This window comes from Muntiacus reevesi, chromosome 2 (genome assembly GCF_963930625.1).
Source record: "Muntiacus reevesi chromosome 2, mMunRee1.1, whole genome shotgun sequence".
NCBI classification, from domain to species: domain Eukaryota; kingdom Metazoa; phylum Chordata; class Mammalia; order Artiodactyla; family Cervidae; genus Muntiacus; species Muntiacus reevesi.
The window spans coordinates 34,375,078-34,447,166 of NC_089250.1; the positions used below are offsets into that span (position 1 = coordinate 34,375,078).

Below are 72,089 nucleotides of genomic sequence, written 5' to 3' on the forward strand. Positions count from 1 at the left end.
GACTATTTGTGACCCCATGGACTGCAACACAACAGGCTTCCTTGTTCCTCACCATCTCCCAGAGCTTGCCCAAGTTCATGTTCAATGAATTGGTGAGGCCATTAAACCATCTCATCCTCTGTCACCCTCTTTTCCTTCTGCTTTCCTTCTAAACTTTTCCAATGAATCAGCTGTTCACATCAGGTGGCCAAAGTATTGAAGCTTCAGCTTCAGCAACAGTCCTTCTGGTGAATATTCAGGGTTGATTTCCTTTAGGGTTGACTGGTTTGATCTCCTTGCAGTCCAAGCGACTCTCAAGAGTCTTCTCCAACACCATAGTTCAAAAAAATCAATTCTTTGGTGCTCGGCCTTCTTTATGGTCCAACTCTCACATCCCTACATGACTACTGGAAAAACCATAGCTTTGCCTAGACAGACCTTTGGTGGCAAAGTGATGTCTTTGCTATTTACTTAATATGCTTTCTAGGTCTGTCATGTCTTTCTTTCCAAGGAACAAAGCATCTTTTAAATTCAGGTACAAGATAAAAATTGGAAGATAACCACTAGAAAAATAGAAATAGAATGTATAACTTCCAAAGTAGCAGCAGCAAAGAAAGAAAAAGAAATCAAGAAAAGTCAATTATTCTAGCAGAAAGGAGAGAGAAGAAATGTACCTATAATATACATATACATCATGAACAGAAAACAAAAAATAATACAGTAAAAGTAAAGTTTTTAAATCACAATAAATATGAGATCCATAAAATATGTATTGAAAGATAATAATAAGTATAATATAAATGTATTAAACTTATGTTTGTTACACAGATTTAACTCAGTTAATGGAAAAGGATACAACCCATGGAAGATTTAATACAGCTGACTATAAACATATGGAAAGAGTTCTCAGCCTCCCTGGTAATTAAAGAAACAATGAATTCACATATGGATTTTCAAATTACAACCCTTAGTGCTGAAGGGAGTGGGTAACTTGGCATCCTTTTAGAATGTTGACTGTAAAATGAATTGGAACACATTTTCTGGAATAGTCTGCAACATGTATCAAAAGCCTTAAAATATATGCACCTAGCAATTACACTCTGAGGAAATAATCAGATAACATGAGCAAAAAAGGATCTGCAAGGATATTCTAAGAAATTATTTATTATATAAAAAGCCTGAGATATAAATATCCAACAATTATATTACTACTACAGCTATCACTACTACTACTCATAGTGATAAAATATAGCATTTATTAAGAGTTTATTGAATAGCAGCACTGTTCTAAGTGCTTTACTGATGAACACATTTTGATCTCCATTATAAACTGTACGAGGTGGGTATTATAATCATCCCATTTTAGGTAAGAAAATACAGGCAACACAGAATTTAGTAATTTGCCTGAAGCTACCCTGCAATACTTTGGCCACCTCATGAGAAAAGTTGACTCATTGGAAAAGACCCTGATGCTGGGAGGGATTGGGGGCGGGAGGAGAAGGGGATCACAGAGGATGAGATGGCTGGATGGCATCACCAACTCGATGGACATGAGTTTGAGTAAACTCCAGGAGTTGGTGATGGACAGGGAGGCCTGATGTGGTGCAGTTCATGGGGTTGCAGAGAGTCGGACACGACTGAGTGACTGAACTGAACTGAACTGAACCGACCCTGTGATCAAAGGGAAGAATCCCCCCTCACTTTTTTCTTAGGAAGTTTCTGTTTTGGGGGGCTTGTCCCTTCTCACTTCAAAATGCTTTTGGGGGACACTCACTACAGTTGAGAGCTGAAGGTCTAGGGCACAGACAGCTGGTGCTGAGAGTCTGATAATAACCCCCGCAGGAAGTACTAGAGCCCTTAAGGTTCCCTCCTTCAGGCTGACCTCGACTGTTCTATTTTTGTCATTTCTGGTTAATCTTATGTCATTCCAGTGATTAACCTCTTGCGAAAGACAGAATGACACAGGGGACCAGTGAAGATTATGTAGCCGGTATGATGGCCGATCCAACCAGTGAACATTGGGACAGATTTTTCATAAAAACCACAGTGTTTTCCCAGTTTACAGGCTCTTCTAGAACACCACCACTGCCCACTTTGCAGGGGAACCTATGTCCTCTCCCCACAAATCTGGGTGGGTTCTCCAGAATCACTGCGACACTTGTGTTTATGAGATTATGCAGCCAATAAGAAACATGTTCTTAAAGAATGAAATGGCAACCCATTCTAGTATTCTTGCCTGGAAAATCCCATGGACAGAGGAGCCTGGTGGGCTACAGTCCATGGGATCGAAAAGAGTCAGACACGACTGAGGGACTCAGGACATACACACATGCAAAAAACATGTTCTATGCAATACTGTGTTTTAATAACACTAAACATAGGAAACAAACTGTATTGTAAATTGTCACACTGTAAACACACATATGTATGTTAGTATAAAAGCTATATTGACACTCCGGCTACTTAGTTGAAGGAACAAGTATGGAGGCATCACTCACTGAAATATGAACAATCCTTGCTCTGGCTACCCGAATCACAGGGAACTTTTTGTCTCTGCTTACTTTTCATATTCCTACAAGGAAATTACTCATATTACTCATGCAATGTGAAATAAAGAACTTGTAACTTCAAAGGTCGAAAAAGTCATTGTGGTAGGTGGGGTGGGTGGGGTGGGAGTCAGAGGAGGGAGAAGGCACCTCCTGCCAGACAAGCTGGACGCTTCTTTCCTTCTGAAGCTTCCTGGTCCCTCGGAGCCTAAGGTCAAGGGTCCCCAGCACTTGAGCCAGCCAGGGTCTTTTCCGTCAATCCCCAGCATCTCCAGCTGTGCCTCTCATCTGTAATCTGTCCAGGGTCAGCTGCTTAGCCTTTGTTCTCTTGGTCCAATCCAAGGAGACACTCAAGTACTTGGGGACTCATATAGGTGTTTCCTTTCTGTCATCCGAGGAAATGAGGCCAGGTGTACGGTCCACAGTGGCAGACAATAGCGATTCATTAAATTCATTCAACAAATGTTGACTGGATGCCTACCATGAGACAGACTCATTTTCAGGCCAAGCAACTTTGCATTCAAGGACAGTAAACTAAATCAGCCCTCTTTCAATTCACTTCTCTAGTGCTTTTATTTTTTTTTTTAATAAAGATCACAATAATAAGTTACCTTTGATATAAGCCACAAACTCCTCTTGTGGTAAGATTATAAAAGTTTTGGGGAATTCCCTGGCTCTCCAGTGGTTAAGGCTCCATGCTTCCAATGCAGGGGACACAGGTTCAGTCCCTGGTCAGGAAACAAGGGTCCCGCATGCAGTGGGGCACAGCCAAAAAATAAAAATAAACAAAACAAAACAAAATAAAATCACAAAGCTGAATATTGAAGAACATTAAAGATCTAAGGATTAAAAAATAAGTTCTTTGGGAGTAAGACTTTTGCTTCCCTGGTGGCTAAAGAATCTGCCTGCAATGTGGGACTCCTGGGTTCAGTCCCTGGGTTGGGAAGATCCTCTGGAGAAGGGAACAGCTACCCACTCCATATTCTGGCCTGGAGAATTCCATGGACAGAGGAACCTGGCAGGCTATATATAGTCCATGGTGTTACAAAGAGGCAACACTGAGTGACTTACACTTTCACAATAAGCTCATACATACCAACAAATGTCCAAGTAATTATTTGATTGTGACTCACTGAAATTCTTTTAAAAATTAAAAAAAAATTATTTATTTTAATTGGAGTATAACTACTTTACTATTTTGTGAGGGTTTTCGCCCTACATCAGTATGAATCGGCTGTAGGTATAAATGTGTCTCCTCCATCCCACTCCTGGGCATATATCCTGAGGAAACCAGAATTGGGAAGGACACATTAAAAAAAAAAAGACATGTACCCCAATATTCATTGTAGCAGTATTTACAAAAGCTAGGACATGGAAGCAATCTAGAGGTCCATCAGCAGGTGAATGGATAAGGAAGTTGTGATACACATACACAGTGGACTATCACTTAGATCCTTAAGTGAGTTCCTCAGTTTTTAATCATGTTCTGTAGCATCCCTGCCCATCCCCCAAATGAAATCAAGGATGCAGCACAGAAGCCACTCAGCTGCACTGTTACCATCCAGCTGCACTTTTAAAGCAGCGAACCGTTAGTCTCCTTTGGATGGAACCATCCTGCCTAACGGAAGTTTAGAAAACATTTCCTGCCGAAAGCACACCTTTCCTCTCCGGCTTGCCCAAGTCTGAGCAGGCAGTCTGAGGAGGCTGACAGTCCTTCAGATTCAAACCTGCTCTCAGGAAATACCCTCAGCATTTTTGGATGCAAACCTTGAGAGATTCTTCCCTGGGATCCTATTTTTTACACTTCCCTGGATCATCCCAGACTTTCTAACCCTTCTTACAAAAGCCGTATGTAGATTGACAGCTTCCAGAATCCTTTACAACAGGTGAGCTTCTCCTTGAAATAGAATGCTGATGAGTTTAGCCTTTTAGCTCTTACAAATTCTATTACTCTTTGTTTTCACTTATTTCTTTAAAATTTTTTAAAATTTTATTTATTGTTAATTGAAGGATAATTGCTTTACAATATTGTGCTGGTTTCTGCCATACACCAACGTGAATCAGCCATAGATATACATATGTCCCCTCCCTCTTGAACCTCCCACCTCCAACCCCATCCCACACTCTAGGTTGTCACGAAGCTCCTGTTTGAGTGCCCTGTCATAAAACAAATTCCCCCTAAAATCAGGGACAAGACAAGGGTGCCCACTCTCACCACTACTATTCAACATAGTTTTGGAAGTTTTGGCCACAGCAATCAGAGCAGGAAAAGAAGTAAAAGGAATCCAGATAGGAAAAGAAGAAGTGAAATTCTTGCTGTTTGCAGATGACAAGATCCTCTACATAGAAAACCCTAAAGACTCTACCAGAAAATTGCTAGAGCTAATCAACGAATATAGTAAAATTGCAGGATATAAAATTAACACACAGAAATCCCTTGCATTCCTATACACTAACAATGAGAAAACAGAATGAGAAATTAAGGAAACAATACCATTCACCATTGCAACAAAAAGAATAAAATACTTAGGAGTATATCTACCTAAAGAAACAAAAGACCTATACACAGAAAACTATAAAACACTGATGAAAGAAATCAAAGAGGACACAAACAGATGGAGGAACATACCGTGTTCATGGATTGGAAGAATCAATATTGTCAAAATGACTATACTACTTAAAGCAATCTATAGATTCAATGCAATCCCTATCAAGCTACCAACGGTATTTTTCACAGAACTAGAACAAATAATTTCACAATTTGTATGGAAATACAAAAAACCTCAAATAGCCAAAGTAATCTTGAGAAAGAAGAATGGAACAGGAGGAATCAACCTGCCTGACTTCAGACTATACTACAAAGCCACAGTCATCAAGACAGTATGGTACTGGCACAAAGACAGAAATATAGATCAATGGAACAGAATAGAAAGCCCAGAGATAAATCCACGAACCTATGGACACCTTATCTTCGACAAAGGAGGCAAGAATATACAATGGAAAAAAGACAACCTCTTTAACAAGTGGTGCTGGGAAAACTGGTCAACCACTTGTAAAAGAATGAAACTAGAACACTTTCTAACACCATACACAAAAATAAACTCAAAATGGATTAAAGATCTAAATGTAAGACCAGAAACTATAAAACTCCTAGAGGAGAACATAGGGAAAACACTCTCCAACATAAACCACAGCAGGATCCTCTATGACCCACCTCCCAGAATATTGGAAATAAAAGCAAAAATAAACAAATGGGACCTAATGAAACTTAAAAGCTTTTGCACAACAAAAGAAACTATAAGCAAGGTGAAAAGACAGGCCTCAGATTGGGAGAAAATAATAGCAAATGAAGCAACAAAGGATTAATCTCAAAAATATACAAGCAACTCCTGCAGCTCAATTCCAGAAAAATAAATGACCCAATCAAAAAATGGGCCAAAGAACTAAACAGACATTTCTCCAAAGAAGACATACAGATGGCTAACAAACACATGAAAAGATGCTCAACACCACTCATTATCAGAGAAATGCAAATCAAAACCACAATGAGGTACCATTACACGCCAGTCAGGATGGCTGCTATCCAAAAGTCTACAAGCAATAAATGCTGGAGAGGGTGTGGAGAAAAAGGAACCCTCTTACACTCTTGGTGGGAATGCAAACTAGTACAGCCGCTATGGAGAACAGTGTGGAGATTTCTTAAAACACTGGAAATAGAACTGCCATATGACCCAGCAATCCCACTTCTGGGCATACACACGGAGGAAACCAGATCTGAAAAATACACGTGCACCCCAATGTTCATCGCAGCACTGTTTATAATAGCCAGGACATGGAAGCAACCTAGATGCCCATCAGCAGATGAATGGATAAGGAAGCTGTGGTACATATACACCATGGAATATTACTCAGCCATTAAAAAGAATTCATTTGAATCAGTTCTAATGAGATGGATGAAACTGGAGCCCATTATACAGAGTGAAGTAAGCCAGAAAGATAAAGACCAATACAGTATACTAACACATATATATGGAATTTAGAAAGATGGTAATGATAGCTCTATATGCAAAACAGAAAAAGAGACACAGATGTACAGACCAGACTTTGGGACTCTGTGGGAGAAGGCGAGGGTGGGGTATTTTGAGAGAACAACATCGAAACATGTATATTATCAAGGGTGAAACAGATCACCAGCCCAGGTTGGATGCATGAGACAGTGCTCGGGGCTGGTGCACTAGGAAGACCCAGAGGGATCGGGTAGAGAGGGAGGTGGGAGGGGGGATCGGGATGGGGAACACATGTAAATCCATGGCTGATTTATGTCAATGTATGACAAAAACCACTACAATATTGTAAAGTAATTAGCCTCCAACTAATTAAAAAAATAAATGGGGGTTAAAAAAAACAAATTCCCATTGGCTATCTATTTTACATATGAAAAATAAAAGTAAAAGTGTTAGTTGCTCAGTTGTGTTTGACCCTTTGTGACCCCATGGACTGTACCCAACAGGCTGCTCTGTCCCTGGAATTCTCCAGGCAAGAATACTGGAGTGGGTTGCCATTCCCTTCTCCAGGGGATCTTCCCCACCCAGGGATCAAACCTGGGTTGTAGTGTTTATCACTCTTAATTGTTGAGATGCTGAGGAGACAATGGCCAGAGAAACATTTCATCCATGAGAAATCAATCTGAGAAAAGGCAAATAAAAACTCTTTAAATAACTTTTTTCTCTCGGCCTGTGTTCCACACTATTTTTTAATGTTATTCATTTATTTAATGACATATCACTTAATTTAGAAAGCATCTAAGATAACTTTAGATTTATGATAACATAAACTTTATTCCCTTAGACTCCCTACACTAGTCTAAACTAAATTAACATGAGCTCCAAGTAGATTACTGCTTGACTGTTTTGGGGACTTTTCCTCCCTGTAGTTATCAAATATTTACACAAAATAATTAACTAATAAAAAATTATTTTTCTTACACATTGAACACTGAAAGAGAAAAATAGGCTGCATGCCTCATAAAGAAACGACCGTCTAGTATTGGGTTGGCCAAAAAGTTTATTCTGCTTTCTCCATAATATCTTAAGGAAAGACCCAAATAAACTTTTAGGCCAACCAAATATTTAACTGGACCGAGGAATCAAGAAGCACAACCATTTCTGATGTCTGTCTCCTTTCCTCCCTCTTTTAAAGAAACAAATCAGCATCTAGAAATCAGACTGAGCCATTTTGCTCACAGTGGTATGAAGGCTCCATTCATTCAAAGGTGGACAATAAACAAACATTGGGTCACAAGTAAACAGCCTCGAGGAGATTCTGTGTGTGTGCTTTAATTCTCACTCAGGGGCCTTGATGCTCAATTCTTTTCTATCTCTACTAGTTTCCTTAAGCAAAGAAACATCTCCTCTCTGAGAGAACTGTGGGCAACAAGCTTCTTAAAAACTCATATTTTTCTCTCTGCCAACAGGAGCCAGTGCCAGAGTTGTGGTCTCCACCCTCCTTGCTTCCCCCAGACATTCAAGGGCCGGCAGGCTGCAGCATGAGAGCCGACTCACTGCCTTGCATCCGACGTGCAGCTCCCAGTAGAACGTTTGTCATACAGAATTTCGGAGCTCTCTGCCATCACATGGACGACAAAGGATCGTGAACCTGCCTTTTAATGTCTGGGTCAGATGGGCTGAGAAAACAAGCCACAAGGACAAGCCACACACCCTCAGATCATTGGCTTAATTAGAACACTGAGGGAGAAGGGTTTGATTTTCAGTCCAGCTGAGTTCTGATGGCAGAACCTTCTGTGGCTGCCAGGCCATTCCTGCCCTGTGCGTGTGTGCATGCTAAGTTGCTTAGTCGCGTCTGACTCTTTGCAACCCCCTGGACTCCTCTGTCCATGGGATTCTCCAGGCAAGAATATTGGAGTCGGTTGTCATGGCCTCCTACAGGGGATCTTCTTGACCCGGGGATTGAACCCACATCTCCTGTGGCTCCTTCATTGCAGGCAGATTCTTTACCCCTGCGCCACCGGGGGAAGCCCTTCCTGCCCTGACCGTTTCCAGCTCAGGAAGCGGTCCTGACATGGATTTTTCAGCTGTCAGTCGTAGAACCTAAAGGCTTCGGGCAGTACGGTGCCTATGAGACCACAAATAAATACATCAGGCTGGGTGGCTCTGCATTGGAGGTTATGAGCAACTTTTTTCTTAATATGTTTTCAATTTTCAGAAAATTGCCTACTATAATTTATATAATTTTTAAAAGGAATTTAAACAGTAGATGGAAAACTCTATGGAAAAGGCAGTGGTTCTTCGTAGAGACCCCAGGGCTGCTGAGTTCTCAGGAGACCAGAAGACTGATTGCAACCTATCCCTAGAGGTTTCCCCAGAGCCGTTCAGCAGTGCCATGGGAGCACATGTGACCATAACCCCCCTGCACTGACCCCCATTCCCAGGGTGGTGATCCATGACACAGCAGAGCAGTAGGGAAAGGAAGAACTAACCTGACTTTCTAATATTATACAGCTTATAAGTCACTCTGACGAATGCTCAGCCCTAAAATCACCCACGTTAATCAATGGACCAGCTGTGCGTTGGAGAGAAAGAAAACCACAGAGCTCCCTCTGCAGGCTGTAGACAGTATTAACTGACCTCCTCTCCATCCCCGGCTTCCTTGAAAGAATCCAAGACCCTTGTCAACAAGGATGTGGTTATTTTTAAATAAAATGAAATGTGCTGACACTCAGAAAAAAATAAAAAATAAAAAACCTTTCTCCTGTGCATTCTAGGGTAGCAGAGCAAACAGTATTTTAAACACGCATAGAAAATAGCAACAGCCCTTGTAATTTCAGTTCCATGAAAAAATTCAGCAGGGGGTGATTAAAATAACATTACCAGCTTGAGAGCCAAAACCAAGACTGCAAGGCAGTGTTTCCAGTCTCAATGGACAAAAGCCTGCCTCGTGTCCTCAAGCTGGAACTGGAATTGGTAAAACAAAGCTAACAGGTTCGGATGGGATCATTTCTACTTTCACCTGTAAACGCTGGTGAGCTCCTGGTTAGGAGCACCATTCTCCTCGTCATTGGGTAAGAATGGGCTGGATCATGTCTCAAGATTCCTTTAAGCTCCAACAGGAAAGAAACAAATAAGAATATTAGAGTTGGGTTGCCATTCTCCAGGGGATCCCCTTCTCCAGGGGATCTTCCCAACCCATGGATCAAAACCGGGTCTCCTGCATTGCAGGCAGGTTCTTTACCGTCTGACTGAGCCACCATGGAAGCCCCATATGCAACAGTAATGATACACATTTGTCACCAAGGTATATATTAAAGGGTGAATGGTTTCTATCCACATGTTGGTGTCAGGGTGGAATGAGAAGATCTGGAGCCAAATTCCATCTCAACCACTTACCATGGATGAGACTTGGAAGGTCACTTCTCTTAAGGGTCAGTTTACTCACTGGTAAGAGTGGAAACAAAGGCTTCCCTGTGACTCAGTGGTAAAGAATCTGCCTGCAATGCTGGAAATGCGGGTTCGATCCCTGGGTGGGGAAGATCCCCTGGAGGAGGGCAGGGCAACCCACTCCAGTATTCTTGCCTGGAGAATTCCATTGAGAGAGGAGCCTGGTGGGCTACAGTCCATGGGGTTGCAAAGAGTTGGACATGACTGAGCAACTAACACTTTGAAGAGTGGAAACAGTAACAACAGTCAGTTGGAAGATGCAATGAAAGAGAAGCCCTCATTTTCAGAGGAGCAATAATAAGGATAAACTACCTAGAAATACACTTAATAAGAAATGGACATGATTTATAAAGCACATCCCTGAGGGAAATGAAGGAAGAACTACACAAATGAAAAGGTTACCATATTCTCAGGAGGCAGACTCAACATCATGGAGCTGTTAACTCTTCTTGAATTAATCTGTTAATACTATCCCAGTTTTAAAAACCAACCAGGTTTTGTTGGAACTTGGCAAGCTGATTCTACAGTTCTTACAAAAAGGTAACTAAACAAAAATAGCTCGGGAGATTCTGAAAAATAAGAGTCATGAGAAGGATTTAAGCCCTTCTGGATATTATTAATAAAACAAGTTATAAAACTATAATTTAAATGATTTGGCTAAACAGTTTGTTAAAACAGTTTGGAGTTGACACATGAATAGAAAAATGAATAGAAGATCATTGAAAGTCAGAAATAGATGCCAATGCAAATTGGGATGTATTACATAATAAAAGTAGGGTTTAAAATCCATGAGAGGGGCTTCCTTGGCAGCTCAGTGGTAAGGAATCTGCCTGCCAATGCAGATTGAACACAGGTTCAATCCCTGGTCTCGGAAGATCCCATATCCTGTGGAGCAACCAAGTCCATGACATGAACCACAACTACTGAAGCCCACGCGCCCCAGAGCCCGTGTTCCACAATGAGAAGCCACTGAAATGAGAAGCCTGTGCACAAGTGAAGAGTAGCTCCCACCCACCTCAACTAGAGAAAGCCCATGTGCAGTGATGAAGACCCAGTGCAGTCATAAATAAATAAATAAAATGATAAAAAACAATAACATTCATGAGAGAAAGATGTATTATTTGATAAATTGTCTTGGGAATATTGGGTAACCATCAAAAAATAATGGACACCTATTTCACATATCCAATATTTTTGTTGGCAACCTAATTATCCCAACATAATTTATCAAATAATCTATATTTCTCTAATGGATTTTATTCTTTTTATATAATTTTATATTTCACATACTGGGGTTTCCCTGGTGGCTCAGTGGTAAAGAATTCACCTGCCAAAGCAGGAGATGCAGGTTCAATCCCTGGGTTGGGAAGATCCCCTGGAGAAGGAAATGGCAAACCACTCTAGTATTCTTGCCTGGGAAAGAGGCAAGAATCCTATGGACAGAGGAGCCTGGTGGGCTACAGTCCAAGGGGTCTCAAAAAGAGTCTGACATGACTTAGCAAATAAAGAACAACAATTTCACATATCATAGTAGGATGAATTCTAGCTACATCTAATACTCACAAGCACTATAACTGCAAAAATTATGAGATAATTTTTAAAATAAACCTAAAAAGGAAAAGGCTTTCTTAATTCTAAACAAAAAATTGATATAATTTTACCATGTAAACATAAAACATTTTCTACATGGCAAAAATCACAGTAGCAAAGTCAAGAGACAAACAGCAAGTTACAGAAAAACACAACCATTTCATGGTTGAGGAGCCAATCTCTCTAATAAATAAAATGTTCTTACAAAACAATAAAAAGATAATAAAATTTTTTATGAAGTAAATAGTTCACAGAATAGGAAACCCAAAAAACTTTGAAAGCTACTCAACCTTATTCATAGTAAAACTTTAAAAGCTACTCAATCTTACTCTTAATAAAGTAAATGCAAAGTAAAATCACGACACCATTTAGTGGGGGTTTTTTTGGTCATACTACGTGGCAAGCAGGATGTTAGTTCCCTGACAAGGGATCAGTCCATGCCCCCTGTAGTGGAAACTTGGGAGTCCCTAAATGACCCCATTTTTGAACTGATATTAGTAAAGATCAAAAAAATAAAAAAAAAATGATACACTCTTGGTGAGGGTATAAAGTAACAGGCTCTCTCATATACTGGGGGAGAGGGCAGTTTGGAAGTTTTCTTAAAATTACAAATGTGTGAAACCTTTGACCCAGAAACATCACTTCTAGGAATTTATCCTACAGATACATTAATAAATAAATTATATTAGTAGCAGCATAGTTTGTAGTGGCAAAAGACTGGGGGAAAAAGTCTGAAAGTAGATTGGTTAAACAAATTCTAATTTATCCATTCAGTGGAAATTTATGCAGCATAAAAATGGATGAGAAAACACTTGCTATCTGATATAGAATAATAAGATATAATAACAAATGGAAGCAGGGAGGCAAAAAGTGAAAAAGAAAATATATGCAAATACTTTTGTATAAGCATAAAAGATGTTTGGGAAGATAAGCAAGAAATGTATAAAGTTGGGTGCCAATGACAAGAAAACCTGGGTGGCACAGGGCAGGGTAAGAGGAAGACTTTTCATTGTGTTTCACTGTATATCCTTTTGTAAACTTCGAATTTTGAACTATGTGAAAGCTTTACCTCCAAAGAGGGCATATCTTCAAGCTCATTTCATGGGGAGGGTTAAAGGCAATAAATGATCTATATAAACTCCACAGCATATAGTAGGTGGTTCCTAAAGAAAGAGTCAGTCTTGCTGTCTGGGATGGGACCTGCTCTCTTGTCACTGTGGCCGGTCTCAACACCACTGGTGCACTTCTCCCAGGAAGAGTCCTTCAGGCATTCAAGGAAGCCTCTAACTGGCCATCCCTGTGATTCTTTCAATATGTTTGAATCCTACATGAAACATGACTTTGGCTCAAACTCTGAGTCCCAGCTATATATATTTTTAAAAGACAGAAAATTGAAACCTTACTCTCATGGAGTTCGTGCAAGGAAGGTTGAAGAGGGACACTGCCTTTGCAAGATGATCTTTAAGGCTCGGAGAAGAAAACAAGCAAAAACAGAATAGATTAACCTAGACTCTGAGAGGCACTGCAGATCGTGCAGGTGGAATTTGTGGCGTGCACACAAGGATTTGTTTACTGGACGAGTGATGACAGCATCGCCCCATTATTTTCAGATGGAAGCAATTCTAAAGCTTAGCTGGGTGTTCTGAGCATCCAGTTGTCAGAAGCATACTCTTGGGTGAGGTATTCCCTTTATGCAGGCATTTTACATGACTGGTAAGGAGACAGGCAATTCCGACTGCATTCTAGACTAGGGTTCCTGCAGACGGACCTAGGCCTGCGAACTCTGTCTTACTAGTCCCAGATGAGATAAGTACCAGAAATGGAAAGTGAGAATAGTGTATCTGCTGAATCCAAGACTTAAAATTAAGCTTGCATTTTACATTTCACTTTCTATTTCATTTTTACTTTTTCCAGTAATTCTTTTTTTGTTTTTTAATTTTACTTTACAAAAATGTCAGTCCAGAATAGATTGGAAATTAAAAAACCCAAAAGCACTGGTCCTACACCAGTGCTAGTCTGAGATGCACTGTTCTGGTCTACATTTTCTTCCAGCAAGAATGACTATGAAGTTCCAGTAGAAACTGTGGTGTCCTACATGGCAGCCACTGACCACCACACATGGCTATTAAATGTGGCCTGTCTAAATCATGAGGTGCTGTCAGGGTAAAACACAGACTGGATTTCAAGTCCTAGAGGAAAAAAAAAGTCAATGTTTTAATAGTGATTAAGTGTTGAAATGACTGTTTTATGATATATTGGGCTAACCAAAATATATTACTAAGATTAATTGAATAGTTTTCATTTTACATTTGAATGTGGCTTCTAGAAAATTTAAATTACATGTGTGACATTTCTGTGGCTCACATTACGCTTTTCCTGCATAGAGCTGAGTGCTGCTGTGGATTTTTCCTGTTCCCTCCGAACCAGTTTTGTGGTGTCCAGTCTTTCCACTACAAATTCAGCTCAAATACCACCTCTTCAGTTAAATCTCATGAACCATGATTATAGATAAAGCTGCTTTTTATGTGAATCTTTATAGATTCACTTAAGGATTTTTGTGAACAATATTGACTGATCTTAAAACATTGAATCAAACCTGTATTCCAAGGACAAACCCCACTTTAGTCATACTGTCTTCTTTTTTCTTGAGTGATTTTACATCTCTGTTCATAAAAGATGTTGGTCTGTAGTTTTCTTTACTTGTAATAACTTTGGTTTCAGTATCAGATTAATGCTGATTTTACAAAATGAATGGGGAGTGTTCTGTTTTCTGAAATAGAAGGCATAGAAGTGGTATTATTTCTTAAATGTTTGAAAGAATTCACCAGCTAAGCCATTTTGACCTGGAATTTTCTTTGTCCTCTGGTTTTCAATAGTTTGGATAGGAAATCTCCTGAGGGCTGTGTGTGTTTTGGTTTTATCCTGCTTGATATTCTCTGAGCTTCTTGATCTGGTATTTGTGTCTATCATTAATCTTACAAAATTCTCAACCAAGCATTTCTTCTGCCTTAGTCTTTCTCTTCTTCTTCTCAGGTTCCAATTACACAGTTACACTATTTGTTATGGTCCCATAGCTCTTGAATGCTTTTATTTTCTACTCTTTTTGCTTTAGTTTGAATAATTTCTTTTATTTTTCCATTGAAGTATAGTTGATTTACAATATTATATTAGTTTCAGGAGAATGGCATAGTGACTTAGAATTTTTTGCAGATTATACTCCATTATAGGCATTACAAGATAACGGCTATAGTTTGGATAATTTCTATCAACCTACTTTCAAGTTCACTAATTCTTTCCCTAGCTGTGTAAGTCTACTGATGAGACCACTGAGTTTCTTCTGGGTCTCAGTTACTGTTTTTTTTTTTACCTTTAGCACTTTCACTTTATTCTTTTTTTTTTTTTTTATTGTGTCCATCTCTGTTGAAACTGTCTTTCTGATCTTGCATGGTGCTAACCTTTTCCTATGAACCATTAACATATTTATCAATTATGGTTATTTTAAATTATTAGTCTGATTTCAATACCTGTGCCACATGTAAATCTTGTCTGTTGTTTGCTTTTTTTTACTCTCAGTGTGCTGTTTTTCTCGTTTTTTCGTAAGTCTTGTAGTTTTTCCTAGTGTTAGTCTGTAGTGACTCAGTTGTTTTTATGCCTGGAGTCCTTTAGTATAGGGTTTTAAGTCAATAAGATTGAGCTGGTTTTAGGGTTCATTATGCACCAGTCTTCGAATTCTTCTACAAATACTTGCTTTCTGGAGTAGGGCTCAGAGGATTTCTCTCAATATCTGCTCCTTCTTCAGGTTTAGTTTATCTCTTTGTGTGTGCATGCATGCTAAGTCACTTCAGTCAGGTCTGACTCCATGTGAGTCTATGGACTGCAGCCTGCCAGACTCCTCTCTCCACGGGATTCTCCAGGCAAGAATACTGGAGTGGGTTGCCATGCCCTTCTCCAGGTGATCATCCCAATTCAGGGACTGAACCTGTGTCTCTTACGTCTACCTGCACTGGCAGGAGGGCTCTTTACCACTAGTACCATCTGAGAAGCCCATTTGTGCTGTACCTCTTGATTCCCGCTCTCACAATTCTTGCAGCGGTATTTCACTGTTACTTGTGACCTGACACAGTCGTGTGGCAGAGGTCAAAGAGGAAGCACTCTCTCTTGTTCTGATTAAGCATCAGTCTTAAGCTGGCACCACGTCCCTGAGTCTACAAATGTGGTCCTCAGTGCTTCTTCTGTCCCCACAGTTTTGGATCTGTATGTATTGCTACCCTTCCTCGGGGGGACAGCTCTTTTCCTTTTGCTTTCTTCAGCTGCAATGGTGTTTCCTCAGTGCCTGAAGAGTGAACATTTTTTACCCTTTCCTCTGCAGTTGAAGGTTTTTAAGGGGGAAAGGATCTGGGTAGGATTTCATACCTTTCTCACATTAGCTGCTATTCCCCTTCTTTAGGCCAGCATGAGAGACCCTTTCTCAGAATTTTCATGTGTTATCTCTGTAAACACCTAGTGAGGTCTGTGAAGAAAAGCATACACCTAGATGCAATTTCCCTTTGCATCTGTAGTCTCCATAAGCTCCAAATTCTATCACAAATCCCACTTGGCTCCTACTAATTTTCTAACAAACCTAGCTAAATTCTCCCTATGATATTAGTATGCATCTTACCCAGATAAGCTCACATCGTCTCTTTCCCTGCATGTGCTTGCTTCTTCTTAGATCTGGGGCTAGCCGGTAGCACTTCAACCTGTTCTCTAATGAGCTCAGCAAAGTTGTGAACTTGAACATTCCTCAAGTTTCTTATTGTTGTAATGATGAGAGTGATGATCATTCAGCTTGATGCATCCTCAGTGGAAGCCGGTCATAGATTAAGCATATATTTAGCTTTAGTAACTACTGCTAAATAGATTCCCCAAATGGCCACAGTGTACGACTTAACAGTCAAACCAACAAGGTATGAGAATTTTAGCTGCCCTCCCTCCTTGTAAACACGTGGTAATGTTGATCTTGTCTCTATAAATTTACCTACTTTAAATACCTCATGTAAGTGGATTCATACAATATTTTATTTTTTGTGTCTGGTTTATATCACTCAGCATAATGTTTTTAAAGGTTTATTCATGTTGTGTGTGTGTGTGTGCATTGCTTCGGTCATGTTCGACTCTTTGTGTTCTCATGGACTGTAGCCTTCCAGGCCCCTGTGTCCATAGGATTCTCCAGGAAGAAATACTGGAGGGGATTGCCATTTCCTTCTGTGAGTCCATGTTGTAGCATGGACCAGAGTTTCCTTCTTTTTTAAGGCTGAAGAATATTTCATTGCTTTTTATAAGCCATATTTGACTTATTTAACTATTCAAGGACACCTGGATTGTTTCTACCTTTTTACTATTGTGAATAATGCTTCTATGAACATTGGCATACAACTCTCAGTTTCAGTCTCTGCTTTCAATTCTTTTGACTGTTTTCCAAGGAATGGTGTTGATCATATGGTATGGTATGATCACTCTCTGTGTACTTTTTGAGGAACCACTAAATGTTTTCTACAGGCTGCTCTTCTTTTGCTCCATACCAACACTGTACCACGGTTCCAGTTTTTCCACATTTTTACCAATGTGGGTTATCTTCCAGTGTTTCAATACAATAGCCATCGTAATGAGTATTTGAAGTGGTACCATACTGTGATTTTGATTTGCATTTCCCTAATGACATCACCGCTTCAATGGACATGAGTTTGAGTAAACTCCGGGAGTTGGTGATGGACAGGGAGGCCTGGCGTGCTGCGATTCATGGGGTCACAGAGCTGGACATGACTGAGCGACTGAACTGAACTGAACTGAATGACTAATGATGTTTGAACATCTATTTTTTGTACCTATTGGCCATTTGTATAGAAATGTGTATTCAAATATTTCATTGAATATTTGAATGAAAGGTTGCCTCTTTGTTGTTGTTGAATTGTAGGGGTTTATATATTCTGCATATTCTTTATCAGATCTATGGCTGGTAAATATTTTCTCATGTTTTGCGAGTTGCCTTTTCACTGTATTGATACTGCCCTATGACGCATAAAAGGCTTTTTAAAAAAATTTTTATAAAGTCAAATTAGTCTATTGTTTCTCTTTTTTTGCCTATTCTTTTGGTGTTTTTTCCGAGATTAGCAAATCCAATGTTATGGAGCTTTTCTTCTGCTTTCTTCCAAAGTTTTATAATTGTGGTCTTAAATTTAGTTTTTTATTCATTTTGAATTAATTTTTATATATGGTAAGGGTTCAACCTCATTCTTTTGCATGTGATTATCCAGTTTTCCCATTTGCTGAAAAGACTGTCCCTTTACTGTTCATTAGCCTTAGCACTTGTGTCAAAAACAAATTGATAATATATGTGAGGATTTACTTTCAGACTCTCTGTTTTATTCCATTGATGTACACATCTGTCTTTATGCCACTGTTTGGATTACTGTGGCTTTGTAATGTTTTTGAAATCAGGAAGTGTGAGTTCTCCAATTTTGTTCTTTTTTAAGATGTCTTGTTTACTAATGGACCCATGAGATTTCCTATGATATCAAGGACCTAACTCTCAGTGACAATATTTGGAGATAGGGTCTTTAGGGAGGTAATTAAGGTTAAATGATGTAAAGAGGGTGGGACTGTAGTCTGATGTTTATGACTGTTTCTTTTTTTTAGCTGCACTGATACTGATATGGGATCTTAATTCCTCGACCAGGAGTCAAACCCAGGCTCTCAGCAGTGGAAGCGCACACTCCTAAACCACTGGACTGCCAGGGAATTCCCAGGACTGTTGCTCTTAAAAGAAGAGGAAGAAACCCCAGAGAGTTTTTTTCACAACTAGTTAGGAAATGAGCTCTACCCAGAGACCAGCCCTGATGACTTCCTGACCCTGGACTTCAGAACTATGTGAAAGTAAGTTTCTGTTGTCTAAGCCACCTGGTCTGTGGTGTTTTGTTACGGCAGCCCTCGCACATGGCTACCTCTACCAACTACTGTGTATACATGGAGAACAGGAAATCAAGCACAGTCAGTGGTGACAGCAGCTGGGGCACTCGTAATGGGGATGGTGGACAGCAAAGTCTGGGCTACATTCTGGAGAGCAGCCCACAGGGCAGGCTGATGGGCTGGAATGTGAGGATGCAGCAATCAAAGGAATTAAATTCCAGATATACTGTAGGTAAATAAATCAGGCCAACTTTCCAATTTCAGTCTGGACTTTAAAAATCACTGAAAAACAGAAATAAGCTTGAAGATGACACAGAAGCTATTTTCAGATGGAAAGAACAGTGCAGTTGTATAAGCACTATCACTTTATACTGTGATGCCATGTATATTTTAATAGAACAGGATCCTGAAGTCTGAGGAAACTGAGGCAAAGGTATCTGAAGGAGACAAAAGCCACTTCCTCCAAATCCCAAAACAAGGCCTCATCTAGGCTCCCCCCACACAGTAACCTATGACTTCTTCCCTCAATGGAGGAAGAACATACATATGACAAAGGTCTATATTGCTTTTAAATCATTTGGGCACCTATGAGAATCATCATCATTTTAACGAGGTATTGGAAATTTCTGTGAAGCCACTACTTTAGAGCCAAGTTGCAGCCCTCATTTTGCTTTCACATTTCAGAGAACACCAGTCCTTTTCAGAGTAAGACTTCCAGTCCATGGCAGCAGCAGCGTAATCTGCTTTAGTAGTAGAGAAAAACAGAAGTAATTAGTTTTTAATACAGATTTTTCTCTTATTACCAAAGTTTTGCTTTTTTTTCTTTTTTGGTCATGTTGAACATTAAAAAAACTAAGATCATGGCATCCGGTTCCATCACTTCATGGCAAATAGAAGGGGAAAAAGTGGAAGCAATGACAGATTTTCTCTTCTTGGGCTCCAAAATCACTGCAGATGGTGACTGCAGCCATGAAATTAGAAGACGCTTGCTTCTTGGAAAGAAAGCTATGAAAAACCTAGACAGTGTATGAAAAAGCAAAGACACCACTTTGCTGACACAGGTCCGTATAGCCAAAGCTATGGTCTTTCCAGTAGTCATGTATGGATGTGAGAGCTGGACCATAAAGAAAGCTGAGCACCAAAGAATTGATTCTTTCAAATTGTGGTGCTGGAGAAGACTCTTGAGAGTCCCTTGAACTGAAAGAACAGACCAGTCAATCCTAAAGGAAATCAACCCTGAATATTCATTACAGAGACTAACACTGAAGATGAAGTTCCAATACTTTGGCCACCTGATGTGAAGAGCCGACTCATTAGAAAAGACCTTGATGCTGGGAAAGACTGAAGGCAAAAGAAGAAGGGTGTGACATGAACTTGGGCAAACTCTGGGAGATAGTGAGGGACAGGGAGGCTTGGCATGCTGTAGTCCATGGGGCTGCAGAGTTGGACGCAACTTAACGACTGAACAACAACGTGATGCTACACAACTAACTTTCCAGAGCCTTCTGTAGCTGATGGGCCTTCTCTGCCTAGGATATGTGTTGAGTACAGTTCCTCCTGGATTTGAGGAATAAAAAGACAGGAGAGTACAAAGGTTTGGGGCAGAGATGTGCAGAGATGCTCTTAAATGAAGCAAACTGTTGTTCTTCTGTTATATGCTTGATTTGGCTCAAATTTTATTCACTTATTCATGTCCCATACTAAAACCACCCAATCAAAATTGGAATAATAGCTTTAACTTATCCAACAATGATATTATGATTCTGATCTATTGACCACCATCCAGACTTACTGTCAGCCACAATGTTAAGCTGTCAAAAAGTACAAAATATTTACCACTGCTTTGCTGCATGGAAATGGTACGTGGCAGTTTTTATTAGCAAAATTACTATTAAATTCATTTCTAAAATTTTTCTTATCCAAGATTATGTAGTATTTTTCTTAGTCACAGCTATAAACTCCTTGAAGACTAATATTTATGTCAAGAAATACAAATCATAATGAATATTCTATCAAAAATGAATTATGACTTATTCATACATTTTTAGGACCAAGTATTATTACTGTATATTTGAAGCATTATTTTTTGGCATTAAATCTGGAGTACATATAACTTTGTTATTCATCATTTGTTAACTACATACTAAAACAATACCCATCACTATTCTTTTTTTTTTTATATCAATGTGAGTCATGAAACTTCTATTTTTCTTCCAACACTTAAGTAAGACTAAGTTCTTTCATTTAAATGAATGGAGTGTTCAAATATAAAGCAGCTTTCAGAGGGAGAAACCAAGCAAAGATACAGACTAACAAAATTATTTTCATTAAACCTAAGAAAAGATATAAATATCCAAATTTAGAAGTTTCCAATTATCTAAATTAGTGTTTTTAAGATCAAAAGGCATTATTTTTTTAAAGAAAACAAAGAACCACATTTTCAGTTGTTCTGTTTCCAGATCAGTAATTAGATGCCTGTTCAAGCTTTCTTTCTTTACCCTTGTAACTGCTGTAATTAATATAAGTCCATAATGACCTAATGCACACAATTATTTTCTTGAGACACAAAAAATAGCTTACTGGCAACAGACATTTGTCAACACATTTGAAATTAATTTAGTTCCTCTTACTCTTAGGGGGAAGAAAAACCAAAAGATTAGATCAATTAAAGCACTTTTTTAATAGTAGGTTTAAAAAAAAGTACGATGCTTTTTTCAAATAATATATTTGTCATCATTAAAATGGTTTTTAAAAGTCCAAAGGAGTACCTTTTTAATGGATAATTATAAGGTTATCAAAATAAATCTAGTTTATAGAGTAACTGATGAAAAGCCAAAGTTTACCAATACAGTTCAAGCTTTTTAAAGGGTTAAAAAAGTATAACCCTAATCATTATATGATTTCTATTAATCAATACTGTCTCTGCTTCCAGACCAGACAGAGTAATAGACTAGATTTACTATCCCACTTAAGACAACTAAAATGTCTATGTCAAAACAGTTTTCATGACTTTGGACATAAAGGAAAAAGAAATGAGCCATGAGAGAGGGTTTTCCCAGCTCACTGCCTTGAGTTTCCCTGGTGCAGCCATGGGAAGGGGACCCAGGACCAGAGGACTTCCTGAGTCATGAAGATGGAGACCCAGGTACCATAGGTTGCAAAGCAGAGCACCAGAGAAAAGAGAGGGGCACAGACGGCATAGCGTGGGGCCTTGTTTTTCAGTCCTGTCTGCCTCTTTGCCTTTTAATTGGAGAGTTCAATCTACTTTCATTTAAAGCAATTGCTGGTAAAGCAATTTCATTTCTGCCATTTATTTTTTTCTATGTCATATTTTTTGGTTCCTCAATTCCTCTTTTACTGTCTAATATTTATTTGCTCTAGGGTACTATTATGATTATCTAATTTACTTTTCTGTATATTTTTTACTTATTTTATTAGTGGTTATCCTATGGATTAAAATTTGCATCTTAGAACTGTAACAATCTACTTTGAATACCAATTTAGCTTCAATAATGTACAAAATCTCTGCTATTACACAGCTTTGTTCCTCTTTTCTGCTGTAACTGTTACTAATTATATCTTTGTACACTGTGTGTCCATTACATGGATTTATTTAACTTATATGCAGAGGACATCATGAAAAATGCTGGGCTGGAGCAAGTACAAGCTGGAATCAAGATTGCCAGGAGAAATATCAATAACCTCAGATATGCAGATGACACCACCCTTAAGGCAGAAAGTGAAGAAGAACTAAAGATCCTCTTGATGAAAGTGAAAGAGGAGAGTGAAAAAGTTGGCTTAAAGCTCAACATTCAGAAAACGAAGATCATGGCATCCATTCCCATCACTTCATGGCAAATAGATGGTGAAACAGTGGCTGACTTTATTTTTGGGGGCTCCAAAATCACTGCAGATGGTGGTCGCAGCCATGAAATTAAAAGGTGCTTACTCCTTGGAAGGAAAGTTATGACCAACCTAGATAGTATATTAAAAAGCAGAGACATTACTTTGTCAACAAAGGTCCTTCTAGTCAAAGCTATGGTTTTTCCAGTAGTCATGTATGGATGTGAGAGTTGGACCCTGAAGAAAACTGAGCGCCGAAGAATGGATGCTTTTGAACTGTGGTGTTGGAGAAGACTCTTGAGAGTCCCTTGGACTGCAAGGAGATCCAACCAGTCCATCCTAAAGGAGATTGGTCCTTGGTGTTCACTGGAAGGACTGATGTTAAAGCTGAAACTCCAATACTTTGGCCACCTGATGCAAAGAGCGGACTCATTTGAAAGGACCCTGATGCTGGGAAAGATTGAGGGCAGAAGAGGAGGACAGAGGATGGGATGGTTGGATGGCATCACCGACTCAATGGACATGGGTCTGGGTAGACTCCTGCAATTGGTGATGGACAGGGAGGACTGGCATGCTGCGGTTCACGGGGTCTCAAAGAGTCGGACACAACTGAGTGACTGAATTGAACTGACACTGTGTGTCCATTACATGGATTTATAATCAATTTTATGTATTCGTTGCTTAAATCATATATAAAACAAAAATTACCAAAAAATACAATAGTAACAGTTAACTGCATTCTTGTACTTTATCTTGTCATATGGCTTGGAGTTACATCTAACGCTTTTCATGGAAGTCTGAAAGTTCTCTTGTTGGGCAGGTCTCCAGGTGACTAGCTGCCTCAGCTTTTGTTCATCTAGGAAAATCCTATTTTTCCTTCATTTCTGAAGGACAGTTTTGCCAGATACAGTATTATTTATTAATTTTGGCTGCACTGGGTCTTTGTTGCTGTGCATGGGCTTTCTCTAGTTGCAGTGAGAGGGGGCTACTCTCTAGCTATGGTACATGGGCTTCTCATCGTGGTGACCTTTGCTGTAGGGTCCAGGCTCTAGGCACATGGGCTTCAGCAGTTGCAGTGCGGCCTCAGTAGTTGGGGTGTTAACAGCTTAGTTGCCCCACAGCAATGTGGGATCCTCCTGGACCAAGGATGGAACCCATGTACCCTGCATTAGTAGGCGGATTCTTAGCCACTGGACCACCAGGGAAGTCCCAGCTATAGCATTCTTGTTTGATAGGACTTTTCCTTCCAACACTTTCAATGTATTATCCACTCTCCAGCATCCATGATTTTTGATAAGAAATTGGCTCTTAATTGTAGGTCTTGTACTTATTCCATATCAGAGAAAAGAACTGTATTGGAACCAATGTACTATTAGAAATGCAACCAAACCAAACATCCAGTGCTTTGAAGCACAGATAACAAATTCGATAACCATAACAAATGTCACTAAACTGATACACTAAAACTAGTATTTCAAAATTTTGCTAAATGTGTGATCGGGTATGCTTTTGATGGTCTTGGAAAACAAACACTCCACATTTCTCAGTGTAATGAACTTTTTATTTTTAAAGCAAAACAGATTTCATTGCACAGAATTTAAAACAGACGGTAGCTTATGTAACTAAATCTAATGGCCTAAAATATTTTCTCCTAAATCATGCTGCACATATTTTATTAATCTATGAATAAAATTTATTCCAGGATGGTACTGCACATATTTAATCATACTCAAGACTTTCTTCATCTAGAAGATCAAATATAGCTAATATTGCTTACAAAATGGGAACTACAGAGGGCTTAAGAATTAAGAAATATTTTAAACTACATTTAAATTCAAATACTACTTAATGCAATTTTTACTGAAGCATCAAGGAGAAGTTTGAAGAACTGGCTTTGTTCAGAGCAACCAAGATAAAAACATCAAATAATTTCAGTTTTTAAAATGGCATTATGAAATATTTAGAAACTTGAATTAAGGTTTCTGGCAATATAGCAGACCTAGAATACACGTAGCAAATTATCAACATAAGTTGAAAACTAACAAAATAAGGATGGCTATTTTTCATTGCTATATATCTATTACCTAAACAAATATAAGCTGATAATTTAGCTGAAATCTACAAATATGAAATAGTTAAATATTAGAAAAATAACTAACATAGAAAAGAAACACAAGCTATTTCACTGATGCAAAAATGCACTAAAATTTTGTGTTCATAAATAAGATACTTTAATAACATATGCCTAAAATTTAAGAGAATTCTCTTATAAATCATAATATTTTCAAGGAGCATTTTGGCCTAAAATGCTTTCATTCTTGGTCTAAACCCAGATAAATATTTTGGAAAACTGGAAGAAAAATTGTATTTCATGGTTGTTTGAGGTATCTGAATATGGTTGGAAAAAGAAGATATTTTCCCCATTCTCATTCGGGCGCTTTGCCACTCATTCACACATGGCATAAATTTAGACTGTGAATTGGCATGGACAAAATCCTCTGTGAGGATATCACAATTCAGAAATAAAAGCTGGCAATTTCTGACTTCTGAAGCAGAGCACAAACAACATCCGTAATACCTTGTTTCCTCAGCGGTGAACTAGGCTTTCAATCTGGCCAGGCATCTGCACGACTCAAGGCTTGTTCGCAAATGAGACATCATGTGAAAGCCCCTTACAAGGAAGTAAACTGTATAAATAGTATACATCATCCCTATAAAAGTAAAAATGTTTATATATACATATAGGACCAGAAGCTGGAGTCAAAAAGAACTCAGTGACTTCCAGTAATGGCAGCCTGAGTGGTACATACCAGTTCTCACTGAAGACGGCTCTGCAGCTGGGCAAGACCAAGGGCAGCAGCTTGAAAGCGTCCAAATGCTAACAAGGCAGTGAAAGCCTAAGGACTGTGGCCATGCAAATCTACAGAGGTGAGCCTACGACCTGGGACTGCTTTCCCCATGGAGACACCTGCCGACGAGGTGATCAGAACTGAGCAGGACTTTCAGCAGGATGGCAGGGAAAGGGGACAAGAACTGGAGCTCAGGGCCGCCCAACGAGAAGGGCCCTGCTGAGCGCTCCTGGCTTTGGGTGATGCTAGAATACGGAACTGAACCCAACTTCAAACCTCAAGCCCTTTCTGGATCACGGTGATCCTAAGTGCCCCCACTCACCTTACAGAAACAATGATAAATCCATTCTGAAGGAAGATCAACAGCGCCCTCCCTCATCTGTTTTCCACACACAGTGTCAACACACAAAACACCACCAGTCAGACAGCCTAGGAGGGAAGTCAGCATCACGAGCCACAGAGCAGACCAGATAATTGAGTTATCAGACAGACTTTATAGGAAAATCGAAGAGGAGACTAAGAATTCTGTCAGAAAATTAGAAAAAATAATTTGAAATACCACCTAGAAATTCCAGAACTGAGGGAGAAAAAACTCAATTGAAATTAAGAATTGAATGAATGGGTTTAAAAAATTAGACACAGCTAAAGAAAAAAGTTGATGAGCCATAATATAGGTTAGAAACACCCAGAATGAAGACACGAAAGATAGAAAAAAAAAAAAATGAAAGTTTTCTGAAACCGATAAAAGATATTTTTACATCATTAAGTAATGCTGAACAACTACACAGCACAGAATCATATGCGCCAACAAAATCAGCACTGTCCTTGTTTGAGAAAACTCCCTATGACAGACAATCCCCTATCTCCAATAAATCACAAGAGAAAAAGAGAGATGAAGCAGAAACCTAAGAATTAAAGACTTTGGAAACAGGTCAACCAATCACTGTGTGGGGACTGTAACTGGATCCTGATTCAAATATTCTTGGGAAAAAAGACAGCTGTGATGTCCATAGACAATTGGAAACCTGAACTCTAAGTGAGTATGAAGATATGAGAGATTTGTTGTTTTTGTTTGTTCTACTTAGGTTTGATAATAACTTGTAATTATGTTACAAAAAGTTACCTTTTGGTGGTAACTGACATATTTACAGATAAAATGACAGAATGACTGAAATATGCTTAAAATAATACCGACTGGGTAAATAAATGGGGGTTACACATTAAAGCCAATTTGCCATGAGTTAATTACTGAAACAGGTGATGGATTTACGCAAATTCATTATACTTTTCAGTTTACTTCTGTGTTCAAAATTCTCCATAATAATAATGTTTTACATAATTATCGGTAAGCTTGACCATCTTTATTACTTGTCCATTTTAATTGCTTCTGTATCTTTTTCTTTGCCTATTACTTATACATTTGTGGAGCTCATTAGGAAAAACAGCCCTTTTTCACAATATCAGAATTTTGTTTACGGCTGTTTTGTGGCACGGCTTCTCATTTTAGTCAAATTTATCAATATATTCTTTTATAAATTACATGTCATACCTGAAAAGGCTTTTCTACTCCCTTTTCTATTCCAAGTTCATAATATTCATCCAGGATCTGTTTAGTACTTTATGGTTTCACTTCTCCCCTTTCACATTTAAATTCCAACCCACTTGGAATTTATTTGGGTATGACAGTGAGACTGGGACCAAATTGTTTGTTTGGTTTTTTTTTTCCTCCCAGTAGCCACCAGTTGTCCTTGGCGGCTCAGATGGTAAAGAATCTGCCTGCAATGCAGGAGATGCAGGTTTGATCCCTGGGTCAGGAAGATCCCCTGGAGAAGGGAATGGCTACCCACTCCAGTATATTCTTGCCTAGAGAATTCCATGGACAGAGGAGCCTGGTGGGCTACAAGTCCATGGGGTTGCAAACAGTCAGATAGGACTGAAGTGACTAAGCACACACCAGTTATCCCAGAAGGATTTACTGAACACTCCATCGTTCTCTTGACCTGAAATGTTGCCCTTTATCACATCACTATAAATCCCCACAGATATCTTGAATATATTTCCGGACTGTTCTATTGGTTTGTCTATCTCAAACCAGAAATATTCTGTTTTAATTATCTTACTTTATATTTTAATGTCATTTGTCAAAATAAAAAAAATTCTTTCTCCTAGTGAGTTTTGTATATCCTTCCTCATAGACTTTCAATGACTTTCAAGTTTCTTTAAAAAATCCTTATGGAATTTTAATTGACTACATCATCATTCGGAGAAGGCAATGGCAACCCACTCCAGTACTCTTGCCTGGAAAATCCCATGGACGGAGGAGCCGGGTAGGCTGCAGTCCATGGGGTCACTAAGAGTTGGACATGACTGAGCGACTTCACTTCCATTTTTCACTTTCATGCATTGGAGAAAGAAATGGCAACCCACTCCAGTGTTCTTGCCGGGAGAATCCCAGGGACAGGGGAGCCTGGTGGGCTGCCGTCTATGGGGTCGCACAGAGTCGGACATGATGAAGCGACTTAGAAGCAGCAACAGCAGCAGCATTAACTGATGTGTAGGCAAAACTGTTACCCTTATATTAAACCTTTCTATCCAAGAACAAAAATCATTTTTCTAGCAATTCAAACCTTTCATCTCTTGGTACGTCTCAATTTTGAGTGTCTGGTATAGAGCAATCATGGGTAAATGTTCAATGAATGAATAACTCCATTATACCAGTATTTTGGGATTAAGTATCACAAGTAGTTTGAAAACCTTAAAATCAGTGGAGTTTATAAAGAGAATATATTCTGATGTTACAGAAGAAGCCAGTGCTTTTTACTAATTAGAATTTTCAGTCAGTATCTATTTTGTATACCTCATATTTAGAATGACCTTAAAGCTCTGTAAAATTCCAAGCTAACTTTAGAATTACAATAAATAAACACAAAAGACTTACTATTAATTTACTGTAAAATGTACTTTCTTGCCTCCTATTCCTTTGAAAACTGATGACTGTTTACATGGGTACACAAAAGAAGGAAAACATTGGGTTGGGAAATTAGAAGAGAGGTAATGACATAAACTAACAGAAACAGAGTTAATAAAACAAAGTGGAAAAAAAAAGAAAGAGTCCAAAGGATATCTGAGTTTGAGCTATGGTGGCACAGAATAATGGTACCAACAACAGAAATAGGAAAGTAATGAAGCTAGCCAATTTTAAGGAAGAAAATAATTTTAATTTAAAACAGGTCAAATTGGAGGTAAAGCACAAAGTCCAGAACACAATCATGATAAAGTTTTAGAGGTGGGACTAAAATAATGATTTGATAGTCCTATATACTGAAGTGAGCATGCCAGTCTGGAAATCAGTGATATATGGAAAAAATATAGTTATTTGAACCCACCTTATCACTTAATAACAGATAAGTGAATTGCCACTGCTCACTGTTATTCTTAGTCATCACTTCTTTAGCAAAGAAACCAAAATATAAAAATATTTTGATCAAATAAAAATATAAAACATGCAAGAAATGCTGTAATTCTCATTTAAAAATTCAGTGATATAAAGCTGAAGGAGACCACTCAGTCCTGGTAACCAAGCTTTATAACCAGTGAGGCCAAGAAATGAAGCAGGGAAACTTCAAAGATGCTTACTGTAGGTTTAACCAGAGAACCTGGGGAAAGGGAAAATTTTCACATAAATCATACACAAACAACCCTTCTAAAATCACCAAATTAACTGCTAAAAAAGAAAAGCAAAGGTAAGCTTGTGCCAGTTTTATACTGGTATGTGTATCTGTAGAACTGTAATACACATTTTGAAAGTCTCTCAGTAGTGTCTGACTCTTTGCGACCCCATGAACTATACAGTCCATGGAATTCTCCAGGCCAGAATACTGGGGTGGGTAGCCTTTCCCTTCTCCAGGGGATCTTCCCAACACAGGGACTGAACCCAGGTCTCCTGCATTGCGGGCAGATTCTTTACCAGCTGAGTCACAAGGGAAGCCCTTTAGTCTGTCCCTTCCCCAGGGGATCGTCCAAACCCAGGGATCAAACCAGGTCTCCCGCATTGCAGGTGGATTCTTTACACATTTTACATGAAATGAAAAAAAAAATCAGTTTTTAAATTTCAAATTTCATTATAAGGCATCAGCCAACTTCATAATCCATCTTTTACTCAGTTTTTGAGATAAAAAGAGATGATATTAATGTTATTTCATACCACTCTCCAAGTCCATGTGTAAGTTAAGCAAAGATTAATTAATATCCTAATCATTAAGCTATATTAATCTAAGCCAAGTAACTGAACTGTGCAATAGGACGTTTCAAAATGTATGACTTCCACTGTGCCTGACACGTTAATGAATTTTGGTGACACAGAATATAACACTGACTTAATTTGTAATCTTTCATTAATTTTCTCCATTTTATTTCACAGCATCCATTACAGCAAGTTTTTAATGTGTCATACTTCAAAACAAACCCAGAAAAGATAATTTATAACTTATATTTTTCATTAATTTAGACTTGGTCTAATCCAAATTAAGTATTTTACCATACTACGTATTCTTCACAGTGTAACAATTACTGTTTCAAGTCCCATCTTTCCAATACTCTTTAAAAATATCTTGGCACCATATCCTAAAAGATTAGAAATTTTGCTATGGAAAAAAAAAAGTTTAAATGTATTCATCTACTGTCTTTAGTCTAGCTTTGACTCCACCAAGTACTTAAAGATGGGGGGATACACGTACACACAGATAACATAAGGGATCACATTTAAAATACAGTGTATTTTTAAAATAATTTGTGTTGATTTATATATCCTGTGTCATAGATATTTCAGTTTAAAGATTCCATCTAAAATAGACATTTTCTGGGAGTTGCTCCACGGGAATTCCAGAAGAACACTGTAATGTTTATACTCATTGGAGTATGTATCCACAAGTAATTGAGCTCAGCATGGAAACTAAAATAAGCCTTTCAAGTATTTAAAATAAATTTTCCAACATCATCCCAAGGTGAAAAGTGATTTCTGGTCATGTTTTCATTCCTTCCCAAGTATATACTGCAAAGAATTTCTCATTAGTAAGGCTTTACATAAAATCATATGTCATGACCTGATGATATTTCCTGGTGATAGCTTTAAACCACTTAGTCTTAACTTTCTTGTGAAATACTCTTGCTAGGTGTATGAGAGTCAGCTTCTGGACCTGTGTGAAAAATTTAACAACCAAATTTTAGCTAACTTAATGATGGGACCTAAGGTACTCAAATTTGCTAAGAAAAAAGGAGCAGCACTTGATAACTATACTTACTAACAGATTAATCACCTAAAAAAGCAACTGATTAACGTTTATTTCTCTCATACGCAAAAACTTTCAATGCTTTACCACTGAAAATATACTCAACCTCCTAACTCGCCATAGGCTGTCCTTCACAATCTCGCTAAACCTTAACTCTGAGCATCACAGCAAAAACTCCACCCCACCTGCCTGGACTGCCCCTTTTCCAAACATACTTTCATCTCCCTGACACCTATTCACGCTGTCTTCTACTCCCAGAATGACAATCCTGATGCCCCTCCTCTGGTCTACGGAGATTATGGTCCCTTCAAAGCCTACTCTGTTCTACTCGATGAAACCTTCTCTGATCATCTCTGCAGTAAAGATTTCTTCCCTGCTACAGTATTTTGAATGTTCCACTCCTACAGTGTTTCCTGAAGGGGCTGAACCGAGAGCAAAGACAGCTACTGACCAACTGAACACCAACCTCTGGAAGGTGGACAAGAGAGCTGCTCCCTGGACCAGCCACGGCTGCTTGGTGGCTCTCTGTTGGTTTTGCTGCGTGTTCACCATGCAGGTGCTAACTCACACAAGTAAAGGTTGCATTTTCGTACAATTGGCAGCAGAGGCTGTAGGGATGTGAATAGAGCTGTCCTTCTAAGGCCAAGGAATTTCTAGGAAACTGCAGTGACTTAAGAGGCTAATTCTGTTCTCAACCTAGGGCAAGACAAAGAGGGAAGCAGTAAACGAGAGCACGAAGAAAGTCCTACTTCAAATGTCTATTCTCTCTTCTCTAGGATGACTGGAGGTTGTGAGGGAGACAGATCATATGTCGTTTTCCTAGAATGCTTGGTCAATTCTGTAATTTTCTAAAAATGGGCAATAACTCGGGAATCAGACTACTGGGCTATAAAATCAGGAATGTACACTGAAAGCAACCTGATCCAGGTAAGCTCATGTCAAATTATTTTCACATAGAGAATAAAACCCATTGTTCATGAGCTAGTGACTAAAAGCCTCATAATGGCTAGAAAAGAAAAACTTTTAAAATTTTTCTAAAAAAAAAAAAAAGTAAAAATTTTCTTTACCTTTATTGCTGCCATTAGTTTTAACTAAGAAATGACAATGACAAATAACTACTGATTATCCCTAAGATTAATAAAATCTATTTTTTTAAAATTTGGAAAATGATACAATGAACTTATTAGCATCACTGGTAGCTCAAATAACAAAGAATACACCTGCAATGCGGGAGACCTGGGTTTGATCCCTGGGTTGGGAAGATTCTCTGGAGAACAGAATGGCAACCCACTCCAGTATTCTTGCCTGGAGAATCCCCTGGACAGAGGAACCTGACAGGCTACAATCCATGGGGTCACAAAGGGTTGGACACGACTGAATGACTAACACACACCCAATGAACTTATAAGAAAACATCATAAATTTGTTTGCAGTCCTTAATGCAGTTTACTAGAATGAAAACTTTATGTAAAAGACTGATGTAGATTAAAACTCATCCCGTAAGTAAACCTCATTCTGAAAAGTAAAACAGACCTTGGGTGTCAAAGTTATTCTATAAATTATAAAAACGAAAAGAAATGCTAACACATATACACATTAATGCTTGATGTGCTTTAAATGACCATTTTAGACTTAACACCAACCTAAAAAAGAAAAATGTCCAATTAAATATCTATGAACGGAAAAAAAAATCACTTCATTTAAAAACTGTTGAATATTTATGCTTCTTAAACCTCTTTCTAACTCTCAGTACACATTTCCAGTCCAAAATAATTAACCTAATTAAAAAAACAAACACAGAGTTCCCTGGCAGTCCAGTGGTTAGGACATAGTGCTTTCACTGCTGGGGCCCAGGTTCCATCCCTGGTTGGGGAACAAAGATCCCAGAAGCTGTGCTGCACGTAGCAAAAAAAAAAAAAAAAAGGAAAGAAAAACGGCTTTTAGTTTACGGACGCCACTTGTATAGAACACTGATGCCTGCTTGTTGGTTTCAGATGTGAAAGTGAACAGCCTAGCCACGTGGGCACAGAACTTACCTGCTTTGTGACAGTTCAATTAGTGAGCTTCCCAAAAGACTTCAAGCAGGGCTCATAGTTTCTGACCTAAAATTTAGATGGGAAACTGTTCTGAAAACCAGTACAATCTCTGAGTTCTGAGTAGCATGAATAGTGACTGTCTAGCACCAACATTATAAATAGGGCACTAAACGCCAGGCCCGCCCGACCCTGCACTTTCCTGTGGGCCTCCTCTAATCGTCACCGCCACCTGGGAAAGGGGGCACTGCTAGCACCCCCACTTCACAGACGAGACCCAAAGAGACAGGGGTTCACCACCAAGTCAGTCTGACTCAAGTCTGTATTCTCCGACACTATACTATTTGCTTCATAAACTGAAAGTCACTCTACAGGGAATATAAAGGAAATTATGTTTCAGTATTATCTATTTCCCACAGGAAGAAAGGAATTCTCAAACAACACTGAAGGAATATTGGAATATCACATACTAGTAGAAAAAGGATTTTATTTTTGAAGATAGAAAAACTAATTAATATTTTTAAATACAGAGTACCAATATTTTTATCTATTTAGCTTAGAATATCTAGAATGTACTAACTGGAGTGTCTACATTCATCTCTTCTAAAAATATGAACGTTTTTGGAAATCAGTACCAATACGTTTTTATTTATATGTGAAAGAATATTTGGAAGAATACAAAATGAAAGAGTACTATCAAACTTCTCAACTTTATTGTATTCATTGCCTACGTATGTACATATCTAGAAGTCCCTTTAAATGATTTACACCCAGAGACTGATGTGGATATCAACAATGGTTTGATTCTAAGACTGATTTTTCCCACCTGCTTTGTATATTTTATCTGAAGTACATTGTAATCTTCTTTCACCTGTTCCTATTGCTAGCATTTTCATATGGTGCCACTGCTTTCAGACTGAACATATCGCAGGATCTCAGACCAGTTTAAAGGGCCCAATGGGAAGATCATGAGAAGAGAGACACTGGATGGAAGTATGACTTGCTAGGGCTTCACACGGTTCTTCCAGGCAGCCAGCAACCAGCTTACAGGACAAAACCAGTTCTGAAAGCAAATGAACAGCCATCATGCCTGAGTGCTAATTGCTCTTCTCCCATTAGTGGCTGTGGAATTTTCTGCACCGCTACTTTTTATGGAATCCAACAAGTTTTTAATTCTTTCACTTGCAGGCTTCTTTTTCTTCTTGGAAAGAGACACATTATTTGCTACAGAAGGTAGCAGCAGGGCTGCCAACCCCCAAGGCTGATTACTTGATGGCGAAGGGCGGTCTTTACCTTCCTGATGTAAAATCCAGGCACTTTCTCTGGCCAGATCCACAAATTTTTGCAGTTGGCTTTGACTTACATTTTTGCTAACATTGAGAGAAGTTTCAAAAGGATTCTGAATGTGCAGCGGAGAAGATTCTGGTTTGTTCTGTTCCTTTCCCTGTAGATCGTTACCAGGAAGAAAAAGATGTATGAATATATTAAGGGCTCAGATATAAAAACTGTTTGGTTTAATAAAATGTCAAAAACACATAAAACACCAGCACTAACTTTACAGAGTAAAGGATCTCTTCCCCAAGGGAGCTCGGTATGTATGCATGTTATGTGTTACTGTATGTGTGTGTACTTCTGACTGGTTTTTTCCACTGTAGTTTTATGAGTGCTCTTTAGAGAAAAATAAATTAGGTTTATGAGCTATGGATGATGATGTCACTGCTCCGATGAGAGGTATCTGGACTAAGTCAACTAATAAAAGTATTTTTAACATAACGTTTATCTAACAGAATAGAGCTGGGAAGGAAAAAAAATACGGAAAAGAAAAATGGCAGAAGATAGTTATTTTGGGGACTTCCTAAAAACATACCTATTACACACAAAATAGAAGCACACAGAGTTAGAAGTCTTAAATTAAATATAATAATTAATGTTTCACAAGTATGAAATGAAAGGAAGAGAAGGAACAAAGGATTATTCATTACGTATTTTAAAACATTAAAAGCTTCCTATATACATTCCTAAAGATTCGACTTAAATAAGGCTCTGCCAGGTGAGATATCTCATAGAATTAAAAAGAAAAGCCAGAGCTGACTCATGAACATCAGTGATCCACTAATCTATATAATCTTTTCCTCTTTCAAATGATATCACATACATAAATACTACAAAACCAAGTCAAGAGTCTCCAATGTGAGCAGCCCCTGTTAATTCCCTAATGCCTCTCAAGCCACTGTCCAGCAGGGGTCCTGCCCTATCATTATCTCTGAGCCCTGAGTAGTGAGGGTATATAATAGGGGAAAGCACTTCCTGTGTTCTATGACCTTTTTCTTCTAGACTGCATTCCAGAGCTCTGTGTCTCTTATCCTCTCTATCCCACACTTTTCCTCTCTTTTTTTCTTTTTTAAGCAAAGTCTCCATGAACAGGATAAGGGTCAGGAAAGGATGAAAAAAGGAGAGTTGAAAAAACAACAAAAAAGAATATCTGAGTATGTGTTTTATAAAGCTAGTCTTACACAGGCTGTAACCAAATATCCACATGGTAAACAGAATAAACCTGGAGGCCATCTCACGTAGCCTCCACTTGTAAACAGATTCTGCTTGGAGTTTGCTCTGATGGTTCTTCTTTTATGGAAAATGTCTGTCATTCCACCTACTCAGATGAACCAAAATCATAAATTTACTTGCCCAAGTAAATTAAACCCTAAGGGCTCAAACTGAGGGAATTATTAAAATCTATCTGTGGGACTAGGTATTCCATTTCTTCCAAAGAAACTCAATCTGGTTTAAAGAGAAGTGTATATGAAATTATGCTTTCTAAAAAGCTTTTTAGAATATATTCCATATTTTGAAGGATACAGTCTTAGTAGTAGGTGATGACAAAGATATTACGGCAAACTGACAAAGACAGATGCTGAAAAGAACTGGTCTACTAGATGATATCTTAGTCCAAGTCATGTAGCTCCACTAGGTGTCAATTTTTTTATTACTCTCTATCATCATAGAGTTGACATGCAATGACATTTGTTAGAATGCTTTGAAAACTACACTCATTAAATATTAGTACAGTAGAAGACCATATACCCAATAATGAAACATTAAATAGTACTTACCTGTCGAATATTAATGGAATTTTTATTGAATGCGAAATTTCCAAAATACTCAAAAAATTCTTTCAGTAGTAATTCTGTAAGAAAATAAAACAAGGAAGATAATAAGAAAGTCTATTTCAGTCCAAAAAGGAACAAGAAAAAGGAAAACACCTACCTAGTGTTTCTGTGTTTCCTGAAGGTTTAATTCTATTCAAGTCACGAACAAATGTACAGTTGTAGCCTTCTATTATACACTTATCTTCTGCATCTTAAATAAACAGAAATGGAAAATATTTCACATTCTGTTTCAAAGATATTCCCTACTTCAGAAATTTATAATCACACAAATCAAAGCTATAGATTAACATGTCCTATTCTTGGTCAGGGTTTTTTATATATAGTATAAATAGTAGGATTAAAACTCCATTAAAAAGGATTTGAGAGCAATTATGTTACAGTAAAATTAACCTTACATGAACTTTGGTGAACAGACTGTCCATCAACACTCAATGATTCGTAATCTATCCTCTGAGGTCATCAGTTTTCTAGTAATAAATGAAAATGTAGACCATTCCCATCTTTCACCCACTTAAATCCTGGTACTATTTTGATCAATTATATTTAATTTAGATCTCCATTTTCAGTCTTATTATCCTTTTGTGCATTTACTTTCAACAACTCATCCAAGACACATACAAACTGGATGTTCAAAGAGTTCTGAAAAACTTCTGGTAATTTCAAAGAGGCAGGCCTCTGCAGTGACGGGGATTCAGTATGACTCATTTAACAGCACAGTAGACTCACACAATTCACCTTTCCTAATAGTATTTACATCTTTAGAGGGAATCGTTTCCCTAGTTACGGATAAATATACACCCACCATGAAATCCTTCATCCATTCTAATCCACCTCCCTCTGTACAACATGCAGGCAAACAAATTCCCACTCTCAGAAGTCTAATCAACCGCCACTGAAAGGGCTTTCTCCTTTCCTAACTGGAAGGGGGCGCCCAGCCTTTTGTCCCACGCTCCATCAGCAAGCACCTGACCACACCGTGGCTGCAAGCATGCTATCCACTCCATGACCCCAGTCTGGGACTAGAGAGACCACTGTCCAGTCCAAGGCAGTGATGACCTTCCCTCTTTCTACTGGCCAGTCCACAACGACAGTGTCCAGCATACAGCAGGCACATAACCAAGAATCTGAATGGTCACTGATATTTGACTTTGAATGATTATAATAGCCAGAGAGAAATTCAGAAAGAGATAAAACAAGGTTTCTTCAAACTACTGCCTCCCTTTTTTTGGTGTGGTTTTGGTTTTTTTTTTGGTTAAAACTCTGGTTACTGACTTAAGTACTCAAAAATCATTCCAGACTCTAACACTGATTCTAAATTCTAAAACTAATCGTTACTCATTTTAACAGCAAATTTTATGTGCACTGTTATACAACTGAAGAATTTATATACAGGTCCATTTAGATTTATTTTTCCTGGGACCCGGGCACATGCCTTATTATTTCAAATTATCAGCAGGCCAGTCATATATACTGATGCTCTTTTAGCTGCTGTGTCTTATTTTTCTTTTTTCCAGGAATGTATTTCCAACAAAAAAGTAAATCCACATTAAAGTATATCTACATTAAAGTACTGAATACTTCTAGGAATGTACAGTGATGAAAAACAGACTGTGTCTATAACTGTTGGTCTTCACCAGAAAAAGTTTTTAACAGAAAGTAGTAAAACTTGAAGGAAAAAAACGATCCCCTGATTTAAGACAGGGCCAGTTTTGTTTTTTCAAAACCCCTAAGGCATTCAAACCCAGGAAACAACTCAGCTGTTAAGTCTTCTCCCTTTTTATTCTCGCTCCTGTTTTTCTGCTATTAAGCTAATATACAAATGACAGCCATTAAAATTAAAAATTCAGTTCCTTAGTCACACTAATATATGGTTATATTTCAAGTGCCTACTGAAGCTGAAACTTCAATACTTTGGCCACCTCATGCGAAGAGTTGACTCATTGGAAAAGACCCTGATGCTGGTAAGGATTGGGGGTAGAAGGAGAAGGGGATGACAGAGGATGAGATGGCTGGATGGCATCACTGAGTCGATGGACATGAGTTTGGGTGAACTCTGGGAGTTGGTGATGGACAGGGAGGCCTGGCATGCTGCGATTCATGGGGTCGCAGAGTCAGACACGACTGAGCAACTGCACTGTACTAGCCACAGGTAGCAAGTGGCTGCCAAATGGACAATGTGATGACAGGAAGCTCTACTGAACCATGCTGCCGTAGAGAAATCATTCTCAACCTATTCAAACATATGACACCCTGTTGTATGTGTGCATGCTCAGTCGTCTGTCGTGTCCAACTCTTTGCGACCCCACGGACTATAGCCCACCATGCTCCTCTGTCCATGGGATTTCCCAGGAAGAACACCGGAGAGGGCTGCCCTTTCCTCCCTAGGGGATCTCCCCAAATCAGGGACGTCTTCTGCACTGGCAGGTGGACTCCTTATCGCCCAGCCACCTGGGAAGCTCCTATGACACCCTATTTCTCTCTGCTCATTTCTATGGAAATTACTTCTTAAAAGTATTGTATGAAACACTGGTGATCTACAGATAAGGTCAAGTCCTATTACCCCTCCCACCAGGCCACACATGCCAGTGACACTCAGTCCCTCTGGGTGGCACCTACATGTTGTTTTAGAGCACATGCTCTGGGGTAAAGATGGTGATATAAACTCAGCATCTACCTTCACCCCAAAGCATTACTGAAATGAGAGTAAAATGACATAAAATCTTAAAGATGGAGAATAGGAAAGACAAGAGCAACCAAAAATTTTACGTTGAAGAACTGATGGACAAGCAGCAAAGACTGAAAGAGATCTGAGAACACTGGGTCCTAAACCAGCAGTAAAGAAAGCCAAGAAGAAACCAGACATTCAGGTGGAGCCCCCAAAAGCTTGGCAGCTGAAGTGCCAGATCTGACCAGAAGGACCCAGCCTGGATGCCTGATGCTTAGAGCAGTGAGACCCCCAGGTCTCTTCCTGACAGAAAATGTCAGGTTTACCCTGGAGACAGTACAAGAAAGAATCTCTATACTGGGAGATGCAAGACACATTTGAGGGTGGGAAAACTGTTCTAAACACAATAAATGGTGTAATAAATGCCAAAGTTTCAGCAAGTTAGAAGCCAGGCCTTCTCTTCCAGAAAAAAAAGACTGAAAGAGCATGTTCTAACATAGGAAACTTAGATGATGCAAAAAAAATTTCAGCCAAGTGCCTGGAACTCAATGAATTGTCACTGGGTCACGGAGAATGAGCAACTAAAGCTCTCTTCTATGTTGGGGTCTCTGCATCAAACTTGCTGAAAGTACCACCCATTCATTTCTTCTTGAAACCTTTAATTCATCATAGGAAAGAAAAACAGGAGTCCTAAACAAAAGAACTGTTTAAGAGGAAGATGCTGGATTAAAAGCATTAAGCACAGAAGTAAATATTATAAAGGGACCAAAGCCAAAACAAGACAGAAAACACAAGACAATAAAAGAGACACATGGGGGAAAATAGTAGACTGTAAGAGAACATGAAGAAACAAAATTTCAAGAATAACCAAAATATGAAAGCTGCCATCGTGCTCAGTACAAACAGCCTTCAACTTTAAAATATTCATCCAATCATCTGAATCTATTTACTGAACTCCTCTAAGCCAGGAGTGGAAAATGCAGAGACAAAGCAGACAGCCTGACTTAGAAACACTTGGTCAAGGCAGCCAGATCAAAGAACAACAATCTAATAGTTGTCATAATACAGGTGTGTTCCAGGTGCTTGGAAGACAACAGGGCACCACCTCCTAGAAGGAAGGGAGGAGAGAGGAAGCCAGGAAAGACTTAACAAGTCAGATTCTGGACTGGGTTTGCCTTTTCTCTTCCCTGGCTTGATCGGGATGGGTTTCTCCGGGTAAAAAGAGAAGGCAGGAGAAGAAGCCACTGCAGGTGAAGGCACAAGATATGCAGAAGTGCAGAGGCTCTAGGATCTGTGCAGAGCATGGAGAACTGCAGCTCCTCAGCTGCAAAGAGGAGAGAAGGTACAAGAAGAGGAGGAAGACAAAGATCGTGAGGGAACCTAAACGCAAGGCTAGAAGGTCTGGACTTCAACTTCCAGATTTCAAACAGTGGTTGACAAAGTCCTAGAAGTGCTGACAGGTATTCCACAAACTGACACTGCCTTCTACTAATAAACTAGCAGGCAATCAAGCAAGCTTACTCTTTTACTTTCTTCTTTTTGAGACAATACAAATTGATAGGCTCTATCTGAATATCAAACGAGAGGCACAGTTTAGAAGAAAATGACTGTAACAAGACTCAAGCCCCTCAGCTGATGAACCACAGAGTTCCCACGATGGCGATGATTTCACAGTTTAACACTGTTTTTATTCTTAGCTATATACTGTTGAAGATACATCAGTCTGGGACTCCTGGTTAAAATCAGAAAGTATAAAAAGCATGGATTTTGAAGAATACATAAATGAGTAGGAAAAAAAAATTTACATTCTTCTCAAAATTATCTTTACCACATCCTTCATACACACATTTACCTATGAAAAAATATTCCATAGCAAGTTCAAGATTTCACTAGAAGTTCAAAAATCAATGATCAAAAAGTAGCAACAATTATATCAAGTTCACTTTTACATTTATTAGTAATTCACACCTATAATTTGCTATGTGGAAAAAAGCAACTGAAATGGCCTGATTTCTCTGACCATGTTTAAGAATGAGCATGAAAAATGTTAAACAACCAACTTGGTATTTTTAAGTAGAAAATAAAAGAATTCCTATCAAAGGAATGTTTTGATGCCATAGAATGTGAATAAACTTGTATTTGGCTTAAAATAGATTTGGAATAAAAACTCAACATGTCATTTTAAATTTGTTTACAAATCATATTCTTTTTCTAAAACAATTAGAGGAAATTTTAAAAGATAATAGGAAATTACTGAAAGGATTTCAGGAGAGTGAATACTACAATTAGATGTGAATTTCTGAAAATCACTGTTAGTTAAGGACAGAGCAGTGGGAAGGGAAAAGCAGTGCAAATGTCCCCAGGCAGGGATGCGAAGGGCCTGACAGTGGCAGGGGTGGAAGAGAACCACCAAGGTGTGATGGTGTGTCGCCAACATAAACCTGCTTCAAAGCAGCCTCCTTTTTTCAGTTTCTATTCTTTCTTTGCTTCTGAACTCCAAAATCCATGATACTTCCCCAAATAGTTTCTAGGAAAGTAGTCTTAAGCATCAGCGCATACAGCAGGACTGAACAGGAAGTGATCTTTCCAGGTTGCTAACAGGTGAGATCTACCCAGGTTTTCTGTTTGTGTGCATCTTATCTCTTTACTAGATTTAAGCGTTGCCTGAGAACACTGTCTATACAAACCATTGCACCAGAAACCACACCTGAAACATAGTTTGTAGCCAATAGATCCAGAGTGAATGAATGACACCGAATGAGGAGATGAACACAGGCATGGACCTCAAAGGTGAGATACAGACCCACAGCTCTACCTCCCTCTAAACTTCCTACTTTCCATAACCTACCACACAGAGCTTTTTTAAAGCTTACTTTCAAGTGGTACCAACACTTAGTGTTTGCAAGAAAGAAGAGATTGCTTTTAATTTGAATAATAAGAAAAGGGTCGCGGAAGTGAACTTAAAAGAATTTATAGATAAGAAAAGGCATGTTCCAGGATGAAAAACAAATATTGTAAAAAAAGGAGCTAAGAGGAAATGTTATGAACATGTTATTGGCTGAAATGTGGGAATACATGAAGAGAAACAGTGGGAGAAGAGGCTGGAAAAATAGTTACAGGTGAAGATCCTATATAATACAAAGCTAAGCCAACTGCCTGAGGTTTATTTTCTAGGGAAAAAAATCCTTTTAAAATCCCTTTAAACAGGGCCACTTTAGGAGTGTACTTTAAAAGAATTATCTGGCAGCAATATATAGGAGGGGCAGAAGATGGAGTGCATATACATTTTCTGAGTAAATCCCTGAATTATCTTCCTTTCATAATTTAAGACTGTAATACTTTAGTATCTCCTCCAGCAGCCTATCAAAATTTCAATTTATTTAAAACACAAATTAAATAGTATACTAATTCTAAAACCATTCACTTAAAATTGCCTATAAACTTTCAACCAAAAAAAAAAATTCAGGACCTTGAAACACCATGAAATGGTTTTTGGCATTTCTAAGAGAAATATGGAAATAGCTTCAAACTTGGAAAGCCATTTGTAAGCTGGGCTCCAATCAGAAGCTGCATCTGGGATATATTTTTCTCCAAGGTCATTCCAAACTTGGTAAAGCCAGGAGAGGCTCCAACTGGCTCAGGAGATGGTAAACAATGCTGCCAACTGACACAGCAAGACAGAACGCTTGAAAAATTTTAAAGGCTTCAGCTTCACAAATCATCAGCTCTCATGACCCCTGGTGGACATTAAGAAAATTAACAGCTTTTAGATTTTATTAATAGAGTCACAACACTTTGAAAATACATGACCCTTAAACAAACAGTGTCCAAAAACTGATACTTTCGAACTGTGGTGCTAGAGAAGGCTCTGGAGAGTCCCTTGGACAGCAAGGAGATCAATCCTAACAGAAGTCAACCCTGAATATTCACTGGAAGGACTGATGCTGAAGCTCCAATGCTTTGGCCACTTGATGCAAAGAGCCAACTCACTGGAAAAGACCCTGGTGCTGGGAAAGACTGAAGGCAGGAGGAGAAGGAGGAGACAGAGGATGAGATGGTTGGATGGCATCATCAATTCAATGGAGATGAGTTTGAGCAAACTCCAGTACATAGTGAAGGACAGGGAGGCCTGGTATGCTGCAGTTCATGCGGTTGCAAAGAGTTACCTGACTGAGCAACTGAACAATAAACAAACACATGGCTTTGATAACACATGGTAATGATATTCATTCAAACGGTTAGAGAGAAAACAGATGCTTTGAGTCTCACCTGCAAGGGTTTTTAGGTAGTCTAGTGTTGGAAGAATAGGAGGTGACCTCCTCTGGAGAAAAAAGATGACCATCATGGTGAGGGAGAAATTTGTAATCCAAGCACCAGGAATACTACTCGTTAACGAATGTGCTCGAGCCCAGCATCGGACACTGAACACCAAGGCTCTAACCCGCGAGTCCAGGGCACCATACATGTAAAGCAGTTCAGAACTTTTCAAGGCAATCCTTCGAAAGAAAAAAATAACAGAAATTTTCAACCCCCCAAATTATGATCCCAGAGTAGAACAAAACAGAAACCTGGGTACATATCTAACTATCTTACTCTATCTAAACATATTCAGAACAATAAGAGCAGATCATCAAATGCATTATGTATCTGCAATATAACATTTAATATGAATGGTAACCTTTCATTACCATTAAAACATTCTTCTAAATGCTGACAACCACAATGCAGTTATCAAACTTAAAAATTTTAAATCAAAGTTCCTAAACATGATGTAATAAGTGAAATAATTCCTAAGTGCTCTTTATTAACTATCAATAAAGACACAGGCAGATCTGTAAGTAAGAGACTTCATACTTTAGTTGCACATGTAGATTAACTAGTCCTTTTCTGTTTTGAGTCATCATTAATTCCTGTGTTTATTTGTTGTACCCACATCTCTTCTAGTGTTTTAGGGGGCACTGAGGATACAAGCAGGAGAGACAGAGACAGAATGAACAAAGTCAGAATCAGAATCTATCTGGGCTATAGGCATTCCAATCCAATGGTTCTGCAGAGTAATTAAAACTGTGCTGCATGATGTTTCTGATCTTCCTATCAGATGAAGCTGGAAGGGAAATGAAGTCATTTGTAGGATTTGCACTCGCCACAGGAAGAAAAATATGACAAAGATTTCCGGATAACTGAATTTTGAAAACAATTTGATCTTGTTATGGATTGATTATAGGTGACCTACCCTTATACTTTATCACCCAAATCAGGACACTTCAGAATGGGAAAAGGAGATTATCTAGTCCTTCGACAGACAAGGGAAATGTTGTACTTATTTTATCAAGAAAATATAAGTCTTTTAAAATTCAGCCAAAATTACTTAAGTGTACTATTTATAAAAACCACAACTCAGGAAGATTAAATATGTATTTAGAAATCAGCCTTCAGAGTCTATTTTCTAAGTCTTCTAGTCATATGTTATAATGCAAAGAGTTATAAGAAATATTTTAAAATTAAGTTCCTAATGATCAAGACATGTCTTACAATTTCTCAAAGACCCAAGAGAGGGCACATGTTATTTCACAGTATCAACTCCAAACTGCCTACTAAGTACCATCATGGGTGGCACTTCCTGAGTTTAAGGAAAAGAGAGGAAATGGCAAATTAGAAATTCATGGTGATTAAATGTTTTAGCTATGTAAATGAAGCTAAATTAAGCTGAAAAATAAGTAGCTTAAAAAAAAACACAGTACAAGTATCTGATATAAAAAAACATGCAAGTATAAAGAAATATGCAAGTATAAAAAGTCTGATGCATATTAAATAAATTTTTAAAAACTATGGCAACAAGACAATGAAAATAACACTGTTACAAAGATAAAAGTCATTTTATTCGACTTACATACTATAAAGAAAATATAGTAATGCTAAAAAGTATAGTATGTGTTTTTATTTATTTTTACTCCATGAGCCACCTGAGAGAAATTCAGAGCCCTTAGCACCGACTCGTTAGTGAACATTTGAGTTTATTCCAAACTGCTCTAGACTGGATTTTCTGAATCTATTTTTAGTTATGATTATTTAATTAACAGATAGTACAGGGAGACGAACGCATGCAATGAGCATACTAGAGTGTAAAGAAACAAACGTCTCAACTGAGAAGTTTTCCCTACTGAGAACCAAAGAAAAGTTATCAGAGCATAAAAGAACTTGCCACTCTCACTACCCCCCCCCCTTTTTTAAGCAAACAGGTTGATAATAAAATGAAAACATGCTGAAGAAAACTATGCAGTCTTATTAGGCTGCTCAGTACACCATCTGTTTGACACAAAGTTGACTGTATCTGGAGGCAATTCGGAGGACAAACTCAAGATGCCACTTTACTTTCTAAGTAAACGAAAAGGCTAGATACTCAGAAACTTTTGAGTTGTTATCAGGCTACATAAATAGGAACAATGAAACACAGTTCTCAGAAGATGTTTGTTAGGTATGTTAACATTTTAACACAGTATCTTTACATTTTAATAAGAACACCAAAAAAAAAAAACTCCCAATAGATATATATAGTATAAGAGAAAGTACTTCCTACTTTTCAAATTTTCACATTAAAAAAAAATTACTAGTAAAGCATATCCAAGAGTCAAAAATCACTGTTTCTGCACAAGAAAAATTATGCTAATACCTTGTAACATTCATTTAAGATAGTAAGAGACCATACCTGTTGTTAGTAGTCAAATCACACTGAAATCCAGAGGCCTGGTGTGAAAACCTGACAAGGGGACAGCGGGCATTCAGTATTTTCTGTACTCCCACGCAGCCTGGGCCAAACTGGTCTAGGCACTCTCCTATCACAGACAAGATCTTCTGAGTTGCAACTCTTTCCGAAGGAACGTTTTTCACTTGAAATTCCATCAGAAAATTTCCTGACGTCTGAATAATAAAAACATTAGCAAATAGGAACTTTTTTATAAAAAGGAACTTCGCAAACTTTTCTAAAAGGATGCTCTAAGTCATTTCTGGTCAAAACACACACACACAAAACAAAAAATTAATAACCATACAGACACAAAAAATTCTCCATGCAATCACAGCCAAAAGCAGACCAAAAATCATCAACTGTCAAAATGAAAAGACAATCAACAGACTAGGAGAAAATATTTGCAAATAGTTCGACTGGACAAGGGCCAATACATACAAATGGCTCATACAACTCAATGACAAAAACAGAAACAAACAAACAAAAAAAGACCCAATCAAAAAGTGCGTCTAAGACTTAAACAGACATTTCTCCAAAGACGACATACAGATGACCAATAGGCATATGAAAAGATGCTCAACATCACTAATTACTAGAGAAATGTAAATCAAAGCTAAAATTAGGTGGGAGGGAGGTCCAAGAGGGAGGGGACATATGTATATCTATGGCTGATTCATGTTGATGTATGGCAGAAACCAATATTGTAAAGCAATTATCCTTCAATTAAAAATTAAAAAACAATTTAATATCACCTCACACCAGTCAGAACAACCATCATTAAAAAGTCTACAAATAATAAATGCTGGAGAGGGTGAAGAGAAAAGGGAACCCTCCTACACTCTTCATGGAAATGCAAATTGGTGAAGCCACTATGGAAGACAATATAGAGGTTCTTTTAAAAAACAAAAATAGAACTACCATATGATCAAAACTCCATCTCTTGAGCATTTATCTGGAGAAAAATCTGAAAAGATACATGCACCCCAATGCTCATGGCAGCACTATTTACAGCAGACGAGACATAGCAGCAACCTAAATGTCCACTGACAGATGAATGGAAAAAGATGATGTGATATACAGTCACACACACACACTGGAATGGTACTCAGCCATAAAAAAGAATGAAATAATGCTATTTATACAACATAAATCGACCAAAGATTACCATGAAGTCAGAAGGAGAAAAACAAATATATGACACCACTTATATGTGGAATTTAAAATGATACAAATAAACTTATTTATAAAACAGAAACAGACTCACAGACATAGAAAACAAACTTATGGTACCAAAGGGCATGGGGATAGGGAAGGGACAAATTAGGAGTTTAGAATTAGCACATATAAACTGCTATATATAAAATGAACAAGGTCCTACTGTATAGCACAGATAACTATATTAACTACCCTGTGATAAACCATAATGGCAAAGAACATGCAAAAGAACAGACACAACATATGTATAATTGAATCACTTTGCTGTGTGCCAGAATGAACACGACACTGTAAATCAACTTATACTTCAGTAAGAACATTAAAAAAAATCTTTAGTTGTCTTTTGATTCTCTATAGAGTATAAAATACTATCTTGAAAGATCATTGTCTTTTTATAATTGACTTATGTAATACTACATGTAGAACCACAGACTCTGTGAACATATACATGCCCTTCCCAAGTCAGCCTTTCCACTTTCATAAGATCTGCAAACCCACAGCAGTTATAACAGGAAGTACATGCATGAGAATAGCAGATCAACAGAAGGAAACAGACAATATAACTAGATGTAGCTATAGGCATTTAATAGTTAATAAAATGAACTCTGCAAATTACTGCAGAAATGCTACTGAAAGAATGAGTCAAGTGGCCATCAAAAAAAGAAACTAGGCCCGTCCAAAACCAAAGTAAATTCAACACAGAGCATAAACTTCAATAAAAAAAGGTTTTAATCAATAAAATATCAGAATACAATGGGAGAATGTTTATACAATCATAGAGTAAAGGATTCTCTAAGCATGACACAAAATTCCAGAACACACAAAAGAATATGAATGAATAAAAATGAAAACCATCTTAAGGTCAAGCATATTTATTACTAGATAGAAGACAAATGAAGACAATAATACATGTCATATAAAGGGATAACGTCCCTAATTTATGAAGGGTTTGCATAGAGCGCAATTCTACAAATGGCCAAAAACATTTGAATAAGAAATTAACAGAAGAAATAAAACTGAGCAAGAAACATCATAAAAGATGCTCTTGTTTTCCAGAAACTAAGAGGAAATTAAAATAGCAATGAGTTTTTTTTGATTATCAGTCTGGCAAAAACAAAAAGGCTGACAGGACCAGCTTTGGTGGGTGAGGAGAAACACATCCATCCTGACAAAAGGAGTGTAAACTGGGACATACTTTTGGGACAACTTCAATATTGAAACAGCAAAACTTTGAATATGTAAGATTTTGATTGCTTACTAAAATCCTAGGAAATCACCCCAAAGGAATGCTAATACAAATGAGCAGATTTACAAAGCTGTTCGCTCACTGCAGCACTATTTGTGTGGTAGATACCTTCTAAAAACTCTATCTAGCTTAAAGCCCTCTACCTTCAACCCACCCCTCTTCAAGAACTCATTCCTCCTGAAAGGACCAAGGCAAGGCCCTGACAACGCGTGCGGACCAGACAGGGTTGCTGACAAAAGCACCGCGGAGGCTCCCCATCACCACCCAGTGTTTCCACCAGGAACTGCAACTGAGGGTCAGGGGCTCCCACGTGGCTGAAATAGAACTCAGAAACTTCGCGGCAGGCACATGCTATACCACCAGGATGAAAATGTAAAGAAAATCAAAGTGGGGTGGGGAAAGGAGAGTGAAGGGGTGGTAATCAAAGCAAAACATGGAGAGAAACAGACCCTTCGTGGATTGTTGGTCATTTATACTTTAGTTCTAGTCTTTTCCTAGGACTCACCCACACTCCTGATTCCTGACTCCTGAGTTCTAGGATGCTTCCTCTACTTCTTCTGTTTAAGCTGCTCTGGATTGGTTTCTGTTATGCACAACCAAAGAATATTACCTACTAGAGTCGGCAATAAAGCAGGAAAAAAGATACTGCTCCCTAACTAACAATAAAGGACTGGTCATGAAATAAATTATGGTACATTCATTCAACAGACTATTCTGCAGCCATTTTTAAAAGGATATAGTAGACTGAAGCTAAGACATATATATAGATTTAGTTATAATCTCTTCCTAACTGTCCTCAACTCAGGCTGAAGAAAAAAACAAGCCCGAGAATTACAAACCAAGTTGGGGTACCGAGACACAGAGCACCAAGAGGAAGGAGAGGATCATGACGGCATACAGCAATCAAAGCAGCTGCTCGTATGAAGACAGACTTAAAAGTAGTCCCGCTTTTTGTGTTGTTGTTGTTGTTAATTTATTTTTATTTATTTAAAAATTAAAATTAAAAAACGCTCCTGTTTTTCATTCTATTTCTAAAATGTTTCTATTAGCAAAGCTATTACAATCTTATATAAGCACATATTTCAGAATATAAGTATATAACAACACTGCTTAAGTTAAACCTACATACAAAATTATATCAAATTGTTTAGTGAGACTGGACCACTGTCTTTTAAAATACTTTTTTTCTAAATAGCTCTCTAGTCCAGAAATCTAACATCCAACTAAGTTTCCAACTCCTTCCTCTCTTTCCAACAGAAAAAAACTGTTTCTTACTGTCTCCCAATCCTCTCAAACATTCTATGAGTTGGTTCTATAGCACCAATACAGTTTTACAGCTAGGAAAATCAAGGCACAGAGGAGGTAAATAACTTACCCATTGTCACAAAGCTGTAAGTAGAAGAATTATTAATCTGCAGTGTGGCTCCTGAGCCCAAGCTTTCACCATCACAACATATTGTTAGCCATGTTAATTATCTAATATAAAAATAACCTAGTATAGCTTAAGTGTCCCTGCCAGGAATTTAATACAACTTCAAGTATTAAAAGCATGTTAGTCTTAATAAGACTGATCCGTTTCACTGGGATATGTTTTATATTCCTTGGCCAGTTTTGACTCTGTAATTATACACCAAGCATATAGGCACTGTATAGGATGAGAAAATGAACAGAAATGGTCCCTGTTCTGCCCACGTTTATGATACAGTGAGAGATACAGATCAACCACTAACTAAATGTAACCCAGGAGGAATCTGGAGACAGAAAGATTAGCAAGACACTGCAAAAAAGGAGTGATTAATTTTGACTGGAGCAGAGAAAAAAAAAATCAAGTATGGTTTTTTTTTTTTTCAAGTATGGTTTTAAGAAGGTGAAATCAGAACTAGGCCTTGGAAGATGCTTAGGAATGGCGGTCAGGAATGGAAGGAAACAGCACTCCTCACTGAAGAGATATAACAATTGTTTAGTTGTTATCCACATCATAAAAGTGCCTTACAATTAGGTAATTAAATGATATTACTGAAAAACTGGGTGTGTGAAGATACAGAATGAGAAATTATGAAATGAATTATGAAACAGATCATTTCAATTCTATGTTAAAAAGAACAGTTCTAAGTTTGTGGATGATCTAATCTGTGTTTTAAGGTAACTTCAGCAGAACCTGAGGGCTAGAATACCAAGGCATGAGGCGAGGAATACGTGGAAAGCAAGATGTTGTTATAATCATTTAACTGAGAATTTATAAGGGACCCTGTGACTACAGCTTTGAGGATGTAAATGAAGAGGCAGGCCTAAAAGATTAGTTTAGATTTCTTTGCTTAGGTGACAGCAAATATCAGGAAAGCTAAAATGCCACTAATAAACATGTGACACATAAATAAGAACTCTCATAAGAACTTAAGAATATTAACAAGGAAATGAATATAAACTTTTGTTTTCAAAATGTGAAGTTTGAAGATTCAACTGGATAGTCACATAGAGAATATTATTAGTTTGAAATACATAGGAAAGAACTGTCATAGAAACCTAAGATTGTACAAAAACACAGAAGTTTTTCCAAATCAAAGTTGTAATTAAATTAAAGCCCCTATTATATTGTTTGGGATGATACCAGACACACTGATTAACTTCACTCTGTCAGACATGCATGTTAATAAACCATAAATGGGATATAAAATCTCTAAACTGTAAGTGGAAAGAAAGTAAGAGATGAAAGGACAGAATAAAGAAAGAATTCAACAGGAGGAGAAAAGGAAGAAAAAGCAAAGGAAAAGCATAGAAAATGGGAAATAAAAAATTAAACAGTAGAAATAAAATCAAATTGTACCAGTAATAATAAATAAAAATACTCAAAGACTGGAGTAAAAGCATAAAATTCAGTGATTTGCTATTTATACCCAAAATATAACAACATATGTTATGTTGCTGAGAGAAATATCAACAATCTCAGAAAAAGCCTCTTGATGAGGATGAAAGACTGAAAAAGCTGACTTAAAACTCAACATTCAAAAAACTAAGATCATGGCATCCTGCCCTATCACTTGATGGCAAATAGATAGGTAAAAAGTGGAAACAGTGACAGATTTTCTTTTCTTGGGCTTCAAAATCACTGCAGACTATGACTGCAACCATGAAATTAAAACATGCTTGCTCCCTGGAAGGAAAGCTATGACAAACCTAGACAGCATATTAAAAGCAGAGACACCACTTTGCCGACAAAGGTCCATCTAGTCAAAACTATGGTTTTTCCAGTAGTCATGTATGGATGTGAGAGTTGGACCATAATGAAGACAGCACCAAAGAACTGATGCTTCTGAACTGTGGTGTTGGAGAAGACTCTTGAGAGTCCCTTGGATACCAAGATCATCAAATCAGTCAATCCTAAAGGAAACCAACTCTGAAAATTCATTAGAAGGACTGACACTGAAGCTGAAGCTCCAATACTTTGGTCATCTGATGCGAAGAGCTTCAGTTCAGTTCAGCTCAGTCACTCAGTTGGGTCCGACTCTTTGTGACCCCATGGACTGCAGCACGCCAGGCCTCCCTGTCTATCACCAATTCCTGGCGCTTACTCAAACTCATGTCCATTGAGTCAGTGATGCCATCCAACCATCTCATCCTCTGTCATCCCCTTCTCCTCCTGCCTTCAATCTTTCCCTGCATCAGGGCTGTTTCCAATGAGTCAGTTCTTCGCATCAGGTGGCTGAAGTATTGGAGTTTCAGCTTCAGTATCAGTCCTTCCAATGAATATTCAGGACTGATTTCCTTTAGATGGACTGGCTGGATCTCCTTGCAGTCCAAGGGACTCTCAAGAGTCTTCTCCACACCACAGTTCAAAAGCATCAATTCTTTGGCACTCAGCTTTCTTTACAGTCCCAACTCTCACATCCATACATGACAACTGGAAAAAGCATAGCTTCTCATTGGAAAAGACCCTGATGCTGGGAAAGATTGAGGGCAGGAGGAGAAGGGGCAACAGACGATGAGATGGTTGGATGGATCACTGACTCCATGGACATGGGTGTGAACAAGCTCCAGGGGAGAGTGAAGGACAGGGAAGCCTGGCATACTGCAGTCCATAGGGTCTCAAAAGAGTCAGACATGACTTAGCAACTGAACAAAAATGTGAAAGCTGAAAATAGTGATACAGAAGAAGGTTTCTGAAACAGATAACAAACAGCCATCTTAATAAACAAAAAAGAATTCAAAGAAAAGGCATTTACAGAGATGATGGACGTAACAATGATACATGAACAACCCGATAAAAAGGCATAATAATCACACACTGAAATGTAGCTAACATAGTCTTTGAATACTATAAAATCAGAAGAATTCTGAGAAATGAATGGAAGCAAATAACATGAGATGTAAAAAGTATTTGAGGAACTAGGTTATACAGACAAAATAGTTAGTTAATATACACATAATCTGAAAAACACAATAAGTAACCTTGGTCTACCCAAAAAATTTCTCAACCCCCGAGAGGAACAATCATTTTATTACATGTTTAAGATATTCACAAAAAAACGCTCACATATTAGACCAATGCAAAGAATATTTTACAATTCCAAAGAAACAGTTATCAAGTAGACTTTATTCTGTTACCACACTGCCTCTTAAGCTTAAAAATCAAGTTATAATCTTATTAAGTCCAAAGATTTCCTTTATTTCTTCTAATAATTTTAACTTTGTGATTTAAAGAAATGCAGTTACCTTTTGAGCAGTAAATTTTCCAATTTCATCTAGATCCAAAAACATGTCCAAATCACATCCTAGTTTCCCGAAACTATTCACTGAGGAGCCAAAGGGTCTGACTGCACAGTCCGGAAAGTACGCAGCTGCTACGTCTTCAATGAGAGAGCAGGTGAGATACCGGAGTCTGGTGTTCTCCTCTGTGAGCTGAAATTCCCTCAACAGAGTGTTCAGCTGATCATCTACCTAGCTGGCCAAAACAAAACGACAAAATACAGAAAATGTTCAAGTCATGTTGCATAATGGTCATTTTATTTCAGATATTTGCTGGCTTAGGAGAACGATTTTAAAAATACACAATCTTTTTACATTGAGCCTTATTAAAAATGCCCTTTGTACTGAGGAATGAGGAAGGATACCAGCAAAATAAAAGTTGGCTAGAACTAAAACTACTACTTTTCTTAGGCACTGAGTATAAAGTATTGTTACAGGAAAACGTAAAGTACTCTGGTAGAGGAGGTAGAAACCACCCCAAAGCTGGACATTTAAAGGACGTTGCAGGGGAGAGGAGAGCCAATGTTAAAGGCAAGGAACACTAGAAAGCAGCAAAGTTTCAGGAATGAAGGCCTATGATCCCCCAGTTCCTTAGAACAACAATCCTGTATGTTCCCTAGGAGACTGGTGTTAAAATGATCATACCATGAAGGTGCCTGCTGGAGCTTAAATATTCATATTTAAAATAAAAACCACAGCCTTAAAGGCCCACAAAGTAGAGGAAATATAAAAGCTTAGAAGTTTTTAAAATTAGAAAAATCAATACCCCCAAATAGTATACTTTGATAAATAAAACCATAAAGAGATTCTTGAAAAGAACTAGCTAAACCTTTGACAAGCCTGTAAGAAAAATCAAAACTAACATAAACATCATGGCATCCGGTCCCATAGCTTCATGGCAAATAAAAGGGGAAACAATGGGAACAGTGACAGACTTTATTTTCTTGGGCTCCAAAATCACTGCAGATGGTGACCACAGCCATGAAATTAAAAGACACTTTCTTCTTGGAAAAAAGGCTATGACCAACCTAGACAGCATATTAAAAAGCAGAGACATTATTTGGCCAACAAAGGTCCGTATAGTTACAGCTACGGTTTTTCCAGTAGTCATGTACAGATGTGAGAGCTGGACCATAAAGAAGGCTGAGCGCTGAAGAATTGATGCTTTCGAACTGTGGTATTAGAGAAGACTCTGGAGAGTCCCTTGGACAGTAAGGAGATCAAACCAGTCAATCCTAAAGGAAATCAGTCCTGAATATTCACTGGAAGGACTGAGGCTGAAGCTGAAGCGCCAATACTTTAGTCACCTGATGCGAAGAGCCAACTCATTGGAAAAGACCCTGATGCTGGGAAAGACTGAAGCCAAGAGGAGAAGGGGGTGACAGAGGACGAGATGGTGGTATCACCAACTCGATGGACGTGAGTTTGAGCAAATTCTGGGAGATGGCATAGGACAGGGAAACCTGGCGTGCTGCAGTCCATGGGGTCGCAAACAGTCAGATACAACTGAGCGACTGACCAACAACTACAAACATTAGAGCAGAAAAAAAGAGAAAAAAACAGAAATAAGATCTTTTAGTTTACAAAAAGAATATCATATACAATTATATGTCATGTTGACAAGAGAAAGAAAACTAGAATAATCCAAAGGCCCAAAACTTTGGAAGAATGTGATTACTTATGATTACAAATGGTACACCAGGTAAGGAGTGGAGAAGGATTGGTTTTACTTTTCACTTGGTCAGTATGCTCTGTAATTTAAATATTTAATAATAAAAACTTAAAATGTGCAAAACAAGTCAAACACATATATATCAAGTTGGGGAAGTATACCTAAAAACTTACACTTTCTGCACAACAAAGTAACTGATAAAGCTTCTTGCTTGAAGGAGAAGACTGGTTACTACATTGAATACTTGACAGTTCACAAGTCTGGTTTGATGAATTTCTCAATTTTAAATTGAAGTAACGTGACTTGAATGGAATTGCAGCTTCTGGGCCCAGGCTTGGAGTCCGAGTTATATTCTGCAATGAAGTTACACTTTCCTTCTGACAAAATTCTACCACAGCATAAAGACCCTAGATCAAAAACATAAGAATAGAACACATTCCTAAATACTATTAACATTTTTAAACTAATAGTGTTTTAGTTCATATTTCAAAGCAACTATCACAACATGAAAAATGTTCATTAATAAAATCTACAATGGTATGCACACAAGCTATGGTTTTAAACCATTATAAGCAGGATAATAAAGGGAACACTATAAAATGGAATGTGAAGCTGAAAATAATGCTGACACAGAAAATCAAAAGGTAAAAAAAGATCTCCCACTGGCTCCAGTGCCTAAGATAATGGAATGATTTAAAGTAGTCAAATTATGATTCAGTTATAATTCTGCTTATAATTCTGTAATACCCCTATAAGGACTTCTCATATTAAAAAAAACATCATTAAAGAAAAAGATAAAGAAAAAAAACCTCATTAAAGATAAAGAAAGCTATAGGATATCAACAGAAAATATAACTTTACCATATTGCAGAGGCAAGAGAGCAAAAAATAACTTAAAAAAATATATATGACTGTTAAGTCAGACTGTTTCTCAAACACTTACAAAACTTTCATAGAAGAAGTGGCTGTTAATAGGTCCGTGCTGGGATAAGAACTTGAGAAACTTTTTCTCATCGATTTTGTTTGGGCATTGGATCAACACAGTCCGCTGAGCCTGCTCTCGTCTCTCGTTTTGCACCTCAGAGAATCTCTTTTTTGGAGTCCTGTCTTCGGAGCCTATAAATGAGACAAGACATTACCAACACACACGTAAAATTTAAAGCGTCTCTTGATAAGGTATATAAAGACTGTACACTTGACTACAGTCAACTTTATCCTAACCTCATCTTATTTCTTCTCCTCCTTTATCAAAGTGAAGTTGTGTTCCTCTCAGTCTTTCTATTACCATTCCCATGTGATTACCATTAAACTGCCCACTGTTTTGATTGACTATATTCAATAAATAGTGCTAAAAAGGGAGTGTTCCACAAAATTTTCAAAGCAAAACCAGAAAAGTAAAACCACTTTTATAAATACACACATAGTAAGTCTATATAAGCTGTAACATTTCAAAATCTAAATGAAATTCTTACAAGCCTGAGTGCAATGAAACAAAGGTGACAAAGTCCTCTTTATAAAATAATCTTTTTAAGAAAGCCTTATTCTTTGACTTCTTGCTGTGTTCCCAGTCCGGTCTAAGCCCCATGGCCTGAGTATGAAGCTCCCAGCACCTCGGCCCCTTCTCATCCACCTCAACTTCCACCACCTCCTCCTTCTCCACATGCTTACCTACAGTGCTCTTCACACAACATCATCATACACACTATGAACTTTTCACAGACTCTTCTCTCCGGCTGCAATGCCCACCTTCTCCTTTTCTGTCTCACAAACTCCCATTCATCCTGCAAATTGTGCTCAGGTGTGTGGAGACTTCTGACTCTTCTTGGCAGAATCGCCTCCACTCTGTAATACCTCACTTCAACATCTCTGGAAGAATGTCAGTCACAGTGTTGTATTTACTTTAACAACACAGAAGAGAACCTGTCTTCCATCCTGAGGATAGGGATGACCTCAGTCTACTGGCAGCCTTTCCACCTGGTCCCTATTTCCTTCTTTTTTTAATGGTCCAAGTTTTTGTCACCCACTCTTCCAGTTGTAATTACCACCTCCATCCTCTTGTTGCTGCTACTTACTAAGTCTACACTGATGTTCAACTGCTAATTGTAAAAGTAAAATCAAACTGCAAAATTTCATAGAGTAAATGTATAAATCCTCCTCCAGTTCTAATACCCAAGTATTAAGTGTGATACTTTCCCAGACATTTGCAAGGCATACATAAACATATACATCTGTACCTCTCCAGAGATAAACATTTTTCACACAACTGAAATTACTGAAAATGTACTGTACATTATGTTCTGTAATACACTTTTAAATATTTAATACACTGTCATATCTTTTCACATCAGTAGATATATATTTACTTCATTTTAAAAATAATTGCAAAAAAATAAGTGCATAAGTATTCTTGGATATTTATGGTAATTTAATTAATCCTCTATGATAAATATTTAGATGGTTTACCTTTTTCACTATCATAAGCAACACTGCAATGTCATCAGTATACAATGTGTTTGCACTTGTAAGTATTTGCCTGCAGGTGGACTACTGAGGAGAAACAGAAACTGAATTTGAGAAGGAGGTCGAGAAGTTTGATGAATGATAGAGAAACATGCTTGAGAAGACAGGAGGTGAGGGGAGAAGGCAGAGTCTACAAGACTAACAGCTCTAGCCTTGAACAACAGAAAGTACGAATGATGTAGACAGAACAAAGTCATGAAAGAGGGGTCAGAAAGTTCAGGTAATATAAGTTCATTACCTTGTAAAAAGGCTGTCAAATGTACAAAGAACACAAAGTTGGAAGGAAAAAGTAGTAAGTGCTAATATTTTAAGACATTCAAATTTGCAGTGGTCGGGATAACAATCTGATAAGCAAAAACACAGCGAATATTGCCCTTCATTTAGAATAAAAAACAACATAAACATACAAGCACATAACGGGGGTGGGGCGGGGTGGGAGGAGGGGAGGGATCAGCTAGCCGTAGATGTATAAAAGAAGAACAAAAGTGTGAGTTGATGAAAGTTTAATATAAGCCAAGGGAATGTATTAGCTTCTGGGGTGAGAATGGGGAGAAGATGGATACAGATATAAAATCCAAGTTCAAGGGGTACTGGCACTTTTTCACTATTCACTGGTCAGGCCACACGTAGAGTACAGGCTCTGCTCCAGACAGGAGGGATCTGAAGGATGCTGATTAACCAGAGAGCATCTGGAAAGAAGTAATAAAAGGTCTAAAACTCTGGTAGAGAAGCACTGCAAAGAAAGTAGAGATTTACAACCTGGAAACAAACCAATGTGAACACGACAGCTATCCTTCCACTGGTGCAGCACTTTCCAGTTTTCACAAAAACATTCTCTTCTGAATCTCATAATAACCTTTTCAGACAGACTGGGTAAGTATCATTAATGATGAAAAAACAAATCAAACATCTAACAAGTTGGGTAGCCTCCTGCAGAGTTTAGCTGCTCCTTGGTTGCCTGACAATGTTCCCTGTTCTGGTAACACACAACCCTGTCTGTGAGGTTGCAGAGGGCGGCTGTCAATAGCTATCTTCCCATACATGTGCCCACGCCCCACGAGGCGGGCCAGGACTCTCAAATGATTTGAAACAGCTCCTCTTGGTCCAGTAGGTGAGGGTGGCGGGGTGGGGTGGAGTAATGATCAAAACTCTTTCTTAGGATCTTTCAAATTCAGGCAAAAGATTATTCTCCCACTGGACAAAGTTGCAAGCTACTAGTGGCCATTCCTCCCCACCTACCATAAACAACTCCTGTAGAAGAAGAACCTGAGATAAGGCCGCCGCCAAACAACAGGGGCGGAAATAACTCACTCTCATCACACCCATCCAGATGACCTTAAAGCAGTCATGTCTCCTTCTGGAGTTTGGTTCCATGGTTGGGGTATCCTCCCTTTAATTTGAGTTAGTTGCTGTCATCTGCACCCAGAGTCCTGAACAATACAAATTCTTGTTCTTAAATCAGGGTTCTTTCCATTTCTCACATGAAAGCTATGTCAAAACCAAGACCAACAGGGAAAGGGGAAATTAGTAGCTTTAGCTCATTATAAATATTTTCCAGCCATCCCGAGCCTCATCAAAAGTGAAATGACTGATTTATGAAACAGTGTGTTCCTTGTTATTAGAAAATGTAACTAGCAAAACTTTGGCAATGAGTTCTCACACTGAGTGAATAACTCAACTAGGTATTTCTCAATTTTCTTCTAATTATAAAATCACATAGAGTAATTACCTTCTTCTCTTTAAAAATAGGAAAGCAATTCAAATGAGGATTTTGTTACTTGTTATGCCTCACAAGAATCTCTAAATATTTAGCCAGTTATATTACCCTAATGATACAAAATGAAACACATTTCCTAAGGAAAACAAAAAAGTTCTACTAAATGAAGCCTTGGAATCAGAAGGGTTTATTCTTACCTTTGATACTGAATAGCTGAGTAGGCTTGAACCACTTACTCGACACTTGGACTAACTTGTTTCTACATCTATAAAATGGAGTAATAATAATTCCTTCCAAACTGAGTTCACATAGTTCTGTATCTCAAAAAGCATATGAAAATACTCTAAAATTAAGCCACCATAGTCATGTTAAATTATAATAGCTTCTTTGGCAGAAGCCTTACTCAAATTTCCAGTCACTTAAAGAGTTTCTAACAGAAGTAGTTTCTACTACACACAATCCAATCAACATTTCAATGAACTTTCATATGAAGTAATATTTCCCACTCACTGCCAATGAGTCTCTCAAACAGTCTGATGAGGACAGCAACCCTATCATTTATTTTAAGGAAAAACACTTTCCTTGTTTAGCCTTTTTTAGAGCTGTTCCCAGAAATAATTTCATATCTTAAAACTACAGCTCCAAGAAATGGTAAAATCAACACACTATGTTTAACAGCGGGACTCGAGGTATAAATCAACTCAGCTGCAAACCACTCAGCACCTTGGGCCTCTGTCTACATCTCTAAAATGGAAACAATGATACAACTCCTGCTAGATTGCTTTAAGAATTGTAAATAGCATACAGGCATCTCTTAGGTCTCAAGAGGGGTGGCTAGACTTCTGAACACACCAACACATAAACTTAAAACTCCTGCCTGTTCCAGCTCCTGCAGATCTGTTACCAAGCTGATTTTGTTCAAAACGGCCAGAAGAATAAAGCAAAAGGCAGTAACTTCAGAGGCAGAGCCTCCACTGGAGGACCAGGGATCCCAGTTACTCATTCATCAAGGCTTCGCTCGGCCTCCATCAGAAACCTGTGAGCATCAAAATCAGTTACGTTTGTGAGCGAGGAAGCTACCGAAAAAGGAACTGTGGAAGCACTACCATTACCGGCAACAATGTTTCGCCAAACTGTCAAACACTGGCAAATTGTGTCCCTGGCCTGCAAACGAGCCTTGAACGACTTCATTGCTGGACACGGAGTCCCGGAAGGCAGAAATGTCACAAACCCCGCTACTACCACAAGCCACGGCGGCGGCTCTAGATACCCCGAGCGCGGTCAGACGAGGTCGGGACATGGCCTCTCCGATGGCCAAAGGCTCCCCGGCCGCTTCCACAGGTCAAGCGCCCGCCCGCGACTCCAGACTCTTCCTCCTGCCCTGGCCCGAGGCAGATCGCGGCTACAGCCCCGGCACCACACCTGTCTCCGCGCTCCCCGAGGACTGCTCTTCCCTCCTGAGGTCTGCGGCCACCGTTCCTGGGCAACTGAGAAGCCTGCGAAGAGGGCACTGGACTTGGCTTCTCTGAGCGCGCAGGGACAAACGGGTCAGTAGCCCGACGCCGCGAGCCGCCATTGTCAAAGAGGCAGAAGCACGAACTAAGGGGCGCCGCGCCTGTGCGCATGCGCGCTGAGGCGAACAGGATGGGAACCCTAGAGGGTCAAACTAGGCAAAGGACGTTTCCCTTAGAAAATAAGATGCGGCCCGAATAAGGATGCCTGACCTTTCTGACATGTTTTAAATATTTCCACTCTCCCACGGTTCTCTGAAAAAAGACGCTCAAGAGAACGAGCAGGCGAATTACTCTTTCACATTGAAAATAGAACCAAAGACAGGGGCATGAGGAAGGGGCGCTGACTTGGGAATCTAAGAATATAATAAACTCAACGTTTTTTCTTTACCAAACTCTAAGCCCTTGACGTGTGTTGACTTTTTAGGAACTCTTATTATGCCCATTTATTTATGTGGAAGTTAAGGCGTAGAGAAGTTAAGTAACATTCCTAAAGTTCCACAGCCAGACGGATAGAAATGGAAGTTAAACCTAGGTTTCATAGTACAGGGTTTCCCTTCCTCCCTCTCTCTCTCTCTCCCTGTCATTTTTTGGTAAGATTTTTATTGAGATTTAATTCATATACTACAAAATACACCCTTTTAGGTGCATCATTCAGTGATTTTTTAGTATACTCACGAAAATGGGCACCAATCACCATTGTTTTGAGAACACTTTCATCACCTCCAAAAGAAAACTTGGGCCCCTGTCAGCTACCACCCCTAACCACCACACTCCCCCCAGCACTAAATAACCACTCATCCGCTCTGTGTGTCTATGGAATTGCCTTTCTGGACATTTCATATAAATAGAATCATATAATATGAAGTTTTTTTTTTTTTTTTTTTTTGTCACTAACTTCTTTCACTGGATATGATTATTTCAGGGTTGATCCATGCTGTAGCATCTATCCGCACCTTACTTCTTTCTGTGGCAGAATAATATTCCATTGTGTGACTATGCCACAAGTGGTTATCCAGTCATGTTTAATGGGCCTTTCAGTTTTTTCCACCTTTTTGTTACTATAAATAATGCTGCTATGAATTTTCATGTACAAGTTTTTGTGTGAGCATGTGTTTTCACTTCTCTTGGGTATATACCTAGGAGTAGAATTGCTGGGTCATATGTTTAACTTTTTGAGGAACTGCAGGCTATTTTCCATAGCTGCTGCATCATATTCATTCTCACGACTAGTTTATGGGTGTTCCAGTTTCTCCACATTTTTGTCAATACTCTTTATTATCTGTTTTATTTATTTATTCCATTCTATTTTTGTTCAGTAGAATTCTAATCATAGCAAGTTTTTAGAATAAGCATGTCCACACATTAATTTAGCCATTTAAAAATTAAATATAGAATTCTTGAAGGATAATGGATAGTGTTTTATTTTTTAAACTGTGTAGTGGGGCTACAATTGTTCATTGGATCAGAATTCTTCTTACCATACACATGTTTATAAATGTTATTTTGTATCTACTAATATTTAATACAAAGTTACATTCATGTCATCTGATTATTTTCTGGTTAATGACTGCTTTTTTGGAAAGTCTAATGCATATACATTTTGGTCAATAAGTTGGTGATTCTGGTTAGCTGAAGTCAGTTCATTCAGGTTTCTCTATGATATCAATAGTTTACCCCTACATTGCTAAGGAATAGGTGGATGGGGGTGGAAAGGAATGGGAGGTTGGGACTGACAGATGCAAATTATTACATATAGAATGGATAAGCAACAAGGTCCTATTGTATGGCACATGGAACCATATTCAATTCCTGTGGTTATTATAGTGGAAAAAAATATGAAAAAAGAATATATATATAACTAAATCATTTTGCTGAAATTGAAAACAAGCAGAAATTAACACAACATTATAAATCAACTATATGTCAATAAAAAAAAGTTACTCCCATAGATTCTCTCAAACGGGTAAAAAGAGCCAAACTTTGAGGTATTACAAATATTTGTTACAGATGGCAGCCTTATTACAGAGTTTAGGTTCTATTGTGGATTGAATCGTGCCTACCTCTTTTAAAGTTATATTGAAGTCCTAACCCCCAGGAACTCAGAATGTGACCTTATTTAGAGATAGGGTTATTATAAATGTAATCAGTTAAGATAAGGTCAAGTGAAGCAGGGGCAGGGGGTATCAACGGGTGTCCTTATAAGAAGGCGGCCAGGTGAAGCCAGACACACAGGAAGAATGACAAGTGATGACGAGGTGGAGGCTGGAGAGCTGGAGCCAAAAGATAGCCAACAAGTCACAGAATTTTCCGACAGGCTTCAGAGGGAACACAACCTTGCTAGCACCTTGACTTTGGATTTCTATCCTTCAGAATGGTGAGACAATAAATTTGTGTTATTTTCAGCCACCTAAATGATGCTATCTAATGAGGAGGGAAATTAGGGGCTGGGGTCATAGAAATGAGAGACTTTGGGCATTTAGCATTTTTAAAATTAATTAATGAGTTTGGTTGCCTCGGGTCTTAGTTGTGCCCCCTGGGATCTCCATTGTATCGTGAGACTCTTCTGTTACAGGGCACCGCCTTAGTTGCTCCGAGACATGTGGGATCCTAGCTTCCCGATCAGGGGTTGAACCTGCGTCCCCTGCATTCCAAGGTGGGTCCTTAACCACTGGACTACCAAGGAAGTCCCAGCATTTAGTATTTTTTTTTTAAACAAACAGGTATTATCATTCAAAAGAAAAAGGAATCCTTTGCAGATGGAAAGCCAGTAGAAAAAGAGTAAGGAAATTCTTAAATCGTGTCTGCATTTCATATGCCACACAGTGCTTTTTACATGTTAAGCTGGTCTTTGATAAAATGTGAAAGTGTGTGACTTAAGCCTCCAGAAGGCGTATATTCAGTGGTGCTCATGTAATTATTAACTCCACACTCTCACTCTCACAAGTATTCCAATGCAGAGGATAAATTATCTGGCTACCTTACTAATGGCCTTTCAGTTCGTGGTTTCCTGTTCAAGTCACCAAGAAGGATTTTCATGTTCAAAGCTGTGTATGTTGTCTGAGAACAGCTCAGCAAGCAGAAGTGCAAAAAGAAGCTTTACTAGCAGAGAAAAGCAAACTTATAACCAGGGGGATTTTGAAAGGCATGAGCTATCACAGTCTCACAATTTCTGAGAAATTATGTTTTTTATCTATAAAATCATAAAAATGTTGCATTCTCTACAATATTTATATTTTTGCTGCAATAGAAAAATAAATATTTTCCTCATTGCTGCTGCTGCTGTTAAGTCACGTGCTAAATTACAGTCAGCCTTCTATGTCCATGGGTTCCACATCTGCAGATTCAGCCAACCTCAGAAGGAAAATATTAGAAAAATAAAATTCCTGAAAATTCTAAAAACCCAAACTTGAATTTTCCCCATGAAGGCAACTATATAACATTTGCTTTGTATTAGGTATTATAAGAAATCTACAGATGATTTAAAGCACAGTTGACGTGAACAACTCGGGTTTAAACTGCATGAATCTACTTACATGTGAATTTTTTTCAATAAATATATTGGAACATTTTCTGGAGATTTGTGACAAATTCAAAAAACTTACAGATGAAATTCATAGCCTGGCCTGGAAATGTATTAAAAAATGGTTATGCTATGAATGCATAAAATATATTCAGATATTAGTGTATGGGTTTCCCAGGTGGCTCAGCAATAAAGAATCTGCCTGCCAATGAAGGAGAAGCTAAAGACACATGTTCAATCCCTGGGCCAGGAAGATTCCCTGGAGAAGGAATGGCAACCCACTCTAGTATTCTTGCCTGTAAAATCTCATGGATAGGAGAACCTGGCGGGGTACAGTCCATGGGCTTGCAAAGAATAGGACATGACTGGGTAACTGAGCACTCATTCACAGTGTATCTTTACATAGGCATAAAGTGAGTGATATTTACTATAAAATTAATGATGGGTTACTTTCCTTATTGTTTTACAGCTTTGCTTTCAAAGAATTTCATTACTATACAGTATCCCTCTCATAATTGGAGAAGCTGTGTATCAGCTATCATCATACTTAAGTGGTTTTTTAAAAAATGTAGCAATGTTTCCAATACTGTATTATGAATATGACTAACACTCTATGCCATAAAATTTTCTAATGACTCATTCATTTGTGTACGTTAATTGTGGAGCAATCTTATCCACGACATGAGGCAACCATAAAGTTATCAAGGCATGATTTGCTATACCTACAAATAAACAAATTTCCTTTTCACATTATCTTTTCATTTTTGATGGCTAGTGTTGGTAATATGTATGACATCTATCATATTTTGTACCATCTAATACAATATTGACGTAGGTACTGACAAAATGACCTACGTCGTAGATAAATGTATGGATGTATGTATGGATAAATGTATGTATGGATACATACATATGTATGTATGGATGGATAAATATAACACAGTACCTGTATTTTCCTTATGATTTCCTTAATAACATTTTCTTTTCTCTAGCTTGTTTTATTGTAAGAATATACTCTATAAGGGTAGAAGAGGATGAGATGATTAAATAGCATCACCGACTCAATGGACATGAACTTGAGCAAACTCCAGGAGACAATGGAGGACAGGAAAGCCTGGAATGCTACAATCTACAGGGTTGCAAAACGTCAGACTTGGTTTAGTGACTGAACAACAACATACAATATAATATATAAAACATACAAAATATGTGTTAATTGACTGTCTGTGCTATTGATAAAGCTTCTGGTTAACAGTATGCTTTAGTAGTAAAGTTTTGGAGGAGTTCAAAGTTATCTGGGATTTCCCACTGCTCGGGAGTCAGCACCCCAACCCCCTATACAGAGGAGGATTTGTGTATGTCATATGCAAATACTATGCCATTTTATATAAGAGGTTTGAGCATCCGTGGATTTTGGAATCTGCAGGGATCCTGGAACTAATGCCCCAAGGATACTGAGAGAGGTTGTAGTTTACTTTCCCTCTCAAATCATGTTTGAGTAAAATCGGCAATCCACGATTCTCATCTCCAATTGCCAGAGATTCCTGCCCTCCCATCTATGAGGCCCAGGGGTGACACTGAGACTGAAGCTCCTTTATCAAATGCTTCAGTGTTCCATCGAAGGTGCAACTGCAAGCTTTCACTGCCTTCTTGGCCTCACAGCATTGAATCAGGAGAGACCCCGGATGAGAAATGGTCACCTCACCCAACTTTTCACCTGTCAGCAGCAAGGAAAGCTCATAAACCCCTTTCACTTGCTTGAGACCAGCACATGTAGGAAGATTTACTTCTCTATCAGCAAACAGAAGTTTATACTAATCTATACTAATTCCACCCATCCATTCATTCATTGTTTAAGACCAAAGAGCCAACCTCATAGCTGTTTCTCAAAGCCCTGCATGGCACTTTGTATGCGGGCAGCCCCTGGCTAGTAACCCGAGATCAGGCAAAAGCATCAGGAGGTGTGAGAAAAGCACTGGCCTGGTGGGTCGGGAAGATTCTGGTCTAGATTCTGGTCCTGCCTCTTCCGGAAACCTGCTATGTGTGTCCTCAGGATAGAAACTCAAATTCTTTTGTCATTTTCACCTTGATAGACTTTATTTTCTTGGGCTCCAAAATCACTGCAGACAGTGACTGCAGCCATAAAATTAAAAGATGCTTGCTTCTTGAAAAAAAAGCTATAAAAAACTTAGCGTATTAAAAAGCAGAGACATCACCTTGCCAACAAAGGTCCGTCCAGTCAAAGTTATGGTCTTTCCAGTAATCATGTATGGATGTGAGAGTTGGACCATAAAGAAGGCTGAGTGCCAAAGAATTGATGCTTTTGAATTGTGGCGCTGGAGAAGAGTCTTGAGAGTCCCTTGAACTGCGAGATCAGTCAATCCTAAAGGAAATCAACCCTGAATATTCACTGGAAGGACTGATGCTAAAGCTGAAGCTCCAGTACTTTGGCCACCTTATGAGAAGAGCCGAGTCATTGGAAAAGACCCCTGATGATGAGAAAGACTGAAGGCAGGAGGAGGGGGCAATAGAGGAAGAGATGATTTGATGGCATCAAGGGATCTTCTCTTTCATCACAACTCCAAGACTTAGAATTCAGTTAAGACATATTCCCTTAAAATGCTGAGCAGGTACTATATAGTACATGGTACTATACTGTTTATATCAAGAGTAAATTGTGTTTCTGCTCTCAGGGAGTCTACCTTCTGCTGAGGTGATTAGATTAGTTGATAGGTTAAGTAGCATCTAGTGGCAAATGCTAGAAGGGAAAGCAAGCACGAAGCAGATGTTTCCCAAAAGACATGGTGTGTTGTGAAGGAGGGGTGGGCCACAGGAATAGACAAGCATGGTACACAAACTCTCTCTCTCTCTCTCAAGACTGTGAGCACCTTGCTGTTATGGGAATTGTGACTCAATCATCCTTGTTCTTCTAGCACTAAGAACATACTAGAAAAAAAAAAGAACATACTAGATTCACAGTTCATTGAATTATGAACCAAAATTTTAAAACACTTGTGCTAACACAGGACATCTATTAAAAAACTAGCATATTACTTTTCATTTTTATTTGGTTTAATTGGCACTTTCTTCCATTTACTCCCTTACAGAAATTTCATTATAACTTTATATGTCTGAAGACAAAGAATTTGTTAATCTTCTACCAATGTGGAATTAAGATAATTTGGACAGACATGAGACTAAAGTTGCCTTTCCGTTGTTTATGAAACCAGACTTTGCAATGAAAATTAAATGTCAACTATGTGTGAATTTCTTTGAACCAGTTGAATTTTTAGAAATGTTCTTCAGATAGTTTGCCTATACCCCTCAGAAATATAAATCCATATAACCTTTGATCCAGCAATTCTATTTCTAGAAATACATAGTAGAGACATACGTGCTCTTAGTGGAAGAGGTAATAAATGACCTAAATGAAAGGGGAGGCTTTTTATCTACTGATCTGGAATAATCTTCAAGATACATTGTTAATTCAATATCCTGTAGTAAACCTTAATGGAAAAGAATATGAAAAAGAAGATATCTGTGTGTGTGGAACTGAGTCATTTTGCTATATATCAGAAACTAACAAAGCGTTGTAATCAGCTATACTTCACTTGAAAAGATTTTTAAAGAGAGATACATTATTAAAATTGCAAGTAGATAAACCAGTGGGTAGGACCCCGAACACACACATTTGCTGGTGTGTGTGCAGACTATCTCTGGAAGGATACACAGATAATCTGGTAGCCTTGGTTGATTTTGGAGATGAGACTGAAAAGCTGGAAGACAAGTACGGAAGGTGGATTTTTTTTTTTTTTTTTTTTGCCTTCTGTAGCTTTTGAACTTTTAAACGTTTTTAAACATTATAGAACTGCCATATGACCCAGCAATCCCACTCCTGGGCATACACACCGAGGAAACCAGATCTGAAAGAGACACGTGCACCCCAATATTCATCACAGCACTGTTTATAATAGCCAGGACATGGAAGCAACCAGATGCCCATCAGCAGACAAATGGATAAGGAAGCTGTGGTACATATACACCATGGAATATTACTCAGCCATTAAAAAGAATTCATTTGAATCAGTTCTAATGAGATGGATGAAACTGGAGCCCATTATACAGAGTGAAGTAAGCCAGAAAAAAACCAATACAGTATACTAACACATATATATGGAATTTAGAAAGCGCTATTCTCTCATATCTATAGCTTGAGATAATTTATATTTTTAATGAAGAAGTATGTAAATCCATGGCTGATGCATGTCAATGTATGACAAAAACCACTACAATATTGTAAAGTAATTAGCCTCCAACTAATAAAAAATAAATGGGGGGAAAAAAAAACAAATTCCCATTGGCTATCTATTTTACATATGTATATAATAACTTCAAATACCAAGTTATATGGATGATCTAAAATGCTTAAAGGTAATGAAAGTAAGTTGTCTCCCCCCTTCCCCATACATTCTTAAACACTACATTGAAAAAAATCTTATAAAGTTTTAAAATTACATATTCTAAATTTATTCCAATTCAAACTGAAGTTTCACATCCCTATCTTTTGATGGCTTTGATAGTTTATGGAACTATAGAACATTTTTCAACTGTTACTTGAGGTTCTATAGTTCTAGATGCTGTCTACTTAAAAAAGTAAAAGCTTCTTTAAAAACATATTCTCTTACTGACAATCCTACTTGCAAGGCAGCAAAGGAGACACAGACATTCTGGACCCAGCAGGGGGGAAGGAGAGGGTGGGATGATATGAGAGAATAGTGTTGAAACATATATGTTACCCTATCTAAAATAGATATCCGGCGGGAATCTGCTGTAAGATGCAGGGGACCCAAAGCCAGCGCTCTGTGACCACCTAGAGGGCTAAGAAGCGGAGGGAGGCGGGAGGGGGGTTCAAGAAGGAGAGGACATGTGTGTACCTAATGCTGATTGATGTTGGTGCTTGGCAAAAAGCCATCACAGTATTGTAATTTTAATCCTCCAATTTTAAAAGGTATTTTAAAAATTCATATTCTCTTTTAGTTGATCCTTTTGAGTAGATTGTAGAGACCAGACAATTAAGGTCGACATGGTGCTCTGTGAAACACAATCGATGAAATATGAAAACGGATCATCTGACAAGCCAGTTGTTAAGTATATTCAATGTGCTCATTACATAAACTCCAGGCTGCACCAGAGGGTCTTTGGGGGAGTTACAGCCCCACTAAACCACTCACTAATATTCAGTATCAGAATTTGTCGGGCTTTATAAGGGACACACATAATTGCCAAAGTGCTGTCTCATGGTTATATTGTGCAAGGAGATCCACTGTTCCTTTGCAGTTTCTGTAGAAATGATGACTAACTTTTTCCACAGTTTACGTGTATCTATGAGGTCATCATCTGTCAGCAATTAAAGTAATCGCTCAGGCCTTTCTCTTCAAGTTGGCAGCGCCCATTACCCCGTCCCTGAGTCTGTCTGTTTCAGGTCGTTCAAGAATCCCAGGAACAGGCTTCAACCAGGGGACAGTCTGGTCAAGGGACACCAGGAGAAAGGAACACACGAATCGCATCGTTTCTAGCAACGCAGGCCTTCCTTCTCCGGCTGCTGTTTCTAGTATGGCCACACGGGGTCACTGTTGGACCCTGGTGATTTCACAGTGCTTCGAGGACCGGTCCACGACGGGGCGACTGCTGAATGATGGTGAGTGGTTTAGTCGCTAAGTCGTGTCCGACTCTTGCGACACAATGGACAGTAAACCCGTCAGGCTCCTCTGTCTCCTCTGTCCATGGAATTTTCCAGGCAAGAATACTGGCGTGGGTTGCCATTTCTGTCTCCAGGGGATCTTCCGAACCCAGGAATCGAACCTCGGTCTCCTGCAAGCAAGCGAATTCCTGCTTTGTAAAGGGAAGCCCAGTCTGGATGTCCGAGTACAATAGCTTACCTTCACTGTGAACTCACTGTGGACCAGTACTGCATGCTGTCTACTCGTATCATTTTATTTAAACCTCACAACATGCCTATGTTAAAAAACAAAATGCCACCGAATAAAACTGAAGATCTAATTGGTTTTATTCAGTGATTCGGAAACAGGGCAGCACCTCACCTCGCATCTAAAAGGTACTCCAAGGGGTGCTACCAAATGGATGGTTTCTATGAGAGAAGGATGGGGCAAGGGAACTATTAGTAAAAAGAAAGGAAAAGATTATTTGAGGCCCAGACACTTTTGGAGTGGGAGGGGAAAGGGAGTTTATCACACAGCTGGCCTCCTCCCCCTTTGCAGTTAGGGGAGGGGAGTGGAAAGGGCCCATGTGACCAATGATGTCATTGGTGCTGACCAGAAAATTCCAGACTGGTTGATTAAGATTACATTTCTAGGGGAGGGTAAAACTGCAAATAGGAGAGCCATTAAGTCTTGGCCTGATATCCTTCTGGAATGTGATGCCCTTCTGGGCCTGTGGTTTTTCTCTGTAATACCTGTGAATTTTATCATTATTCTCATTGGATCTATGCAAAAACCGAGATGCAGAAAGGTTAACTAGAATGACTAAGAATCCTTTGGAGAGCCTAATCCAGATTTGACTGACTTTCTTAAGTTCAACCTTTAAATACCATTCTTGCTTTTTGACCTAAGTAATTTCACTTCTAGCAGTCTATCCTAATTATAGGTGGACATAAAGGTTTACATACAAAAATATTTGATACATATATAATGGTAAGATTCTTATCCTCCAACAGAGGGCAGACAGACTGAAAACCACCATCACAGAAAACTAACCAATCTGATCATATGGACCACAGCTTTGTCTAACTAGATGAACCTGTGAGCCATGCCATTTAGGGCCACCCAAGACGGACGGGCCATGGTGGAGAGTTCTGACAAAATGTGGTCAGAGAAATGTCAATAACCTCAGATATGCAGATAACACCACCCTTATGGCAAAAAGTGAAGAAGAACTAAAGAGCCTTTTGATGAAAGTGAAAGAGGAGAGTGAAAAAGTTGGCTTAAAGCTCAACATTCAGAAAACAAAGATTATGGCATCCAGTTCCATCACTTCATGGCAAATAGATGGAGAAACATTGGAAACAGTGGCAGACTTTATTTTGGGGGGCTCCAAAATCACTGCAGATGGTGACTGCAGCCATGAAATTAAAAGGTGCTTACTCCTTGGAAGAAAAGTTATGACCAACCTAAACAGCATATTAAAGAGCAGAGACATTACTTTGCCAACCACGGTCCGCCTAGTCAAGGCTATGGTTTTTCCAGGAGTCATGTATGGATGTGCGAGTTGGACTATAAAGAAAGCTGAGCTCCAAAGAATTGATGCTTTTGAACTGTGGTGTTGGAGAAGACTCTTGAGAGTCCCTTGGACTGCAAGGAGATCCAAACAGTCCATCCTAAAGGAAATCAGTCCTGAATGTTCATTGGAAGGACCGATGTTGAAGCTAAAACTCCAATACTTTGGCCACCTGATGCGAAGAGATGACTCATTTGAAAAGACCCTGATGCTGGGAAAGATTGAAGGCAGGAAGAGAAGGGGATGATAAGAGGATGAGATGGCTGGATGGCATCACTGACTCAGTGGACATGAGTTTGAGTAAGCTCCGGGAGTTGGTGATGAACAGGGTGGCCTGGCGTGCTGCAGTCCATGGGGTTGCAAAGAGTCAGACCCGACTGAGCGACTGAACTGAACTGATAATGGTAGAAGGGCTTCCCTTCTACCTCAGTTGGTAAAGAATCTGCCTGCAATGCAGGAGACCCCAGTTCGATTCCTGGGTCGGGAAGATTTGCTAGAGAAGGGATATGCTACCCACTCCAGTATTCTTGGGCTTCCATTGTGGCTCAGCTGGTAAAGAATCCACCTGCAATCTTGGAGACCTGGGTTCAAATCCCTGGGTTGGTAAGATCCCCTGGATAAGGGGAAGGCTACCCACTCCAGTATTCTGGCCTGGAGAATTCCATGAATGGTATAGTCCATGGGGTCACAAAGAGTCAGACACGACTGAGCGACTTTCACTTCCCTTCCCTTCACTTCATAATGGTAGAAATAGTGGAGATGACCTAAAGAGCCACCAAAGAGGGGCTAGTTAATTTATAATTTACCCATGGGTAAGAATACTAATAGATTATATTTATTAAGTGATTCATTATTAGCGAGTCACGGTTCTAAACATTTTGTTTCTTAACTCAGTTAACCCTCACAAATGCTTAGGATATCCATATTATTATCATATTTCATCCAACAACAACAAAAGACATCATCATTGTAGAAAATTCCATTATTTTATCCACCCCTAAGAAAAATGTGCCAGTTAATTTAGGACACAATGCTTTAAAAAAGAAAATTTTCAGTGATGAGATGCACTCTGATTTCAGACATACTAAAATATGGGGGAAATGTCCATCTTAGAATCGATAAAATAAGCTGTTATCATCCTTATTTAATGTGTGAGGAAACTGAAGCATAGAGAGATTGAATAATCCATTGTTATTCAGTCCCTAAGTCATGTCCAACTCTTTGCAACCCCCTCTTTGGGGGGTTGCATATACATATGCATATAATTAATACATAATGCATAATTAATGAAATTAATACATACCAGGCTTTCCTGTCCTTCATTATCTCCCAGAGTTTGCTCTAATTCATGCCCACTGAGTTAGTGATGCTACTTAACCATCTCATTCTCTGTCACCCCTTTCTCCTTTTGCCTTCAATCTTTCCCAGCATCATGGTCTCAAAGTTAAAAAAGAAAAACAGGCTATGAGTAAAGGTAGAATAATAATTAGGATATCCAATATTCCCAGCTCAGTTAATATCTTTCTTTCTCAAGAAAAAAAAATG

General features: G+C 38.5%; 1 protein-coding gene across 1 annotated transcript; it reads right to left on the minus strand.

Annotated features, from left to right (window-relative positions):
- Window positions 1-32,997: 32,997 nt before the first annotated feature.
- On the minus strand, window positions 32,998-59,823 carry MTPAP (mitochondrial poly(A) polymerase). Its single transcript, XM_065921242.1, has 9 exons — window positions 59,640-59,823; window positions 54,924-55,096; window positions 54,154-54,387; window positions 52,276-52,500; window positions 45,066-45,277; window positions 42,629-42,855; window positions 35,792-35,884; window positions 35,638-35,711; window positions 32,998-33,971 (listed from the first exon to the last, which is right to left on the minus strand). The coding sequence occupies exons 1-9, from the start codon at window positions 59,791-59,793 to the stop codon at window positions 33,612-33,614; spliced, it is 1,752 nt and encodes a 583-aa protein (XP_065777314.1). The 5' UTR covers window positions 59,794-59,823; the 3' UTR covers window positions 32,998-33,611.
- Between the last annotated feature and the right edge of the window lie 12,266 nt (window positions 59,824-72,089).

Coding starts and splice junctions, on each gene's coding strand:
- MTPAP (XM_065921242.1), bottom strand. CDS start 59,793: ATGGCGGCTCGCGGCGTCGGGCTACTGACCCGTTTGTCCCTGCGCGCT. Junction 42,856..45,065: donor GATTTGACTACTAACAACAG/GTATGGTCTCTT, acceptor TTTCTTTCGAAG/GATTGCCTTGAAAAGTTCTG. Junction 33,972..35,637: donor ATTCCATTAATATTCGACAG/GTAAGTACTATT, acceptor AACGATCTACAG/GGAAAGGAACAGAACAAACC.